At 36.8% G+C, this 72,089-nt stretch overlaps 2 protein-coding genes across 2 annotated transcripts; both read right to left on the bottom strand.

Annotated features, from left to right (window-relative positions):
• Positions 1–37,597: 37,597 nt before the first annotated feature.
• LOC145102745 (G-type lectin S-receptor-like serine/threonine-protein kinase SD2-5) lies at positions 37,598–40,159 on the bottom strand. The gene has a single exon (XM_079040211.1). The coding sequence runs from the start codon at positions 40,141–40,143 to the stop codon at positions 37,783–37,785; it is 2,361 nt and encodes a 786-aa protein (XP_078896337.1). The 5' UTR covers positions 40,144–40,159; the 3' UTR covers positions 37,598–37,782.
• Positions 40,160–44,158: 3,999 nt separating this feature from the next.
• LOC145102744 (uncharacterized) lies at positions 44,159–47,092 on the bottom strand. Its single transcript, XM_079040210.1, has 10 exons — positions 46,674–47,092; positions 46,414–46,479; positions 46,049–46,229; positions 45,758–45,954; positions 45,617–45,667; positions 45,447–45,538; positions 45,079–45,206; positions 44,899–44,975; positions 44,473–44,577; positions 44,159–44,375 (listed from the first exon to the last, which is right to left on the bottom strand). The coding sequence occupies exons 1-10, from the start codon at positions 47,013–47,015 to the stop codon at positions 44,238–44,240; spliced, it is 1,377 nt and encodes a 458-aa protein (XP_078896336.1). The 5' UTR covers positions 47,016–47,092; the 3' UTR covers positions 44,159–44,237.
• Positions 47,093–72,089: the final 24,997 nt, after the last annotated feature.

The raw sequence follows: 72,089 nt of genomic DNA, 5'->3' as shown, positions 1-72,089 counted from the left end.
GTCAGAACCTTTTCAGAGACATCACCAACCACTTGAGAGATAGGATGATCTCTGGTCCATTTGGTGAGAGGAGGATAGTTTGGATCAAAGGTTGGGTCTAGTTCAGCATTGATCATTTCTTCTGGCTCGGATTGGCTTTCGTAGTCGAGTGGCATATCACCATGCTCCCCCTTGATTGATGAGCTATGAGAAACTTGAGGTTCAGAGGTTTCTTGTGGTGCTTGCTGTCAGGCGTTGATGCACCTTCGGTTGGTGAAGCACTTTCGGTTGGAGTTGGACTTTTGGTAGCAGTTGTAGAGCTTGGCTCTTCCTCAACATGTGAGCTTGGCTCCCCCTCAACTGAAGCATCATTGGATGGAGGTTCACCAGAATTCGATCCTCCTTCGTTCATTCTCCTGGCAGCTTCTTCGACAATTTGTTTCATATGGTCTACCTTGTTGTCTGCTGCACCTGCTTCTGAGAGAGTAGCTTTCTCTGGTTCGTCAAATAGCTCCATAAATTTCTCATATAGATTAGCGATCGAGACTGTGACTTGACCAGATTGAGGAAAGATTTCCCCAGCTGTGTCTTCTTTGGCCTGTAGCTTTTTGACATAGCTATCATCGAAGGTCACATAATAGGTCTCTTCGATTTTCCTCGAACGCTTGTTTAGGATTTTGTATGCTTTGGAAGTGAGAGAGTAGCCCAGAAAGATTCCCTCGTCGGCTTTGACATCGAACTTGTTGCGGTGTTCTTTAGAGTTAAAGATGAAACACCGTCAGCCGAACACGTGGAAAAATTTCACATTAGGCTTCCTGTTGTTGAGAATCTCATATGGTGTTAGCGTGAATCGCTTGTTGAGATATGACCTGTTCTGTGTAAAACAAGCAGTAGAAATAGCATCAGCCCAAAAATAAAGAGGTAAGGAAGCGAAACTTAGCATTGTTCGGGCAGCTTCACACAAAGATCGGTTGCGTCTTTCGACAATTCTGTTCTGTTGAGGTGTGTAGGGAGCTGAGAAGTTGTGACTTATTCCCTTTTCTGCCATAAATTCTTCAAATTCCCTGTTGTTGAATTCCAAACCATTGTCGCTCCTGATGTTGCGAACGACCTTCTTGAGCTGTACCTCAATCTACTTGATGAACACTTTCAGCTTATAAGTCGCTTCAGATTTAAGCTTTAGAAAGAACACCCATGTAAATCGCGAAAAGTCATCAACAACAACAAGAATATACTTGCTACCACCGATGCTTTCGATAGATGATGGACCACACAAATCAATATGAAGTAATTCGAGTGGTTCAACAACTTTCGTGTTAATTATAGATGGATGACTTTGACGACTCTGCTTCCCCATTTCACATGCAGCACACAAATGATCTCTGTCGAACTTGAGCAATGGAAGACCTCGAACATGGCCTCCAGTGACAAGTTTGTTGATGTCTTTAAAATTGAGATGAGAGAGTCTTCGGTGCCACAACCAGCTTTCGTTAGATTGTGCTTTTGATAACAAGCATATAGTTGGGTTTCCTTTGATGGGTTTGAGGTTTAGAGGAAACATTTCACCCTTACGCTCTGATTTGAGAATTACTTTCTTCGTCTTCTTCTCAATAATTTCAGAGCCTTCATCGTCGAATGAGACTTTAAGACCTGTACCTCCAACAAGCTGAGATACACTGATGAGGTTGTGTTGCAGTCCTTCCACAAATGCCACCTTCCTTATAGTAAAATCACCATTGGTAATCATTCTGTATCCCTTTATGGTGCTGAAAGAGTTGTTTCCAAACTTGACGTTGCCACCATTTGAAAGAGACCTGTATTCCCTGAGCTCTTCTTTCCTTCCTATCATGTGACGCGAGCAGCCACTATCGATGTACCATTCTTCGTCAAACTGCTCGTCACTTATAACCTGCAAAAATTAAGCAGATTTAGGAACCCAAAGTTTCTTGGGTCCTCGTGAGCCTTTCACAGGAACAGGAATAGTAAGAGAGATGTCAACTAGATACATTCGTTTTATTAGTGTTGTTTCATCTTTCTTTTTTATGGTAAAAAATTTGATTTTGTTAGGATTAGGTGTGTTCGGTTTAGATTCTGGTTTGGATGCAGAAACCTTCTGTTTGCCCTTTTGTTCAGCTGATGAATGAGATTTTTGAGAACGAGCTGAGTGAACTTTTGAGTGAGATCGAGATGAATTTGAAGAAGTAGAAGAATTAGATGAGTGAGAAGGGGATGACTTCTTGGCTGGAGACTCTAGGTGACCCTTTTGCTTTTGATCATTGGTGGAACTGACCTTAGAGTTTTGATCTCTTTTGATTTTGGAACCGAACCTTTGCTTTCGGTTGGAGTCGTTCTCTGAACCGAACCTTTGCTTTCGGTTGGAGTCATCTTCAGAACTGAACCTTTGCTTTCGGTTGGTATTCTTTTCCGAACCGAACCTTGGCTTTTGGTTGTTGTGGCTCTCATGCTTTTTAACAGGATTATTCTCAAACTTCAGATTCTTGTCATGATGGGAGAAATATGCATTCTGGGATTGCCAGAATTGTTTCCTTTCAGAGAGATTCTTCCTGTATCTCTGGTTCCTTTCACGTTTCTGATTCCTCATCTGCTTCGGTTGATGATGGATATTGGCTTTCATGTTCGGTTTCTCTTTCGCTGGTTCACTTTGAACTGTGGAAGTTTCACTTTGAACTGAGGAACTAGAGGAAATGTCTTCTTTTGCCGAACTTCCATTTTCTAGAGGAATGTCTTTCGTACCACTGGTACTTGGCACATCGAAATTATCTGGCTTGTTCAAGGGTTCTGGTATGTATCTACCTTTACTTATCCATGAGGTCCTTTCTGATAAGCCTACCGTTTCATGTGCATTATCAATTGGAGCTGACCAGAAGAACTCATCGCAGCCATCAGCATTGTCTTCGTTTACAATTGTTGTGAGTTCAGCAGTCTGATGTTCGGTTACTCCTGTGACCTTGTAAACTTGATTTGGAGTGGTCCTAACCTTTTGATATACAACGGCTTTTTCTGCTAAGATCGGGGACTTTTGTTGGGACACTCGAGCGAACTCCACTGAATTTTTTGAAATTAGATTCTTATGGTTTTTAGGTTCGCTTTTCACAAATTCTGAGCAGTCAACCGTGTCCTCTACAGAAATTTCACTCATATTGTCATCCTCATTAAGCTCAGATGCATTTTCAACATCAATTTTGTTTTCTGAGCTCAAGTTGGCCGTAAAGCACATATCCTCCTGCTCCTTCGGTTCATTGCTTCCACCATCAGTGTTGTATCCCCTCATCTGAGATACTTCAGACACCATCAAGCACCTGCCTCCACTGCTCTCCTCTTTAGCCACACAGGCCTTTCCATGCGAAGGCATCCTCACTTCATCGTCTTCGGAGTCGGTTGACCAGACTTCCACGCCACCGAACTCGTCATCAGCAACCGAACCCTGCACAATTAGAGCATTCATGGAAGGGTTAGCGGTAGATTTCTTCTTCCTTATCTCATCAAGCTTTTTCTGCATCAAAGCTTCCTCATCCTTTTTAGCCATCTTTTTGAGGACACAATCCTTAGCATAGTGATTTTTCCCACCACAGTAGTAACAGCTTACTCCAGAATCACCATCTGCCTTCGGTTCCTTCTTGGGCTCTTCAACCTTCGGTTCATTGATAACCTTTTCTGAACTATAACTCCCCTGCCAGTTTCGATTTTTGTTGCTGGGGAATCTCTTCTTAATGAACCTCTTGGGGTTAGACACCATCATAGCATAATCCTCTGACGTGAGGTTATACTCCTCCAGGTTGAGGTCTTCATCCTCCATCACAGCTTTACTTTTTGACAAGAGGGCCAGCGAACCTAGGCTTAAAACAACGTTCTTTTCCTGCAGCACAATCTTCTCTTGGGACTTAAGAATACCCACCAGTTTCGCCAAGGAATATGATTTAAACTGCTCATGGGCTTTAACTGTAGACACCACTGCTCTCCATTCTAATCTTAGAAATGTAACCTTCTGCTCGATAAGCTTCCTTTCAATGTCATGTTTGATCATCTTGCTGAGAAGATGATTGAAGCAATCGAACGTTTGGGTCACAGTTTCTTCATGAAGAAAATTTCATAGGAATCACACAAAAGAAAATTTTGAGACTTCATGAAGATACGTCCGTCAATTCATTAGTGAAAACTAGAGCAAATTAATTGTTCACCGTCAATTCAGATTGGGTATTGAATTTTGGGTTTCACTCAGCTCGTAGTGGCACGAAACTAAGATCATAAACGCAGTTTTTGAGTAACCATAAACCTCAGTGGTAATTTCTGAGAGTCTCAAGGGTTACGTTTGTGAAACGAATTTAATGGAGAAATGCAATGGAGATGGTGTAAGAAATTAAAGTACCTCTGCTATAAAAATAGGACCAAGCAGAAAACTCTTATCTCATGTGAGAAGAGAGTTAGGTAGCTCACGATTAGAATAAATGTGATAGCCTAATTGGGAAGACAAGGTTTGTATATACCAAGTCATTAAGGCTATTATTCAGAATCTGATGAGGCTTTGGGCACATACAGCAGCATGCTTCTAGGGACACTTAACTAATGCAACCATTTCCCCACACAAATAAAGTAAAAAAAAAAAAAAAAAAACAAAATATTTTTGGAGTTTTTGATATTAAAAGAAATATTTTTGGAGTTTTTGATAATAAAAAATATTTTTGGAGTTTTTGATATTAAAAGAAAATATAAAAAAATAATTAAAAAAAATAAGACTGAAAAAGAAAAAAAAATAATAAAAAACTTTGTAACCGAACCCGAGCGTTCGGTTGATTTCGGTTTTGAAAAATTTTGAAAAACCGAACCCGAGCGTTCGATTGGTTTCGGTTTTGAAAAATTTTGGAAAACCGAACCCGAGCGTTCGGTTGATTTCGGTTTTGAAAAATTTTGGAAAACCGAACCCGAGCGTTCGGTTGGTTTCGGTTTTGAAAAATTTTAAAAAACCGAGCTCGAGCGTTCGGTTGGTTTCGGTTTTGAAAAATTTTGGAAAACCGAACCCGAGCGTTCGGTTGATTTCGGTTTTGAAAAATTTTGGAAAACCGAACCCGAGCGTTCGGTTGGTTTCGGTTTTGAAAAATTTTAAAAAACCGAGCCCGAGCGTTCGGTTGGTTTCGGTTTTGAAAAATTTTGAAAAACCGAGCCCGAGCGTTCGGTTGGTTTCGGTTTTGAAAAAAAAATTGGAAAACCAATGAACTTAGACTTTCAAAAAGGAAATGTTTTTGACAATAAGATAAACAAGTTTGTAAAACAATTGTACATGTAATTTACAACCAAGAAAACTACCTTTAGTTGATGAGCGAAAGGCAGATTATTCAACCGAACCCGAACGTTCGGTCTATTTCGCTTCTTGCGGTTGAGATTGAGAGGTAGTTTGTGGTACTGACTCTAATTCCATCATACCTAGCCCTTGTAGAATGTTGTTGAACGACGCTTCAGGAAGGGCTTTGGTGAAGACATCAGCCAGTTGATCAGTGGTTCTAACAAAGTGAATTTCAACGTTTCCATCTTCCACATGATCTTTAATGAAGTGATACCTCAGTGTTATGTGCTTAGTCTTGGAGTGTTGCACTGGGTTATGACAAATCCTAATTGCACTTTCAGAGTCACAATATAGTGGGATCTTTTTCATATTGAGTCCATAGTCTCGGAGTTGACTCTGGATCCAAATCACTTGAGAAGTACAGGATGCAGCTGCAATGTATTCTGCTTTAGCTGTAGACAAAGATACACACGTTTGTTTCTTTGATTGCCAGCTAACCTACTTCCCGTCAAGGAATTGGCAGCCGCCTGTGGTGCTTTTCCTGTCTAATCCACAACCTCCAAGGTCTGCATCTGAGTAGGCCTGAACGAAGAAGTCCGAGTTGGATGGATACCATAGACCTAAAGAGGTAGTTCGCTTGAGATATCGTAGAATGTTCTTCACTGCAAGCATGTGGGGTTCGCGTGGGTTTGCCTGAAATCTAGAACAGTAACAAACAGAGAACATTATGTCAGGCCTGCTAGCAGTAAGATACATCAGAGAACCGATCATCTGGCGATAAAGCGTAATATCAACTGTTGGTTTATCCAATGATGGGGTGAGCTTGGTGCCGAATGCCATTGGAACTTTGACCTTAGAATCTCCCATCATGCCAAATTTTTCTAGAAGAGTCTTCGTGTAAGCTTCCTGATTGATAAAGATGCCTCCGGGTCCCTGTCTAATATTTAAACCAAGGAAAAAGTTAATTGGACCCATTGAGCCCATTTCAAATTTAGTCTCCATCAGCTTTATGAATTCAGCTGTTAAGCTGGGATTCGTAGAGCCAAAGATGATATCATCGACGTAAATTTGAACAATCATAAGGTGGTTACCTTCCTTCTTATGAAAAAAGGTTGGGTCAACCGAACCTTGTTTGAATTTCGACATCTTTAAAAACTTTGTCATCGTTTCATACCAGGCTCTCGGAGCTTGTTTTAGTCCATACACGGCTTTGTCCAAAATATAACAATGATTAGGATACCTTTCATTTACGAATCCAGGAGGTTGCTCCACGTACACTGTTTCTTCGAGTTCACCATTGAGAAATCCACACTTGACATCCATTTGGTAGACTTCAAAGTTTTTGTGTGCAGCATAGGCGAGAAAGATTCTGACCGATTCCAGCCTAGCTACAGGAGCAAAAGTCTCTTCATAGTCAATTCCTTCCTCCTGACAGTATCCTTTTACTACCAGACGTGCTTTGTTTCATATCACGTTCCCTTCTTTGTCCATTTTATTCCTGACGACCCATTTGAGACCAACAACCGAGGCATCTGGAGGAGTTGGAATAAGTCGCCAAACTTTGTTCCTTTCAAATTCATTCAGTTCGTCTTGCATAGCTTGAACCCAATCGGAGTGATCAAGAGCAGTGTTAACTGTCTTTGGTTCAACTTTTGAGACGAAGGAGTTGAACATACAGAATTCTACTTGTGAAAACAAGGAAGTTTGTTTTGCCTTGAGTTGTGATCGGGTCAGAACCTTTTCAGATACATCCCCAACAACTTGAGATATAGGATGATCTCTGGTCCATTTGACGAGAGGAGGGTAGTTTGGATCAAAGGATGGATCCAATTCAGCGTTTATCATCTCTTCTGGTTCGGATGGACTTTCATCATCATAAAGCATATCGGCATGCTCCCCCTCGATAGATAAGCTTTCAGGAATGTCTTGAGTATCTTGAGCTACAGAGGTTTCTTGTGGTGTAGAGCTTTCAGGTGTTGATGCACCTTCGGGTGGTGAGGCACTTTCGGTTGGTGTGGTACTTTCGGTTGATAAAGTGCGTTCGGGAGCAGTTTGAGACCTTAGCTCCCCCTCAACATGTGAGCTCGGATGGGATGATGCTGGTGGATCCTCCCCGTCAACTGAGGCATTGTGTTGTGGAGGGTCATCGAAACTTGATCCTCCTTCATTCTTTCTCTTTGCAGCATCTTCGACAATTTGCTTCATATGATCTACCTTGTTGTCAGCTGCGTTGGCTTCTGAGAGAGTTGCCTTCTCTGGTTCATCAAATAACTCAACGAACTTCTCAAAGAGGCTTGCAATAGAGGCGGTGACTTGGCCAGTTTGAGAAAAAATTTCTCCAGCTGTGTCTTCGTTGGCCTTTAGCTTTTTGACATAGCTATCATCAAAAGTCACGTAATAAGTTTCTTCTATTTTTCTCGAGCGCTTGTTTAATACCCTATACGCTTTAGAAGTTAGAGAATAGCCCAGAAATATCCCTTCGTCGGCTTTGACATCAAACTTGTTGCGATGTTCTTTAGAATTGAAGATGAAACACCGTGAACCGAACACATGGAAAAACTTGACATTGGGCTTCCTGTTGTTGATGATCTCATAAGGAGTGAGAGAGAAGTGCTTATTGAGATATGACCTGTTCTGTGTAAAACAAGCAGCAGAAATAGCATCAGCCCAAAAATATAAAGCTAAGGAAGCGAAACTTAGCATAGTTCGGGCCGCTTCACACAAGGATCGGTTTTGTCTTTCGACAATTCCGTTTTGTTGAGGAGTGTAGGGAGCTGAGAAGTTATGACTGATTCCCTTTTCGGCCAAGAATTCTTCGAATTCTTTATTTTTGAATTCTAGCCCATTATCGCTCCTGATGTTGCGAACGACTTTCTTCAGTTGTACTTCAACCTGCTTAATGAACGTCTTCAGTTTGAGAGTCGCTTCAGATTTTTGCTTCAGAAAGAACACCCATGTAAAACGGGAAAAGTCATCAACAATAACAAGAATGTACTTGCTACCACCGATACTTTCGATAGAAGATGGACCACACAGATCAATATGAAGTAATTCTAGTGGTTCAACAACTTTAGTGTTTATTATAGATGGATGACTTTGACGACTCTGCTTCCCCATTTCACATGCAGCACACAAATGTTCTCTATCGTACTTGAGCAATGGAAGACCTCTAACATGACCTCCAGTGACAAGCTTATTGATGTCTTTAAAGTTGAGATGAGAGAGCCTTCGGTGCCACAACCAGCTTTCGTCAGATTGTGCTATGGATAATAGGCAGATAGCTGGGTTCCCTTTGATAGGTTTGAGGTTCAGGGGAAACATTTCACCTTTACGCTCCGATTTGAGAATAACTCTTTTCGTCTTCTTCTCAGTTATTTCAGAACCCTCATCGTCGAATGAAACTTTGAGACCAGTACCTCCAACTAGCTGAGATACACTGATGAGGTTATGTTGTAGTCCTTCCACATATGCAACCTTCCGTATTGTGAAATCACCATTTGTAATCATTCCAAAGCCTTTTATGGTGCCGAAGGAGTTGTTCCCGAACTTGACATTTCCACCGTTTGAAAGAGACCTGTATTCTCTTAGCTCTTCCTTCCTTCCTGTCATGTGACGTGAGCAGCCACTATCAATGTACTATTCTTCGTCAAACTGCTCGTCACTGATAACCTGCAAAAATTAAGCACATTTAGGAACCCAAAGTTTCTTGGGTCCTCGTGAGCCTTTCACAGGAACAGGAATAGTAAGAGAGATGTCAACAAGGTATGTTCTTTTTATTAGTGTTGTTTCATCTTTCCTTTTGATGGTGAATACTTTAATTTTATTGGGATTCGTTGCTTTTGGTTTGGACTCTGGTTTAACTGATGAAACCTTCAATTTTCCTTTCGCTTCAGTTTGTGATTGAGGTTTTTGAGAATGAACAGAATGGATTTTAGAATGAGGTGGAGAGGAATTAGAAGCATTTGAAGAATTAGAGGACTTAGATTGAGATGACTTCTTGGCTGGAGATTCTAGGTGACCCTTTTGCTTTTGATCATTAGTGGGACCGACCCTAGAATTTTGATCTCTTTTGTTCTCAGAACCGAACCTCTGCTTTCGGTTGAAGTCGTTCTCTGAACCGAACCTTTGCTTTCGGTTGATGTTTTTATCTGAACCGAACTTCTGCTTTCGGTTGAAGTCTTTTTCTGAACCGAACCTCTGCTTTCGGTTGTTATTTCTCTCTTGTGATTCTATAGGACTTTTCTCTGACTTTAAGTTCCTGTCTTGATGTGAAAAATAGGCATTCTGAGATTGCCAAAACTGTTTTCTCTCAAAGAGATTCTTCTTGTATCTCTGATTCCTTTGTTGTTTTTGATTTCTCATCTGCTTCGGTTGATGATGAATATTGGCTTTTGATTTCTGTTTTCCTTTAGCTGGTTCACTCTGAACTGATGATGTTTCACTTGGAGGAGTGACCTCTTTTGCAGGAATTCCTTTTTCTTGAGGAACATCTTTCGTACCACTAGTACTTGGCACATCGAAGCTGTCAGGCTTATTTAAAGGTTCTGGCACATATCTGCCTTTGCTTTTCCATGAAGTTCTTTCAGACAGACCTACCGTTTCATCAGCATTGTCAATTGGAGCTGACCAGAAGAATTCGTCGCATCCATTAGCATTGTCTTCATTTACAATGGCTGTGAGTTCAGCAGTCTGATGTTCGGTTACGCCTGTGACCTTGTACACCTGATTTGGAGTGGTTCTGACCTTTTGATATACTATTGCCTTCTCTGCAAGAATCGGGGACTTTTGTTGGGACATACGAGCGAACTCCACTGAATTTTCTGAAATGAGATTCTTGTGGTTTTCGGGTTCGCTCTTAACAAATTCTGAACAATCAACTGTGTCCTCTATAGAAATTTCACTCATATTATCGTCCTCATTAAGCTCAGATGCATTTTCAACATCAATTTTATTGTCTGAGCTCAAGTTGGCGTTCAATGAGTCAAATTTTTGTATGGTTTCGGTCCTCAGTTTCAGTTTATCATTTTCATCCAAAAAGTTTTTAAGCATGTCCTTATGGTCCTTGGACTTAATGAAAGATTCAATTTTGTCCAGTCCATACATATACGTCGGATTAACTTCCTCAGACGAAATAACACTTTCACAATTATACGCTTCAGCATCAATTTCATCCTCCTTAAACTCAAGGAAGGGTAAAATCATGCGATGAATCTTTTGTCCTATTTCACAGTCCAAATGAAGCTGAGTGATATTAGTATAAAGACGTTTAGCAATCAAACAAAAAACATTTATCTGTTTTAAAAGCTTTAAATTGTCTCTTTGCAAATAAATGTTTTCATCTTTGGTTTTGATTAACTCCGACTCCTTCAGTTCGATCCACATTCTCCGTTCCTCACTCTTCGAAGACACCCTGCTTATTTGGTCAGTCAGGTTAGAATTGGTGACTCGAGTTTGAGTTAAACTACTGTCTAGATGAGAGATTCTTGAATTAACACTTTTTAATTCTTTTTCGTATGAGCATTGTGGGACTTTGAATGAAACAAAAACGGATTGTACCTTCTTGATCAGTTCATCAAGCTCGTTGAACTGTACGCTGAGCGGTTTTGCAGTGAAGCACAAGTCCTCTCGCTCCTTTGCGTCTTCAATCCCACCATCCGTGTTGTATCCCCTCATCTGAGAAATGTCGGACACCATCAAGCATTTTCCACCACTGCTCTCTTCTTTCACCACATAAGCCTTTCCATGAGAAGGCTTCCTTACTTCATCATCTTCAGAGTCGGTTGACCAGACATCCACGCCACCGAACTCATCATCTGCTACCGAACCCTGCACAATTAAAGCATTCGTAGAAGGGTTAGCAGTAGATTTCTTCTTTCTGATTTCATCCAGCTTTTTCAGCAACAAAGCTTCTTCATCCTTTTCATCATCCTTTTCTGCCATTTTCTTGAGGACGCAATCTTTTGCATAGTGGTTCTTTCCCCCACAGTAATAGCAGCTCACTCCCAAATCTCCTTCAGCTTTCGGTTCCTTCCTTGATTCTTCTGCCTTCGGTTCATCATTGACCTTTTCAGAACTATAACTCCCCTGCCAATTTTGGTTCTTGTTTGTGGGGAATCTCTTCTTGATGAACCTCTTGGGGTTGGACACCATCATAGCATAGTCTTCAGAAGTGAGGTCATAGTCCTCCAAGTTGAGCTCTTCTTCTTCCATCACTGCTTTGCTTTTGGACAGGAGGGCCAACGAACCCAGGCTTGAAACCACATACTATAACACGATCTTTTCTTGGGATTTCAGGATGCCCACCAGTTTCGCCAAAGAATAGGATTTGAATTGCTCATGCGCTTTAACTGTGGACACTACTGCTCTCCACTCAGATCTGAGACCGTTCAAAAATGTAACCTTCTGCTCAATTAGCTTCCTTTCAATGTCATGTTTAATCATCTTGCTAAGAAGATGATTGAAGCGATCAAACGTTTGCGTCACAGTCTCTTCGGCTCCCTGTTTGAATTCACCAAATTCGGACAAGAGTAAGGTTTGAATGGAGTGTTCAAGATCTTCGTCTGTAGAGTATAATTCTCGTAGCCTGTCCCATATTTCTTTTGTAGTCGTGCATGAACTCACCAGTCTGAAAGTATCAGATTGAAGAGAGAATCTGATTAATCTCAATGCTTTGATATTGCACTGAAATTTATCTTTTTCGTCTTGAGCAATATCTTTAACGTCTTTCAAAAGATCATTATACTCCTTTTGAGTTTTAATAATCCTTGAAGTTGCTGAATGAGAAAAGCGTCCAGATATGATTGCTTCCCAGATGAGGTATCCATTGTCCTCAGATCCTATAACATAGTCTTCAAAGTGATGTGCCCAGACTTCATAATCATGGGTGTATAGGATGGGAATCTTCGTTGTTGATCCAATGTTGTTTGAAATATTAATGGGATTGGATTGCGACTCGTCCATGCTTGATCGAATAACCTGTTAAAAGATCAGACTTGTAATATAATAGATTAGGGCAAAACAATAAATATCGAGTTACGTCAATTATGGGATAACGGCTCAATAAATATCAGTAAATCTGGAATAACCCTAATCGAAACCTTTTTCACAGAAAAGAAGTGTATGATTTACACAGCCTCCTGCTCTGATACCAATTGATGAGTTAAAAACTAACTTAAAGATCGATTAGATCTTTAAAACATGTAAAATAATAAACGAGTAAACAGCAAGAACACAATAATGGATCAAAGAGTGTCGAATGATTAATCAATAATCCTCAGCAGAGCTCGATAAAGAACTTCTACTGTAGAGGATTTAGGGTTTACAAGAACGATGAAGTAATAATCTGTGATCTATCGTAATCGCTATTGTCTTCTAGATCGTTTTTTTAATATGCATGCAAGCATATTAATTTATACTAAACCCTATCAGCTCACGGTTGGACAGGCCCAAACCGGAGTAACAAAACTTGGACTATTAACCGAGCCCAATGGACGCAATACATCAAAAAGCTACGCTACCCAACAAAAGTTTATAAAAATTTTCATGGGATTTAAATATAAAACTTCATAAATTTATGTTTTTACGACTTTTACGGTTTTTGAGAGTTTGTAAATCTCTGGATATCAAAATAAATTGAATCTTTGAGACTTCAAATTACTTAAATTGAATCTTTGAGACTTCAAATTACTTTTGTGTTCACTAACTCATATTCAAGTTAGAAATATTTTTTGTTATTTATTTTTATCGGTTTATTGGCATTCTATGTAGTGGTTCCGAGATTCAAGTGAATTTGATGAATGAAGTATACTAGTCCTAGTTTTTACTTTGACTTAAGTTTCTATGAGACTTTAACCTAAGTTCTACTTCTAGTTCAGGTGCATGATGTGTCTACATGATTCATGTAAAGATGTTCAATTCAAGGTATGACCCGAATATGGATAGTCATTACAGTTAAGTAGTTTTAGAATTCACATACCAATGTGAAATCTAAGTAAACTATCCTTCTTTTCTACTTGTTTCCAAGTTTCTAGTAGGTTATAACATAACTCCTAGTTACAAAGTCTAGCACGTGTTGTGCCTACATGTGCAACTAAGGTTATTAAAATCTAGAACTATTTCAAATTTTAACGGTTGTCACATGACCTCTCAAGTTACAAATTTTGTAAACAATGCAATTTATGACATGGTGGAAATTGCACTTGGTACTATGGGGTAACTTCCTAAGGTAGGGCTTTGATTGAGTGGGAGTGTTTGTGATTGCGAGGTGCACATCCATAGGTTTTGGATTGGGTTTGCGATGTTTGAAGTTCCCCTTTCAATTGTCATGGAACTTCCTTTTTGTACTCCCAGCCCGATTCTTTTTAGTTTATGGGGTCGTGGTACCCTAAAGGGTATACTACTCAATCTATTGATAGGTCAATTGCATATCACTATCAAAGATAGTGGGCATGGATGTAGTAACCAGACCTTAAACTGGTGAAGCTAATCCCTAGATGTACCTTTCGGTCACTTTGTATTTCGGTTTCACCATTCCCAGGAAAAGGTTTGTGAGGTCATTAAATCAGGAGGTGTAAGCAGTCACCTACAATCCTCACATGGTAAGGTTGCAAACTATTAAGAGTGATCGGTTCAAGAAATCCTATAGATTTCCAAATCATGGAGAGATAATTTAAATCCTACCGATTTCAAATGATAGAGAGAGTTGTTTGGAGACTACTGAATGATCGATTGGGAACTATGGGTTTTTCTGCTACGACAGTAGCGGATCTATTGGTTCTTTTTTCTTCTCTGGTTTTAGGCAAACTAGGAAAATTTTAATGGTATCCCAGATTTTTAATTATTAAAATGCATATGTTTTTTGCGGTTGATATAAGGCTTCTAAGGTACTAGGTTTCTGCAGCAAATCTTGTGAATATCCTTCAATCTCTAAAACTATCCACCATTGTAGTTTGTCAAACTCTATGCTCAAGCATAGTTATGCACCGGCCTGACCATAAATAACATAGGCATACATTTCATGTTTATTTATGGTATGGCTTATGTACGGTACTAACCTTAGTTGAGGTGTTTGACCTAAAGGGTTAGGTTGGTAGTTTTAGTTGAAGGTATGTTAGAGTTTTATTAAGTGTTCTCATCACGGGTCAGAGTATATATAGCTCTTATATATTATTGTTTGTCGAGTTTGTAGTATTATTAAATTTTGTTTTGTACTCCAAGACTAACAAGTATAGACGAGGGCTAGACAAGAAACACCAGAGGGCATGAGCATTTTAGCAATTAAGCCGTTCTAAAATCCAAAAACCCTATGCGGCCATTCAAACCAGATTCACCATACCGTAAGTAGCCAAGAAGTAGTGTAATTAATAATAATAATAATAATAATAATAATAATAATAGTTTTATTAGAAGCTAGTTGTTTTAGTTGTATTCCTCTTTCAAGGATACGAGTTCTCTATAGCCAATTTAGCGTTTATACCAATCTGTCACACAACCGGTCGAGGTGGCGGAACACGTCAGGCTGTGCGACTAAGTTCATGGATCACTGGTAAACTAAATATATAGCACAAGTACAACAATAAAGAAAGTAGCGTTCAAGCTCCATCTTGATATTTGAATACAAGGTTCTTATAGATAATAATAGTACATGAACTGCCTAATAGATAGGCATATTATAGAACAGTAAGTAAACTAGGCCACCTATAATCCAATCCATCTTGAATGTCTGTTTAGTGATTTTCTGAGAATACATGTAGTTTTGAAGGTCAACACAAGGTTGGTGAGAGTTACAGGTTTTCTGCTAATAGCGGTAATACTTTTAAAAAATCTAAAAAGTATTATCTTTGTATGTATAACAATAGTTAAAACTGTGTTTTCAAAGAGTCTTTGAAAGCCAAAATGTATCTTTGTATAAGTAATCTATAATTAAAAATCATATTTGTAAAGAATCTTTAAATATCCTTGAAAACCAAATTGTCCGGTTACATAAGCAATTCCATACTTAAAATAGTTTTTAAGGCGACCAAACCCATTGTTTGTAGTGAGAGAGAGATATTCTAGTAAATATATATATAGTGAGTCCACTAACCAAGATATGTGACTGAATGTACCCCCTTCAATGCTTCGTTGGACGTTGTAGTAACAATTGTAGACACTTATCACTCGCTTCGATTGATCGATCGAGGTTGTAGTTAGTAACCATACTTGGGGATGTCAAACCCGTATAGATTTATACATATGTATCTCACTCCAAAGATTAACGGTTATACTTGTGTGGATATGCTAAGTGTTTAGACTCAGATAATGAATATAGCCTCACTAAAAATTACTTAACTAAAAAGTATGTGAATAGCTCTCAGCCCTAACTTAATTTTGATTAAGTCACTAGACATAATGAATATCATTGTATAATGTTTATAAAAGCCGAGTATGCTTGGTATGTATGTAAAAGTGTAATGTACTAGCTTTTACAAAGATGTATGTTTCAAAGTAATGAACATATGTACATGTATAAAGTTTATGTATTTAAAAAAATAAATATACATGAATAGTAATAGCTTCAATCCTTAAAATACTACAAAGTTTTGTAATCTGCTTGTTATAATATACAGTGTCACATAAAAATCGTATAGTTTTGTATCATGTAGTATTTGTTATGTGGACTAGTTATTTAAAATAAGTCCCAAAACCCCAAACATTGAACCCATTTATTAAAATAAACTGAATTTAGGTCTCATATGCCTTCGACTTCACTTATTGCTTGGTCAAATAAACGGGATACAAATGATGGCAAGGAACGAAGGCAGGCGAACAGAGACGGGGAAAAGGCAGTACGAAGGCCAAAGAAATGAAAGTCCAATGGAGTGACTCAACTTGATGTATATGCTAGTCCATAAACTCTTAAACTCTTAATCTTGAAGTTCATAACCAAAGTATGAACTTAAAGAGAGTATAAATGCAAGTAATCTCCAAGTCTTAAAAAGCAAAACTAGAGAGAATGAGAGGGAGAGAAAAGTTTCAGCCACTTGCAAGAAGTGAAGGATAAGCACTCTTAGCCAAATTCAAGCCTCTTATTTAAATGCAAAAAGTGAAGGTATTAACCATTAGTCCTACCACTTTAAGCAAACTTGACCTCATTGTCATAATCATGTCCCTCATGCCTTTAAAGCACGATTAAACAAGTCATACACTTCTTCTTTTTATGTAAATCTCAAAAATTGCTTAAAGAATAGGAAATTTAGTTTAAATTTTATAAGCTCAAGGTTTATAAAATATAAACTTTGTCTTTTGAGTAAAATACAAAAGGTTTTCAACTAGTCCAAAAAAGTGTGCATGACTTATTAATTCATACCATATGAAATAATATAATGTTACTTGCTAATGAAAATTATTATTTCCATGAAACAAATAATTTCCAATTTAATTATAAGAGTTTTATTGGATATTTATTATAATCAATTTCTAATAAATAATCAATTATATCTACTTGTTGTTAATATGACCCATTAATATTATATGTTATTTAACAATATCACTTTAAACGGATCCGAACTATGGCCAAACCATGGCTTCTTCATCAAAATCTCAGATTCATCTCATTCCACATATGCATCACTCTCAAAACAAGACAACGGACTCATTTTACTCAAGTCGATTCAACAACAAGGATAGATTAATCGAATCCGAGCTTTCTTCAGTGAATATATTTTACAAGGATCGGCCTTAAAAAAATCATTTGAGCATCGTCAGCGTTTATTTAGTGTCTTGGTTGCCTCCCTCTTATAGATTGCAATTGGGCATACAAAATTTAAGGCTTACAGATGTTAACAAGGTGTTTCCTTTCCTGCCCGCCAAGTGTTTGATAAAATGCCTAAATGAGGTTTTCAAGTGTTGTAGCCAAATTTAGATTCCAAAAGATCTAGAGATTCTGTCTGGGGTTTCATTGTGCACACTCCAACATTTTGTTGGAGTGTCACATTTTCATTTGAGTTAGTGCTTCTAATTTTGGGTCTCGCCTGAGGCTTAAATTAACTTTGTTTGTGTGTTTATGGCGTCCTCTCTTTCCTTTGAGAGTGGGAGTTGGACGTGTCCTTTTCGGGGGTTTCACTGTTGCTCAAATGGTATTGTTGGAAGTAAAGGGATTTCACGTATGATATCTCATCTTAAGAGCTTACACCTCCATACAGATGAACGCAGAGCTGTGTTACGAGAGGCTATTACTTTTGACCATGGATTATTTATAGCGGTGGCAGCAACTTTGAAGGAGTTTGGGCAATGGATATGTGGGGATTGCATGAAGCTTCATGCCCTAAGTCGTTCATGTCACCACCCGGATGGCCTGATTAAGTTTAATGATGGGGATGATGACATGAGCAGGCATATTGTTGGCATTCCAAAGCCGACTCCTAATGAACCGGAAGCCGACCTCAACGGTGGGTTGGTGATGGATGCTCAACTACTTGATCGTGTTTTTAAACTACCTATCACCACCGTCAAAAGCATCCCTCATAGTTGTCACATGGCTTTCTCTCAAGATTTTAAAGCATCCCTTTCCAAGGTGGTTGCTCATACCGGGTCCGTTGAAGCGTGGGTTGCTTTGTTAATTCTACATAGGTGTACTCTTCAGGTGTTCAAGCCCAAGGATAGGCAAGAAAGGAGGTCTGGCAATAGGAAGTCTTTGCAACATCGTAATATTTTGAGCGCTTTAGCCACTTGGGGGACTGAAGACGGTATCGCCAAGCTAGTTAAGAACTTAGTTGACAATGCAAGGCTGGAGCAACAAGGAAAAAAAGAAGAGTGCATTCAGGATGGAAGAACATCGGGCAACGCCAATGTCAGACAATGTCTTCGTAAGGTTGCCGATGGACATTTTACAGCAGCAGTGAAAGTTTTATGTTCTTCGGGGATTGCTCCATCTGGGGGTGATACCACGAAGGCATTGGAGGATAAGCATCCATACAAGCCACCACCTTCCATGCCCAACACCATATTTTCAGAACCTCCCCTTGTAGTGGATGTTGAGAATGTCCTTTGGGGAATTAAATCCTTCCTAAAGGTACCTCGTGTGGGAGAGACGGGTTGAGAGCTCAACATATTTTGGATGCCCTTTGTGGGGAAGGATCGGCTATAGCCAACGACCTCCTGCGTGCTATTACATCTGTGGTTAATCTATGGATTGGGAGGAGATGCCCTTCGAGTTTAGCAGAATTTGTTGCCTCTGCTCCTCTCACGCCACTCTTAAAACCTGACAAAGGAATACGACCTATTGTTGTAGGTACTATATGGAGACGTTTGGTTTCCAAGTTGGCTATGAAAGGTGTTGGTAAGGAAATGACCAAGTATCTCAATGATTTTCAGTTCGGGTTCGGGGTGTCGGGTGATGCTGAGGCCATATTACATAGCGCCAATAGGGTGTTGGGCGAGCGCCATGATGACGGATCTCTCTCCATGCTTACCATGGATTTCTCTAATGCCTTTAACCTTGTCGACAGATCTGCATTGCTTCATGAGGTCAGATTGAGATGTCCTTCTATATCCTTGTGGGTAGAATTCCTCTATGGTCAAGCAGCAAGGTTGTATCTAGACAACACGCATATTTGGTCCACTACGGGGTTCAGCAAGGAGACCCCTTGGGACCACTTCTCTTTGCTCTTGTGTTACACCCGCTCTTGCATAATATTAGCAACAATTGCAAGCTCCTTCTCCATGCATGGTACCTTGATGATGGCACACTTATTGGAGATTCGGAGGAGGTGGCCAAAGCGTTGGACATCATTACGGAGATTGGCCCAAAATTGGGCCTTCAACTGAATATCGAGAAAACCGAGCTCTTTTGGCCCTCGTGTGACGGTAGGAAGCTACGTGAGGGGCTATTCCCGGATGACATCGGGAGGCCACATTTGGGGGTGAAACTTCTTGGGGGAGCTGTTAGTAGAGATGCTAGTTTCAATAGCAGCTTAGCCATAAAGAGAGCCAAAAACACTGTGAATTTGATGCGCCTTCTTCCTCAATTGTCTGACCCTCAAAGTGAGCTCCTTCTGCTTCGGTCTTGTATGGGTATTGCTAAGCTTTTCTTTAGGCTGAGGACATGTCAACCCGTTCACATGGAGGAGGCGACAATATTCTTTGACAATGGGTTGCGTGGGGCCATTGAGGACATTGTGGTCTGTGGTGGCCCTCTCTTTGGTGACATACAATGGCGCATTGCTTCCTTACCCAATAGGTTTGGTGGTTTGGGTTTATATTCGGCAGTAGAGGCTACTTCATATGCTTTTGTTGCCTCAAGGGCCCAAACTTGGGTATTGCAAGACCACATCTTACGGGATAGCGACATATATGGTATGGATTCTGATTATGATGGTGCCTTGGCTTCTCTTCGTAACAAGCATCCAGATTATGACCTTAGCATTTTTACTACTAAAGACACCGCCCCCCCTAAATCCCAGAGTACGCTGGCGAGTTCCCTTTTTCGTAAAATTGTCCAAGATATGGAAGTTCATCTCAACATGACGGCCCCTCAGAAAGCGGTTTTCCAGTGCTTACGTGCACCACATGCCCAAGATTTTCTTCTTGCTATCCCTTTAGATGGGATTGGCCAACATATGACTCCTGTGGAGTATCGTACCATCCTCAAATATCGACTCATGATTCCAATATTCCCAGCTGACGAGATATGTCCGGTGTGTCACAAGGCATGTTGGGACTCCTTTGGAGAGCATGCAATTCACTGTAAAGAACTCCCGGGGTTCAAATACAGGCATGATATGGTCAGAGATGTATTGTTCGATATATTTAAGCATGCAGGAGTTTCCGCTAAGAAAGAGGCACCTGTGAATTTCTTTACTAACCCGACAGAAGGAAGGTCAACCCGTAGACCGGCTGACATTTTGATTTTTGGATGGGTCGGAGAGAAACATGCATGTGTGGACCTTATAGGGGTATCCCCTCTCGTGGGCTTGAGGGCGGGGGGTTTCACGGCAGGATTGGCTGCTTTAAAAGCTGCTACTGGCAAAGTCGACAAACATGAGAAATCGTGCATGGAAAATCAACACGTATTTATACCATTTGCGTTTGATATGCTTGGTATCCTCGCACCGGATGCGGTAGAGCTTCTTAATAGACTACAATGGATTATGCATTGCAATGGTATACCCCCTAGTTCTATGAATGTAGTCTTTAAAAGATTGAGCTTTGCTATACAAAAAGACTTAGCGGCGTAGCTTGTTGCCCGTTTGCCATCTCACTTGTTATACGATGATAATTATCTAAGTTAAAAAAAATAGTTGATGTCAAAAAAAAATATGACTCTTGAGCATACTAAATCTTTTAATCTCCCACTTGCGTAAGACTCATATTAAACTGATATAGACAGTGGTGAACATTTAGCAACATTTCCCTTACCCTAAGACCATACGACTGTTTGTGCCATTCTATCAACGCCCAATTCCCAAAAAGCTCAAAGCTACAATTGGTGTATAAGGTAAGTTTTTCAGTTATCTCTTTGCTACAGACATCATGTTGAACATCAGATACAGATCGAAATCAATCTTATTTGTGACAACCGTCAAATGCAAGTCAAAGTCAAAGTCAACAAGTCAAAGTCAAGTCAACAAGTCAAAGTCAAGTCAATAAGTCAAACCGGTCAATCTTGTAAAATACTTGTATGATTAAAAGTTATTCCATGTAAACGTACATTTGTATGTCGAGAGTTCAAGTGTCTCGGTAAATCTATGTTTTTATCATTGTGAAACCCTAAGAAGGAAGTTAAGCGCATCAAAAACACGTCTATGGACCCTTTGGATACTTAAAATAATCATGAACGAGGTATAACGGGGTCCACGAACCTTGCATCGCAAGATTATTCGATGAAAATGGGTAAAAGTGAATCTCTCTCGAATCTCTCTCAAATCTCTCCCAAATCTCTCTCAAAATCTCTTTCAACTTTTTATAGTCAACCGGGTCATCCCGACCCTTAACTTGGCCAAAAACCACTTGAAATGTGAAGTTATATTGAAAAACGGCTAATTAGGGCCGAAACCCTCTTAGGAACCGAACCCTCTTAGAGGGAACCTCTCAAGGCCGAACCTCTCATAAGGACCGAAGCTATCAGAAGCGAACTCGTCAGAATCAAAGCCACCCCTCGGACCGAACCTTGCGAACCGAACCTCCACCTTCGGTTCCTTCACCTATCTTCGGTCCCTCCTCCTCCCTTCTCTCGGTTCTCACCTCCTAAGGGTTTATTAATTTAAAATCATTAATTTATAATAAGAGGATATTTACCCCACAAGTGGGTCAAGTGTGCCCACTTGCCTTCCATGTGTCACCCTCTCACTTGCCACCTTATCTAAATCACACAAACCAATGCACACATCACTTCAAACTCACAACTTGCTCCAGCAACTCCTTTATATAAAAAAATCCCTGGAGGATTTCTTGATTCACTTTGATCATTCCCACACTTTCACACCTTTCTTACCACACAAAGAAGCTTATTTTCTCTCAACTTCCAGCCACTTTTAGAAGTGTTCTTGAGCTATTACTTCACTTTTTGGTAAGTATTTCCTCTAAACTCAAGTGTTATTCCATGTTTTCATAACATCCTTGAATCATCTACACACATTCTAACGCCAAAGAATCGTTCTTAGGATCATCCAAGCTTTTACATGTTCATCAAGTGTTCTTGACTTGATACTCCTCGTCTTTGACCCTCCACTCTTTCAAGAATCACTAAAGGTGAGTTAATACCCCTACATTTTCTAGTTTTCTTTAGTTTTCAAGGGTGAGGGTGGGAATACAAGTTAAAACACCAAAACACATGTGAAACTTAACTTGACAGCTTACAACAGAAAAGTTGTGACCTGTTCACGAACTGTTTTACCCAACGTAAACTTAATATTTGTCAAAACTGTTCAATATGAAAATATTTCAGGTTTATACCTTTAAAATGACTACTTGCACATCTTCATACGATTTTTCTACAATATTTGGTGATTTTTACCAAACTGCCTATCACTGCAGCAACGAAATCAAACCAGGTTGTAAAACTGAAAATTTTCACATTGGTTTGAGACCACCAAAAATTATAAGAAAATTTGTGAACATACTAGACTCTTTTTCCAAACTCTCTGAGTTTACGGATTTAGTTTTCGGCTTACGATGATTTTTCTATAAATAATCTAAAACAGTGATAGTTAAGAGTTAAACTGTTAAAACAAGTTTAAGAGTATTTTTCACACCTTGTAACATGTTGAGAAAGGTGTGTAAGATTTTATATTTAACATTTTCAATGTCATTTTATTGAAATACAAGGTCATGCATAACAAGGTTTCATTTACAACATAAAACATTTTGATAAAACTATAATAGGTATAGTTTGGACACCTTAAATGGTAATACTATCGATTTACAAAGCGAGTATTTTATTACAAACTACGTGAACATGTTAATGAATAAATTTGTGAGACATTCATCTTCGGAGTACTCTTTAGTACTACAGAAAAGTCCTGTAGCTATAGCCAGAATCTTTTGTAGGAGAGCGTGATAGTTGTATATAGATCTATATTGGGTTTGACAACCCGCACCTGAGCTACTTGCAACAGCTAGACCGGCAGGTCTGGGGTGACAAGTGTCATAACATTCCGACGCTTGAAGAACGTCAAGTACGAGGTCTTCGAGTCATAGTATGGTTATAACAACTCACATGGGAAATTAACAAACACGCTGTTCACGGGAATTTAAGGATTTCACAAAAAGGAGTTTTATTTACATATAAAACCACATATAAGTATGATGATTTACTTACATATACTAAGTCTTGGTTCAGTTAAGACTACAATAAACCTTTTTGAAAATATTGGATTTTCTGGAAACAAACTCATAACAAACTTAAAGGAACAACATTCATTTTTCATTCATAAATTGTTAATGAACTCACCAGCTTTAATGTTGATACTCTTTCAAAAACAACTTGTATTCTCAGGTAATCAGTAATACAGGTAACCACAAGACTTTTGAAGACAGGACGCTAAGGTGTAGATTTCTTTTGAATTATTTTGACATCATATGTAATGTATTTGGAAACATGTATTTTGCAATGATGTAACCTTTTAAATTATATTTATGATGGTTGTGTTTACTTTCTTCACTATGGTTATGATACTGAGTATGACGTCCTCCGCCCCCAAACGTTTCCGCCGTTCCGGTTTGGGGGTGTGACATTATTGGTTGTTCAACTTTTGTTAAGGCGCCTTAGATGTCTAACTCTCAACACATAAGAGGAACAAATCTCGTCTCGACTACATAAACCTCTTGTATAGTTCACACCACACCTGAAAATGGCTTTTATAACTACCTAGTTAAGGAACAACATTTAACCAATATCAAAGCATAGTACTCCCTACACTTAAGTCCCACTATGTATCTCAGGTGTTAAGGATACAAAGATAGTACCTTTTAATCAAGTATCATTCATGATAGCGATCCATGAGATGATCTTGATACGGGTCAATTCAATACTAGTTCTCTAACAAGTACCTATGAAACTTGGTTACAACCACTTGCCTACTTTCATCTAGTGAGAGTCAACCAATCCAATTCATATTAGTCTTACTTCATAATTATTCCCACAATTATAACCAACTATGAACTTTTATAATAATAACATTATTCATGGATTAAACATGTTAATATAGAACACAACAAGTCTTAATGTGATTACTATATCCCAATATATTATAACATTATCTAATAGTTGTTTTTATAATGTTCCAATATCCAAATACTAAATCCAAATAAAAAACCCATTTCTAGAATAATAAAGTTTTATAGCTGAAGTGTGACCAATCATACTAAGCTCAAAAGAATGACTTTATCAATGGATCTGTCAAAATTTAATTTGTGTGAATTCTGTGAATACTTTCATCTTCATACTTAACTTTACTCTAAGTATAGTTAAATATCTATGATTGGTGTTCTTTCGTGACATAGAGTCTCTTATCTTGATTAAGTATACTCTCAAAGTCACAAAGATTTCTATGTGATCCTCAAATGTCAAAAATCAATATAGTTTTTCAATGATTCCATTCATCCAATTATATTGGAATTCAACTTATAAAGTAGTATATTCTTATTTTATATCATATTGTGTCATTATGTTTTGCTTGGACCTCATTCCAACAAAACTTACTCTTCATTCCATAATGAAGTCAAAAATCCAATTATAATTCATAATTATTTATATCTATTTAGAAATTAACATCTTGTGTAAATATTTACAAAAAGATTTGTTCTAAACTGATTGTCTCATATACATTCTGTTAGTTCTTTTAAAGTAATCTTAGAATACTCTCTTAGTCATCCAGTGACTTAACCATGTATTTAGTTAGTATCCTATGACATGCTTACAGCATGATCAAATACCATGTCCTATACATAATATGGCGTAAATGCTGAGTTCATTTTCCAAGCAAATAGAATATAAATCATTTAATCTAGTTCAAACCTATGATAAATGTACTTTTGAGGCTAGCTCAAAATGGTGCCATATGAAAATGCCAAGAATTCTCCAAAAGAATCTTGTGCCTTGATCCCTTTCAAGATATTGTCAATATATGTATAAGGACATGAAACTTTTAACATTCCTTTTATTTATCCCTCATAGATTTTACATTCCAAGAATGTATCTTCTCTTTCCTAAGTCATTCATTTTAGAAACACTTTCCGAGTCAAGGTGAAAACGACTTTGCTTAGTCAGAATGTGATTTCAAATGATTAAGTATGACTCATTCATACAAGATTAGGAATTTCACTATGCTCCCACTAGTTCTTAGTAAACACACATGTTCTATTCATTTTGACATAAAAACACACCTTGTGGTTTTACATAAAATGATGATTATAACATTTAGATGTTTTCTATATATCCACAAGTGGATCTCAAGCTCTTCACATTTTGTTAGAATAACTTGGATTAAGAAAACCTCCAGGCTAATCTATATAGATATCTTCCAGTAGATGTCTATAAAGAAAAGTGGTCTTTCTTGAAATCTATTTACTATATCTCATATTAAGAATGTGAATTATATAAAATAATACTTTGTTGATCTAATCATATCTACTTGTGAAAAAAGGTTTGATCATAGTCAGTGTCATGAGTATGATGAGGACCAGAGTCAATGACATGAGTGTAAGAGAAAATCCTTATATAACAAGTCTTGCTTTAAATGTGTATGGTTATCCATGTAATTTATTCTTTCTAGAAGAATCATTTACTCCTTCTAGCCTTGCTATAGGGATAAATTTTAATCAAGCCCATACTTGATTCTTATACATGGATTACATCTTATGTTCATAACTCGAAGTCATTTATCAGATTCAAGATCTGACATTACATCTTGGTATTTGATGGATTTTCTAGAAAACATCAATAAAAGCTCATCAATGAGAGATTCCACATTTCTCAAGTCATAGATGATTTCTACCGTTAATGCGAACAATTTGTGTTTGTGAATAACTATTATTCAGGTTTAACAATCCTTGTTAAAACTAGAGCCAACTATTACTACATAAGGTTATGGTTCTTGATATGCTTCAAGTTCCATGTACCTCCCACTTGCTTTGTCATTAGAAGCTTGCTTTCTACTAACTTAGCTTTCACAAGAATAAAAGAACTTATTCTTGGTGGGTTTGCATATGATAATCTAAGCCACATTTAGAGTATTATAGATATATGTATTTAGTAGATTTTGGGTTTAGAATTGTTAGTACAACATAGGCTTTAAATCCATAAAACATTTAATAAGATATGGATGGAGCCTTTCCATACTAAATCTTAAAAAGTGTCTAATCCACTTATTAGTTGGTATTTGTATTCAAGATACAATTAATAGTGATTGAAGTATTATCCCAAAAAGATTAAAGGAGGATATTTGTACCGATTAGAAAGTAAATCGTACCAAGTATGATTTAATTCATCCTTTATTATCATTAAGGTCTTAGATGGTTCTTACTGGTTTGTATCTCAACTTTTTTCAAACCTTCAACAAGATTTCACAATTATGTTTTACCACGTAAAATATAACTGAAACTACTATCATTGTTAACAAATTTGATTTGGTATCTTATACTTAATCTCTGACATTCATTAGAAAGGAAGTCATACACCAAAGTGTATAGTTCCTTAATTATTTTTCTCTACACCTTAGTGAAAATATAATTAGGAATCTTTTACATATAAATAAGGTTCACATATGTCAAATAAACTACATTATTTGCCTTCAAATATCCCTTTCTTGAAGTTGTAATATGTGAATGCCATTTATATAATAAAGTTAACAATGTCAAAGATGAGTTTGACTTAAAATAAGTTTAAGTCAAAAAGTGCTTGCATATAGAACTTAATTTTATTTATAAGAATGTTAATATTTACTTCATAATTCTATTAAGAGATCTAGTCTCATAAATAGAAGTTAATCATTCAGAATCTAAGTATTATCGTTATGAAAAAGCGATTGAGTAATGATCAAACATTTAAATAAAATAACTGAGACATAAATTTAGACATGCTAAATTAAAACATACTTTGTTCCAAAAAAAATATTGTTTCACATTACAAGTAATTTATGTTCTAAGTATAAATAATAAACTAAACCCCGAGAGTGTAGTTTCAACTTGATTGTGCTCAGCTTAGTTACTCTTCAATGAATATTTATAAGCCATTTACAAATATTAGATTAACATTTAAGTACCAAGTACCTAAGTGTTATATGAAAAGTATGAGTTCTATCTAGTAGATACAAGAAGTACTAGTCTCTTCCAGACTTTCTTCCAAAAAAGAGGAGTAAATGCTCTTCCAGTGACCAGTTTCTTCATAAAAGAAACAAGATCCATCTATGTGGGCTTTAATACATTTCTTGGGCTTAAATGTGTTTAGTCCATAAAACATGGGCCTCCTAGATCACACAAGGTGATTCTTTTAGCCTTTCATTATTTCAATGTTTAAACTAGCTTTAAATAAAATATCATTGTATTTATTGGAATATTGCTTGACCTGTTATATCATCAAATATATGTTTATATTATCCAAGACTTCCTAGAAGTCATGAATAACTATTCCTAGCTTGATGTTAGAAACACCTTAAGCATCACGGTGATGCCTTTACTAGGGATCATGTTCAGATTCATTGCTCAAAGCAAATAGTTTAGGACTAGGACCCTTAAGTGTATACAATTTCATATCTCTCACGAGATTGTCTCTTAAGACATGAACACACTCATTCAAGTTGTATCTATTGAATGTTACTATTTCATTTAGTCATTAAAAAATGAAAATTCATGATAATGAGAATGGATTATTTAACTACAAAATTTTAACAAAATTCATTTAGTATTTTAAATATTTAATCTTCAATAATTAATACCCTTTTTGTTTCCAAAAACATTAATTATCAGTGTCTAGGATCCAAGTTGCAAAACAAATAAATGTTTAGGTGTCCTTTATCCCATCCATTTGAATTCAACCCGGTAGATATTGATTATCAATTATATCTTGCTATATAATTCCTAGATTTATGGGATCGCTAATAAAAAATTTAATTAGACATGTTTGATCACATCTATGCCTCAAAACTCTCTTGCTTAGGTATCCTTTATCACAAATGATTTCAGATCAAATCGTCCAATTTGAAAAAACTTGTGCAATCGGCCTATAACTTGGTTATAGAAATCGCAAATACACCCCGGCCATCAAAAGATAATACTAAGTGGTTAGGTATCCTTTATCCCACTAGTGCATACAAAAGACGTGTGAGTGTTCTTCAAAATGATTGCATAGATTTGAGGTTTGTAAAAATGGTCTTTATATGTTTTATAATTCTAGTTTAAAAACATATGTTATCATGTTTATTACATGCATATAATAAACCATGGTATCAATTTTCAAAATAAAATCATTTTTAAAGATTCTATATAAAAGGCTAGTTTTTATATAATTTGACGCAATTCAATTTTAATAACCGGTATTAAGTTTGAATGCATTTGAACCTTTTATATCTTTAATAAAACTCCCCTTTATTAATTACATAGTTGGAGTTCGTATAAGTTAAAAATCACCATTTTAAACTTATAATGGAGTATTTCAAAATTTGTCGTTATTAACGATTTAAAAAAAAGCGGGTTTTATTTTTAAATATAATAGTTGGTTATATCTTATGTCCAATTTTGAAAAACCCAAACTTCATGTGATGTTTATTTTGTCCAAAATTATTTTAGCATGTGAAAAACTAATTTTATCAACTACACAAAATAATGCATAAAATAAACAACACAAACATGCATAAAAAAAATTTATGTGCATAAACATAACCAACTAATGACATTTTTATGAGCCAACATAAAATGTCAAGTCCATTCCTAAAGAGACATATAAGGGGACCAAATACTTCTTGTAATGTTATTGTAGAAGCTACCACTTGAGTAAACACACATTGCTTACAAAAGATTGGAAAATTTTTTGAAGGCTAAAACTCAATAACCGTCGCTAAAAGCCAACAGCCCTTTGTAAACAACATAGTGATACTTTTCAGAAAATGTCACTGAAAATCCGGCACACCTTTTAAACTTGAAAGTTGTTGTTTTGTATTCAAAAATGGTTCCAACTTCATTTCTTGTTAAATTTTTGTACAAATAAATTATTTCTAAAAAAAAATTTATTACCAAATAACCAAGAAAACTTAATCAATTTAATTATTACATACCATATGAATAAATAAATTATTACAACCATTTTCTAACAAAAATAACCAACACAGCGACATAACAACACATTGGTCATTGGCTAGTTTATGCACATCATATACATTAATATACACATCAAACAACCTTTGTTTTTCTAAAACAACTTTAAATGATAACAGTTGCATGAAACTTTTGTCACATAAAATAACAAAAAGTTGTCATAGAAAATATGTATGAGCTTATTTTTATACAAAAATAAGTTATCCATATTCTCCAAAAAGTAAGATTTCCAAAAATCAAAAAATCTAACCAAAGTTGCAAGATGGCTCTGATACCAATTGTTGGGTTTTAGTTCAAAAATAGTTTTATAGACTTGATAAATATGGCAACGGAAGACATTAATTTTGAAATAACATAAACATTTTATACCTACCAAGGATCTTCTTGCAAGTTACAGAAAGATTAAAACAACAACCATAGAAGGATGAAGAAATAACAACCTTTGTAGTTCTTTGGGTCCTCTTGGGAGGCTTGGAAGTTTATGAAAAATATGGAACCTTTGAGACACCAACAATGACTCAGTTTGTTTGATATAGATGCTTTTCCATAAACTCTTAAGCTTGAAGTTCATAACCAAAGTATGAACTTCAAGAGAGTATAAATGCAAGTAATCTCCAAGTCTTCAAAGCAAAACTATAGAGAATGAGAGGGAGAGAAGAGTTTTGGCCACATGCAAGAAGTGAAGGATGAGCACTTTTAGCCAAATGCAAGCCTATTATTTAGATGCAAAAAGTGAAGGTATTAACCATTAGTCCTTAGCACTTTAAGCAAACTTGTCCCCATTGTCATAATCATGTCTCCCATGCCTTTAAAGCATGATTAAACAAGTCATACACTTCTTCTTTTTATGCAAATCTCGAAAATTACATAAAGGGGAGGAAATTTAGTTTAAATTTTATAAATTCAAGGTTTATAAAATATAAACTTTGTCTTTTGAGTAAAAGACAAAAGGTTTTCAACTAGTCCAAAAAATTGAGCATAACTTTTTAATTCATACCATATGAAATAATATAATGTTACTTGCTAATGAAAATTATTATTTCCATGAAAAAAATAATTTCCAATTTAATTATAAGAGTTTTATTGAATATTTATTAAAATCAATTTCTAATAAATAATCCATTGTATCAAGTTGTTGTTAATGTGACCCATTAGTATCATATGGTATTTAGCAATATCACTCTAATATGACTCTTAAGTATACTAGATCATTCAAATTCGAGGGAGCAAACAACGAAGGATGAAGGTGGTAGTGGTGGGAGGCTGCTTTGAAGTCGATGGAGGGTTTCTACGATGGTTGGAGGGGAGTGGATGGGGGCTGCTTCAGCAGCTCCCCTGTTCTTCTTCTGTTTTTTGGCAAAATTCGATAGGGCTTAAGTGGGTGTTTGAGTTCAATTTTTGATAGGAAGGAATGAAGAATAATGATTGTGATGAGGCTGTTTTGCTTCTTGAAATGAAAAGGAAGAAGAAGAAACAATGTTGTGATCGTTACTAGGATAGAGAAGGGCAACAACCTTCTTCTTTGGCTGAAGATCCAGAAATGGGAAAAAATGGTAGAAGAAGATATCCTTTTTTTATAAAAACTAATTTTATTTTGGTAAGTTTGATTGTTATGTTGGTTGAAAGAAAAAGTGTAATCAATCTTTAATTTGACAGCCAAGTAAGGAGTCTTGCAAGTAATATTTTGTGTAGATGGACACTCCAAAGTTGTACCATTGATTGGTAAGGTGTATAAGTTTCATTTTGTTTTGCCTTTTAATTTATGAGGTGTATTTGATATTAAATTTACAAGCGGTGTATTGCTTTTATCATTAATGTATTTGTTTGATGTGTTTGTTTAATTATTTATGTATTGTTCGGATTTAGAAACAAGGTAATACCCTAATTATTTGTGTATTTGGGTGTGTATGGATATATTATACTAGTTATACACAAAAGTATACACATTTGGATAATAAGTTGCATATTATATATGTATTGGTGTAGGTATTAGTATATTGCACTAGTTCATGTGTGGATGGTATAGTATAGTGTAGAAGTTGACCATTCTTGTATTTAGATACATATTTATACATTTCAAACATGTGTATCTGTATTAATAACCTAAAAAGTCATATTTTATATATTTGGTATACCTATGTATTCATTAATGCTTTTAATTTATATAACTTTGATGTTGTTAGCCCAATAACTTTGAGTCGATTTTGCTATCCCTAGCCCTTGTGTGTGTTGAGCTTAAGTGTGTGTGTGTGTGTGTGTGTTCTTAGTTTTGAAGAAATAAGAAGGGATATTTTGAGAAGCTTTGGTGTGGGCTAGAAAAATTGACATAAATTAAAACAATAAGGATGAATTTGACATAAAGGGATTATATAGGGCTCAACACAGACAAGGGCTAGGGCTAGCAAAATTGAAATAAATTAAAACCATAAGGATGAATTTGAAATTGCCTGAATATTGGGCTGTTACAACTCTCCTCCACTTGAACTAGACTTCGTCCTCGAAGTCTTCTGCCGCGAACGACTCGTGATAATGCTCCAACATCTCAGCCTCCGCCTCCCAGGTCCACTCGGAGCCCCTCCGATGTTGCCACTGTACCTTCACCTAAGGTACTTCTTGCCACGCAACACATGTACCTTCATCTCTAGGATAGCTACTGGCCTCCCAACATAGTTCAGGATCTCATCAACCTGAATATCATCCAAGGAAACCACCGCATCCTCATCCAACATGCACTTTCTCAACCGCGAAACATATAATGTGATGCGAATCTGATTGAGCTCCTCAGGAAGATCCAATATATAGGCAAACTTGCCAACCCTGGCGATCAATCGAAATGGCCCAATATACCGGAAAGCCAATGTTCCCTTTTTTCTGAAGCATATCACACCTTTCTAAGGTGAGACCTTTAGTAACACCATGTCGCCGACCTGAAACTCCAACTTAGTTCGGCGTCAATCAGCATAGCTCTTCTGCTGACCCTGAGCAGTTTGCAATCTCTGTCTGATCTGTTGAATCATCCCCATGGTCTAAAGGACCACTTCGGTCCGCCCTATAAACCTATGACTATCCTCGTCCCAGCAAACCGGGGTGCAACATCTTTGTCCATACAATAGCTCAAATAATCCCATGCTAAATAACTACATCCACTCAACCTGAAATCTGAAGTCTCAAATTGTTCTGACTCCCTAACAGACCGCACATACTGGACTGATGTTAATTCCATTCTACTTGTCCCCAAACCGACTTCTTAACTTCTGACTACCGAAAATTCCCACTAGAAAACGGATTCACAGACCAAACGTTGTTGCCGACAACCTCATACTTGGCTAAAGGGAAATAATATTCCTTCGAGGGGAAAGTTTATCCTGTTGACAACCATTTCCCAAGAATAACAAACAACAGGAGACAAACTGAGAGATGAACCTTCTAGTATTGAACAAGACGGTTCTTCCTTAAACTCTTTAATCAACATATTGTTGCTGGAAATTCCGAAATCCTAAAATTATCTGACACCCACACAAATAGAATCAAATCAAACCACAGCCACACGAATCTGATCTACCATCCAGACTGAAACCATCTTTTAACCTTGAAACCTCCATGGGATATCCTTGGCATACATATTACTTACTTTATACCCTACTAAAATGAAAACCTTGCACATAAACACTCGTGATTCCCAACGCGAGTTCCCACCAAGAACCATCTCGGTATTCAATCCATAACTCTAGATCTAAGACCCCGACCTTACGGTCTCTACCAAGTCATACCTGAAGTGTCGTAAACACACGGCCTTGCCCATGGGTCCCATCCACCTAAAGATATGCAAGTCCGACTCCGCCTCGATCCCTAGTGGTTCTCAACCTGAAATGGAGAAATGGGCTCCAAAAATCCTTCCTGGCGTGCCCGAGGCACGAACCGTCCCCCTATTATACTCATGACCTCCTTAAACTATTGCCTCCCTTAAATTGGAAAGTGAAACTTACCCTAGTTCCACACCCGAGTCGGCTCCCGAAGATTCTGATCGATTCTCCCCCACCTAGATTTTCCGAAACTCTCTTATCCCACAAATTATGTTGGGTCCCCAACCCATATTGATTATCAGGAACCGACTATAACCTGCATCTACCAATAACAGCGTCCCATTACTAGCCGATCTCGATGATTGTCCAACTCTTGAATTCCCGAAGAATGCTCCCAGAAATCCTAGCAAATCCGCTAATGTCGATCACTTCTCAGGATACTGCACCAAATCCTTAAAACCCTAACACTAGAGACCAAAACCATAACCCTTGCTCTAAATTGGCGGATCTTTACCCTAACTTCTCATCCTCGAATGAATCCCTGAATTCTATTTATCTACAATCCTTGGTGGTAATAAAATTCCTTGGCACTTCCAACGACCCAAGGACTCATGCGACTAACACCACCATCTCCTTGCTACCGCTCCTTCCCTAGCAGCGATAGTGATTGAACCCAAAGGTTCTCTCGTGGGCAACTACCGGTCCTACCTAAACGAATGCTATTACGCCCGAACTACGAATTCGCTCATGAACTATTCCTGCTACCTTGACCATACATCTTCCAATCCATACCCCTGAACTGGATCCACCAAAGGAACCGAACAACCCGTTGAACCACTGAACCACGACCAAGAAGATACGACCCACCCATAATGCTTGTCATGAAAAAAGGAATGTGAAGATTCACAGTACATTAATCAGGAAAAACAAAGAACTAACCTAAAGATACCACTTACCCATACCCAACAAGGTTCCATGGTAGATACAAAACCGATCAAGCACAATTTAACCATAATATCAATACAGAATTGGGATTCAAATTACATACCAGAGATTTCTTGTGGTTCAACTTTGACCTCCTTAGGAATGATGAGCGTGGGAACCTGGACTCCCTCGGTCCCCAAAGCAGGACACGGGACCGAAAATGACCTGGCTGGTGACAATGAAAGCATTTATGATCCTTCTTACAATCTCGTTGCACATGCCCTCTTTCCCCACACTTATAACACTTGAACTTTTAAAAAGAAAATCTATGAGTTCGTCCACACTTTCCATACACCTCATGATTCTCCTGACTTCCAGTACCCAGGTCAGCAACCTCAATCTCCCAGCCCTTTGCTGAAAGAGCTCTCTTCCTCTTACTTAGTTGTGTCTCGACCACCAGATCTCTCCCAGCAGCCAATCCTTTAGCAGCACTGGGAAGTTGGGGATTATGTTTTGATATGTTAGAACAGCATGCTAAATTACCATTTTCAACAATGACTGAATTATTGACTCCATTTCGATACGTGAGTGCATTCTCCCCCTTAGATTTCTATGAAGCCGATACAAGATATACACTAGAAACACCTTACTTGGAAGATCTACACACACTTGTTTTTGGATTTTTTTAATTTTTAGATTTAAAAAATAACTACAGAAACAAAATAAATAAAAAAGACAAAATCAAAATGAACTAAATTCAACCACTTGAAACAGTTAAATAAAAAAACACTAACTAAAAATTTGAGAAATTGGATTTATAATTATTAATTAACTAATTAAAAATATGAAAAATATATATGTTTTATTTAATTTTATTAGTATTATTTTTTTTATTTAACTGAAAACAAGACTAATTAAAAACTTTTAAAAGAAAATTAAAAACTTTTGAAAAATGATTTTTTTTAACTTTAAAAGAAATGTATTTCGTAGATTGACCATTGTGAAGAATGACTGAATTAAAATAACTCTTAGACCGGAGAGTATGGGATGAATGTTTCCCTCACTTTTTGTGGGCCACACCACCCTTTCCCTTACTTTCCTTTCCCTCACCTAAAACCCAAGGAATGGGTGGGAAGCTCCCCTCACTATTTTTTTTATTTTTTAAAAAAATATATTTTATACATATATTATACTTATTTTGTAGGGAATTAAAAACAATGAATTTTGATATATTTTTTATATTTTTTTAGTAGGTATATAATTTTATAAATATTAAAAAAGATAAAAAAAAAAATTGCCCAATAGAATGAGGAGAGAGAGGGAGAGTGCGGCACCCCCTCCCCCCACCTCTTTCCCGCGGGTTGTTTCCCTCACCCAAGGGATGGTGTTTCAATGAGAGGGAAGCTTCCATCTCCTCTTTCCCGCTTCCATTTCGTCCAGCCTTATGACTAAAAGAATTGAGTTTACATGTGTCAGATGCAAGGTGAAAGGTACCCCGTTATCCATGTACCAATTTGCATCATTAAGGGTCATGGAACTATAAGCTTGAACAATGTCAGTAGCTTAATCAGTTTTCCTAGGAGGGAACCACTGCCAAGGAGGAGTCGAACCCGAAGAGGTGCTTTGGTTTGCATCTATCTGGGTCAAAGCGTTCTAATGAACCTACAAAGGATGTTGTGGAGGTGGGTCGAGGATGCTGAAAGCATGTGCATGTGTTGTGGGCCGGTGCAGATGTTGTTGTTGTTGTTGGGCGATAATGGGTTGGCGCTTATTAGACCATGGAGCAGGCATGGGCCAGCTAAAGGGCTGTGAAGGCAGCGATGCAGGAGGATTCTAGGCAAAAAAAAGATGCAACCAGTCAGCGGTTGTCTCGGCGCTGTTACTGCTGACGACGACCACCATGGTTGTTGTTTTGCTTGTGGCGGTGAGGTGCTTGATTGGTGGCAGTGGTTTAGAGAACAGTGGGAGCTTATGTGTGGTTTATATGGAGAGGTTGTGATGGACAGACTTGGTTGAGACAGAGTTCTTCAACCATGAGCATTGATCTAGCCTACAGAAACATGGGGAGAGTGTCTCTGTGGTGGGAGAAGAGTAGCCATATTTTCATGTTTGGGTGAAAGTCCATTGAGATATGTGACAAGAGTTTTCTCTAGAACAGGAGAGTCTAGATTTGCAAGTAAATCGGAGATGCTCTTCATTCATTGACAATATTGTGAGATGGTGAGATCACCAACGGACATGCTGCGGAGTTCATTGCCAAGCTCAATGGTGCGGTCATCTTTATTATCTCGGAAAAGACCTTCAAGACTGATCCAAGTGGCATCGGGTTTGAGAATCGGGAATAAGCATCGGTTAACTCTGTGCCAGAAGCCACGGTAATACAGAGGATGCAAGCGTTATCCGGAATGATTGGGCGTAAAGTGTTTGTATGTTAGATCAGTATTCTGGTAGATAGGATGTTGTTAAGATGTTATGATTTGTTAGATTGGTATCCTGGTAGATAGGATGTTATATGCTCTTATGATCTGTTAGATCGGTATCCGGGTAGATAGGGTGTTGTATGTTGTTATGATCTGTTAGATCGGGATCCTGATAGATAGGATGTTATATGTTGTTATGATCTGTTAGATCGGTATCCTGGTAGATAGGATGATATATATTGTTATGATCCGTTAGATTAGTATCCTGGTAGACAGGATGTTATATGTTGCTATGATCCATTAGATCAATATCCTGGTAGATAGGATGTTGTTATGTTGTTATGATATGTTAGATCGGTTTGTCTGTCTATAGATTGTTATATGTGCACATGTTTGTTTGGCGGTTGAGGCTTATCTACTTTGTGCGAAATCCAATAGACCTGGGCATTCCAACCTGTTGGTTGTGGGCCATGAGTATTCCATCCCGAGGATGATTGGACTCATAGTATGTGGGCATTCCAACATGTTGGTTGTGGGCCTGGGGTATTCCATCTTGAGGACGGTTGGACCCATAGTATGTTGGCATTCCAACCGGTTGGTTGAGGGCCTGGGGTATTCTAACCCGATGGTTGACTGGACTCATAGTATGTTGTTTATGATTATATGTGTATTGTTGTGGGTATGGGTATTTTGGGGTAACTCACTAAGCTTTCGGACTTACAGTTTCAGTTTATTGTTTCAGGTTCAGCGGATGGCCGCGGGAAGGCGAAGGCGTGACCGTACACTTCCTCGATTAATGATTATGATTTCTGGAAACTCTGATGTTTAAACTATTTTGAAAACAAATTGTAATGATTGAATGGTTTTAAATGATTTAAAAAGTTTTAAATTGGCTCGAATTTTGTGCGTGGATGTTACAAGTTGCTCGTTCATGAGAGGTTGGGACATAATGCCATACATCCACATCTTGACTAAGGCATCAAGATTGTACCATTCATCATCATTATCCTTGGATTTGGATTCTCCGGTGAGATGCTTGAGGACTCCAAATCCGCGACAGTGAGTTTGGAACAACTCACACCAAGAGTCGTAATTAAGTTCGTTGAGATCGGGGATTAATGGAAAGTAATCCTTGATGCTAGTAATGTTGTATGGTTTTTGATTACTCACGATGATCAGGGTAAGAATAGAAAAGGAACAATGGTGCAGAAAAGTGATGGAGAAAAAATGGTGGCCGGTGGTGTTAGGGTTAGCCGCCGCTTAGAGGGAGGAAGAAGGATACAACTGAGGAGAGAAGGAAAGTAGGCTATCACAGCGCTGATACCATGTTTGATATTATTTTCCCATGAATCAATATCTTTCATTAAACGTAAATATATACAAGATACAAAAAGGGCTATGTTGGGCTATACAAATGAGATAACAAAGATATACAATATATACACTAATAAAATTATCCTAAACAAAACATAAAGAGATGAACTCCATTATAAACGTTCTTTAAGAAAGAAAAAGACAAGCATTAAAAGGATCGATCCATACAAACGATCCACAAGAACCTATATCTAACTCACCTTGGAGCTGACAGGCTAGGTGGCAACACTGGTTGTGAGCTTTTCTCATGTCCATCTGTTGTTTCCTGCATTCTTTGATACGAGAAGTTGTAATCCAAGTCCAGTTCAACACTTATTACTCCCTCTAACACCTTAATCACAGTTGACATTGAAGGCCTCTTAGTAAAATCTGTCTGTAGACACCATGAAGCCAGTTTCATCATCTCCATGACTTCTGTACCATGTTCCTGCATATCTTCACTATACCTGTCAACTATGTTTAACAACGTCTCTTGTTCCCAACATCTCTGAAAGACACGAAGTAGGTGCCAACTTTCTTCTGGCTGAGATCTATCAAATATCTTCCTTCCACATAAGATCTCCAAAAGAAGGATCCCAAAGCTATATACATCCACTTTTTCGGTTATAATTGAGCTCAACCATTCTGGAGCTAGATAGCCAGGGGTTCCTCTCATTGTAGTCATCACTTGGCTTTGATCTCTGTCGATGAGCTTAGACAACCCAAAATCCGATACTTTGGCATTGAAGTCTGCATCTAGGAGTATGTTTTGAGGTTTAATATCGAGGTGGATGATTTTTTGTCTACAATCTTCATGAAGATATGTTAAACCTTTAGCTATATCAAGAATAATTTTCTTTCTACTTATCCATGGGAGTACCTGCTTCCTGTCTCCATAGTAGATCCACTGGTCTAATGATCCGTTACTCATGAATTCATACACGAGAAGCTGTTGTGATTTCCGAGCACAAAACCCTCTAAGTCGAACTAGATTCACGTGGTGAATGCTGCCAATAGACTCAACCTCGGCCAAGAATGATTTCTTAACATGCACCAGACCTTGAAGACATTTTACTGCAATCTTTGACCCATCTTTGAGAGTTCCTTCGAAAACTGATCCAAATCCCCCTTCCCCAAGCTTTTTACTGAAATTCTCCGTGGCTGTTTTCAGTTCATCATAGGAAAACCGAGTGGGCATTCCTGAAACTTGATCTAGATACTCTTCTTCACTTTCACTGTTCATATTTTTGTTTTGAACTATGAATTTAGTAAAACCTACGACCACAATAAGAAGCATAAGACTTCCAATTGTGGAACCGAGAATTGTTGCAACTAGAATTTTTCTGTTTGACGATCGACCATGGGATTGGGGTATAGACGAATTCAGGACTTTTATAAAAACCAAAACATTTTGTGGAACTACCCCTGCATCAAGACCCTTCAATGTAAAAACCTCAGAAGGTAAATAGCAATCCCCACTTGAATTGGAACTATAGTTGAATATTAGTGCCGCTTTGCATGAGCAGTTATTTAGACACGCTTGTTTGCAAGTCTCAATATCCACATCTTCCATGTCTGAGGTAAAGTTGAAGTACGTGACGTTACTGAGTTCAATGAAAGTATGATTTTGGGTAGCGTTACATGTGAGAGGAGTAACTTGAGAGCAACCCTTGTTGGGTTGGCGATCATTCACTGCTCTAAAATAGTCCGTCGCAGGAGAGGTGCTTGATATTGGACAACTACATTGTTGATCAGCCGAGCAAATGGCATTTCTCCCACAAGCCAAAGGATAAGAACAACCTCCAAGATGACCCAATAGTAGATCGATCTCTTTCTCCCATAATGATTCACCCATTCTAAAAGCTTTCAAATGCCCATCTGCCAATAGTTTTATATACTCAAATGGGAATGCTGGAGGTATATCAATCACACTAGGACAATAATTTGGCCTAGAAGAAGAAACGACCAAACACAAACTCCTATCTCTGAACTCAAGATAACTTTCATCTAGGCCCTTAACCGTGTTACCATAATAGACTTGAGGCGGGTTCGATCCAACATAAAAAAACAAACCTTTTTCGTTGAATTGCATAGAGTATAAGTCTACTTGAGGCGTCCAGTTGGTTGAGGAAACACTAGGTATGAGCTTCTGTCCTTGAAATAGTTTTTGCCCAGGTAACAAACAGTCTGTTGGGTGATCAAAAGATTGCCAAACTGTCAAGTTATGGACATTCAACAACCCCAGATTCCCATCTTCAGTTAGGTTCATGGAAGCAACAGATTTCCCGGTAGTGTTTGTAGTCCAAACTATGCTTCCATCCACATCCTGTAACATCAATTCTCCAGTTGCAGTGAAATTCAGAATTGCGCCTTCCCTGACCAGATTGTCTCGGTTTGCTGACCAAATCACCGCCAGACTGTCTTGGGTGGTTGTCATATTGATAACCACAATCGCAAAAGAGGTAAGATGTGCAGGTTCCATTACAGAAGAAGCCACAACGGAATTTCTTTTCATTATTGAGAATGACTCTGATCCTTGAGCCATCTCTGAAATTGATGGAGCGGGTAAAAGATTCATTGTTGGTCCATGTGGATGAAAGTTTTGCTGGGGAAAAGTAATTAGATTCAGCAGAGATGGATGAGAAGATGAGAAAGAAGCCGAAGAAAAAGCTACACATCCATGGTGCCCTCATCACTACTAATGAACACACAAGAGCTAGCCTTTGAAAATTAAATTGACACAGATCCTAAAAATTGAGTAGGTTCCAAGAACTCGGGTCCATGCTATCGTAGTTGACTCATTTCAAGCCAAGTTTCCTTCTCAAGTAATGACAAAAATCCTCTCGATCGTATTCATCTTTATTTCCATCATGCATGGCTGCTTTATTTAATTAAAAAAACGTTAATTAAATAAATACAAACTTTTTGAGTAAAGTAAAAATCTGGTCTATGAGGAATACCATTTGTTATGAACTAGGTGTGAACCTTTGCATGGTAGCCATGAAATAATATACAATAGGATTATATTTAATTAAAAAACGTTAACAACTTTAAAAAAGATTTAAGGCCGAGAAAAGAAAATTAATTTATAACAGCAGTATGTAAAGTACCTGCTAACTATGGGTGCAAACGAGCCGAGCCGAGCCCGAGCCTGGCCAGGCTCGGCTCGGGCTCGTTTAAGTTATATGAGGCTCGAGCTCGAGCTCGGCTCGATTCGAGCTTTCTTTTACTGAGCTCGGTTCGAGCTCGTAAAGAGTTATACAAGCTCGGCTCGGGCTCGGGCTCGACTCGTTTTTATCGGGCGTGCCTAAATAAGCTTAAGCTTGGCTCGAGCTCGTTAAAAAGCTCGTTTACTAATACCCGAAATTCATAATTCCCTTAATATGTTTTTATTTTAATATATATAAATAATAATAAATAATATTATATAAAGGCTCATTTAGGCTCGCGAGCCTAATCAACCTTTGTGACATAGGCTTGAGCTCGAGCTCGTTTAATAAACAAGCTTAATATTAAGCTCGAGCTCGGCTCGGGCTCGTTTAAAATCGGTTTCGAGTCGAGCTTTTAACGATCCGATCTCGAGTAGCTCGCGAGTAGCTTGGCTCTTTTGCACCCCTACTGCTAACTCAAGCAAGTGAGAATTATGTTTTATTTTAGGGGTCATATATCCGTATATATATATTTTTTAACTACGATGTTATGTTATGTTAGTTGAGAACCAAACAATGGTATTTGATTTTACATGCATGTCATAAACTTTAGTGAGTTGGTAACTTGATTTTAAAACATTTTGAGCTACTTTGCATGTGCCTATTCTATCCACTTTTTTTTGAAAGAGACTATCCGATCCACTTTTATATTTGCAGCATATGACATAATTGCAAAAGGTTATCAGTAAAGATGGGTTGTTTAAAAAAACTTAAATATATGATATACTTTACAATCATTGTGTTAGAAAAACAAGTAAGATCGGTTTGAGTATAAACAATTTGTACAATAATAAACGAATGACTTGCTTTTAACAAACAAATACAATTATTCACGGGTATTTGTTTTATATTTAGAAATTTGTATCGTACCAAAAAAAAAAAATTTAAAACGAAACTTACATCCTTATAAACGAAAAAAATCAACAATTTTAAAGTGACACACCATGTCACCATCCCATATTCAATGGACATAAATTAAAGACACCGCAACCTATTAGATTCTTTTAACCTTATTAAACATCAAAATATCATATTTATCCATCCTAAGTTTAAATATCATATTTACTCTTTGTAAATTTTCAAAATATCATATTTGTCCAAATCCTTATTTTTAAATTATTTAAACATTTTATAATAGTTTTAAATCTTTACTTTTATCAATTAGACTATTATACCCCTCTTACAACCCTTTGTAATCATGTTCTTCAATGGCATAGACAGAGATATGAAGTTGAAGGTTTAATTTCGTTCCATGAAAATGAAAATACGCTGTGCATTCTTGTAGGGTTTTTTAATGGCAAAAAAGAAAGTTTACTTTGGTATCTCCTATAGCCCCTTTCGTATATATTGTTACAAAGAATGGTGAAAGGTCACTGGCCGCCAATGCTTTGTTAAATTTGTCATGATGATGCTTTTGTGATTTGCATATTGTGCTTTAAAAATTGTAGTTTTAGTTGATTTTGTTTAATCCCACTTTAGAAAATGGCATCGATGATTCTTAAAGATTTGCTAATTGTGTTAAGAAACATTGACGAATATCAATAAAACCCAACACATTTATCTTACAGGATTAATTCTCTAATCTTAATCTCAGTCGACGAGTTTCTATACTGCTAGTGACGAATTCTTTGACAGATGCTCATAAATAAGTTACTCAATAAGTATTTGGTCTTTACAGCATTGGCATCCATTCATTATTATAGAAAACAGTTCAAAGCATATGATTGATAATTAATTACTTCATCTATAAAGGGGTGTAATAGTCAATCGGTAAAAGTAAATAATTAAAATGATTATAAAATTGTTTAAAAATGCTTAAAATAAGGATTTTGGTAAATATGATATTCTAAAATTTTACAAATGATAAATATGATATTTATAAATTAGGTTGGACAAATATGATATTTTAAAGTTTAAGAAATTTATATACGAAATTCCCCCTTTAATAAGTGTGTAGCAAAAAGAGTCGGAGTAGGAATTGGAATGTTAATAGGGTCGAGTTTGGTATCCCCATCCCCGGACCTGAAACTGGAATTTGTCCCGGATGCTCTCTTGCTCTCTATCCAGGTTGTAGTTTTCCCGAATCCCAAGAATTTTGAAAATGTGTTTAGGTTCGTCTATTTTCTAAATGTTTTTCATGAAAATGAAAATTTTCTGTTTTCAAAATTATAAAGAAGTTTGAAGTTTTTAGAAAACTGATAATCATTGTTTTCTACATTTTTGTAATTCCAAAATTAATCTAAAATATACATACACACTCATTCCCACTTCATCAACCTCTATCTACACTCGCCTTAACACCCCAACCCACCACACCCCTACCTATCCACAATCACTCCCAAGCCCACCCCCACCCCTCACAAACCCACACCAACCCCTACAAACACACACACACACCAACCCCCCCCCCCCCCACTTACCCACCCACCCACCCTTACACCCCTACAAACACCCCAACCCCTACAAACACGCATTACCCCCCCCCCCACACACACACACACACACACAAGCACACACCCCCACCCACACACACCTAACACCACTACCACAACCACAATCACCGACCTACTATCACCACCACCACCACTACCCCATCATTAGCATCATCACTCTCACCGCAATCACCACCACCGCCGCCACCACCACTGTCTGTCATCACCACTACCACCACCATCGTCGTCATCATCGACACCACCATTGCCCCCACCCCACCCTACCACCGCTACCATTTTCTAAAAATAAAAATTGATAGAAATATACACATCTAAACACGTTTTCTAATTTTCAAAACTAAAAATAAAAATGAATAATTTTTAACTAAACACGTTTTCTAAATTTTATAATGAAAACTGAAAACAAAAAACAAAAAATGAAAAGGGAAAACGAAAAACGGAAAACAGAAAATGTTTTTTCGTAACTAAACGCAACCTTAGGGTGCGTTTAGTTGCGGAAAAATAGGCCGCTTTCCGGAAAAAAAAATTCCAAAAAAAAATGTGAATAAAAACGCGATTAGTTTGTCGATTTTTTTAAATTTTTCACGGAAAATAAAAAATTTCTGTTTTTTAAAATTACAAAGTAGTTGGAAATTTTTGGAAAACTGATATTATTGTTTTCCATATTTTTCTAATTCCAAAATTTTTCTAAAATATAAACACACCCACCCCAACCCCCCCCCCCCCCCCCCACACACACACCCACCCACCTACACCTACATTGGAGCAGGGGTAATTTGACAATTCAACTATTCTAGAAGACATTGGAGTAGAGCACGTAATTAAAAAAGGAAGGGACAGATTAGTCATTTGAACTTGAGGTCATAAGTTAGTTAGACAGTTAGTTGGGAAGCTATATAGTTCACCATACAACAAAATCACGACAAAAGTATAAGTATAACCATATCCAATTATCCATATCAAGTTCAAGTTCAAATCATATGATGTTTGATTCAGTAAGTTATGAGCTCTCACATTAAACATGATTTAAAACCCTTCTCTAGTTCTTGAGCATCTAAATTTTTCCCTATAAACACAATCTTGTTTACCCTTGATTCCTCAGGGTTCCATGGCCTATCTGGTGACCCTTGAAATATGTCATGTACTCCCTGTTTCAAAACTCAAATATTATTATTATTAATGATACAAATTATCTGAAAATGTTTCAATAAATTTTAATGGGAAATAATAATAATAATCAATCACCTGGAACACAAATCTCTCATCCATCCCATCAATTGACATAAGCCCCTTCATTCTGTATATATCCTCACTTCTATCCATTAACAATGTCCCAAGCCACATGTTAGCCTGCATAACACATCACACTTGTCAGCTCTTGGTACGATGGAATGGAATCAATAAAGGAATGGAATGCGTCATTACATTCCATTATCATGTTTAGTTGGCTTCAAAGAATGGAATGGAATGGAATCAATCGTTCACACAGTTTGTTTGTTACTTATAAACTTACAAATAGAAAACCATATTATAATGTTCTAAAAAAATGGAACTTTACACATAAAGAGATATATCGCTAATTTAATTAAAGTTTTAGAGTTTTAGAAACATTATTACTATTGAAAGACTATATAAATAAAAGTAATTTATAACTATATGAAAGAACCACACCTTTTCAAGATCCAAGCTCCCTTCACAAACTATGCTGACAGATGAGACACCAGGATCATGAGTGTGATCATGATGTTCTGGAAAAAACCAAAAAAAAAAAAAGTATCATATCATTATATCATTATGTGTGTGTATGTGTGTTTATAAAAGCATAGATAAATTAAAATTTAGTCAAGTTACCATGTTTGTGGTCATGGTCATGGTTATGATGGTGGTGATCATGATCAGGATTATGACAATTTTCATGGTCATGATCATGTTCGTGCTCATCTTCCTTTGAAGCTTCATCTTCAATAGCATCATCAATTCTAGCAAAAATATAAAGTCTTTAACTATTAAGCCCATGAACCCATTCTTTTTTCCACCCAACTCCTCACATTAATATTGATGCATATTAGAATATTTGGTTTTCGGGATGTAAGGGTAAATCATTTAGTCTTCATTCACATGGTTTATTCGGTGTAGAAAAGAAACTGACTTTATGTATACAGGAGGACTTAATGGGGAAAAAAAGAGAACATAATCACTTATGAAGAGAGAGAAATAACCTTTCTAGATCAAAACCACCTATGCCAAGAACATAATCCAAATCCACTTTTCCAAACTCAGTACGTTTTAATTCTGCCATACGGTTTATGCCCTGCATTTAAGAGTCATTAAAGTAGAAAAGATCAATACAAAAAGACAGATTTAACTAACTAAATAAGCAATTTTGTACCTTTATTCTCTGAATCAAAGCAGAAACTTCAGCACTTCCAACAAGATCAGTCTAGAAGCAACATTCAAAGACTTCAATTCTACTATTAAATGGGAGATTAACTTCAAAACGATGGAAAGATAAAGAGAAAGTAATAGACACCTTATTGACTATTATACGATCTGCATAAGCAATTTGTTCTACAGCCTCATTGACAACTCCTTTTGGTTTAACATCATCAAGATGAATATTAGCATGTTTGGCATCTACTAAAGTAACAACACCATCAAGCTTAACATCATTGAAAATCTGATCCTCAGCATAGAATGTTTGTATAATTGGTGCTGGATTTGCCAATCCTGCAAAAAGATAAATAAAATGACTCAAATCTATTGAGTATTATGCCAGAAAGAATGCCCACAATTAGATGAAGTTCAAATCACTGCTACATACCTGTAGTTTCTATGACAATATGGTCGAATTTCCCTTTCTTTTTACTCACCAGCTCTCCTATCATTCTAACAAGATCACCCCTGACTGTGCAGCATAGACACCCATTATTAAGCATGACAATGTCTTCCACACCAACAGATTTTGCAGCAACTAAAGACCCATCAATGTCCACCTCCCCATACTGCAAATGTAATAGAAAGAAGAAGTCAAATCCTAACACAAAAGGGTGAAAATATACACATGGCTACATGAACTGTGATGTTATAAACAGTTTTCCAAGAAAAACTAGATACTAAAACCAAAATATGCAGAACTAATTGTTATTCGACTTTATTGTATGAAGTCATAGAGGAATTGGATAGTACCTCGTTCTCAATAACTGCAATCCGTTTACCATGATCAGCTGTAAGTATATGGTTCAATAATGTTGTCTGTTCATCGAACATTCAGGAAAATCAGAAACAATCATTAGCTAAAATTTTTAATTTTTCTTAAACTGCTTATTGACCTAACTTCACGCGAGAACAAGAAAAATGAAGATAATGTGAACTTGTGCTACAAATTCATACACTATGATGGCATCAACGTCATAGAAACTGATTCAGATACACGAAGAAATGATTACCTTTCCTGAACCTAAGAAACCGGTGATGATCGTTGCTGGAATTCGATTGTCGGGAGGAATCTTGGTGAAGACATCAGAATCCTCATAATCCTCATCCTGTTGCGTCGGTGCCGCTGTTGCAGCAACAGATAAGTTGCGTGACAATCTCTTTGCTCTGGATAAACTAACGGCGGCGAATGGTGGATGGATAGAGCGTGAGGTTGTCGCAAAACCTCGATGGCGGAAAGTGATAGTTCTCCACATTCGAGGGACATGATTTCCGGCAATTGAAGTTTTCTGAAGCTTGGCAAGTCCAATAAAGGTGGTCGTCAAGTTCATCGATGTCGACGCCATGGCTGCCATCGTCGTATTGGAAGTTACTGACTGAGTGAGTAGGGTTTATGAAATGAAGTTTCGCGATTGATAGAGAACAGAGGGCTTATCCTGTATATTCGTGGTTAAAGCGTGCGTCTGACCTTTTTTATTTTTTCATGATTCAGTCCTTAATAATTGAACTTTGTTGCGTTTCTGGCCACTTTATAAAATAATTGTCTCACCCTTATATAATACTATAGTTAATATTTTATAATGATTTTAGTTTTAGTATTAATTATTGAATGTTGAAGACCACATCCTTGATCCTTCCAATTTACTGAGCCTCCCTTTGCCCTTGTTAGCCTACTTTTACCCTTGTTGGAAATCTTAACGAGTTATTAAACATATCGATCCATTAATATAGTACATTTTGAATTTGACATTTAGGTAGTAAATATATGTTTTCTTTCATATTCTTCTGTTCATGCATCTTTTACATACCATGAGCAAAGATGAATGCACTTGATGCACTTTTATGAAAGGATCAAATTGGTCCACTAATATAGTTCGTTTTGAATTTGACATTTAGGTAGTATAAATATGTTTTATTTCGTATTCTTTCACGTTCATGCATCTTTTACACACCATGAGCAAAGATGAATGCACTTGATGCATTTTTATGGAAGGATCAAATCCATATGTAATAAGAGATAATTACGATTAAGGTCAAAATTGTTACTTTAATATGAAATAACAAAGACAAAATTGTTATTTTAATATGAAATAATTATAAAAAGTTATTTACGTACATGGATTTAAAAAATAAAATAATTTATAAGCTAAGAAACAATATAATAATAAGAGATAATTACAATTAAGGTCAATATAATATACAATCTTTCTAAAATTCAGTCAAAAGGCGAAAATAATAGCGAAAATAATATTTTAAAAAGATTAGAAAATAAAGTAATTATATTTCAGAAGGTTCTAAATAACGTAAGGTGTGACTTAGCGGCAATGTCAAGCCTCAAGCTTTTTCAAGTTTTTGCGAGTCATGTCGTTTGTATTGCGTGACTTAAAGCGACAATTTTTTATATAATTAATATTTTTATGTATATTTTCAGTTATTATTCATATATATATATATATATATATATATATATATATATATATATATATATATATATATATATATATATATAAGTTAAGACAACATTTTGGTAAAGTTTGGCGATATGTACAAGTCTTGGAATCATGGTGAGCTCTTTAAAACCTTGAAATTTCACGATATATAAAGTTAAATCATTATGTAATATCAAAACTTCTTCATTCATAACAATTCCATTTTGAAATAAAGCATAAGAAATTAGTTTGAAGTAGACATATTTGTAGTTTACTCTAAATTTTATATGCTTAATATTGTGATGGTAACAATTCACTTTTGGCTAAAATACATCATTTCCTCTCTATAATGACGGTTGGACTTTACTTACACTATAGTCTTTAGTGTCTAATGAAGGTTGAATATTTGTTGTATTTTTTTGAAACTTTTTTTTTAGTTTAATATATTGTGGATATTTGTTATTTTTTGGTACTTAACATATTTACAATTATTTTGAAAGCTTGAAAATACTATTTAGAAAGAAGCCCTAGAAGGGGTGTTATGTGGGATCCTAGAGAGACATACACGGTTTATGGTTCCATAATAATCATACATAAAGAAATGAAATAAAATTGTATTTATGAAATGATGAGTAATTTTAACAAACAGTTATCCTATATAATGATCAGCAACAAGCAAAAAACGATATATCAACACATAATAAATCGTACAACAATGCAAATAAATGCAACACTGCCTACTCCAAAGGTAACACCACATACATGAAACTGATATCCTAACCTCTTGGTTCGGCTCGCGTACGCTGCACGTACCCCTTGGTACGTTGCGTGAACGCACATCAACCCCCCGCATCCAATGTTGCTACTGCGTTCCGCGTACACTAGCCTTACGCCCAGCGTACGTCTTCAGTCAGCCCAAAATATAATGGTCCACTTAATAAGGCCCAACTCAATAATTCAACAATAATCTCATAGTCCAACAATTAATTACAGAAAATAAATAATTAGCATTACCTCAAATCACGGATGTTACACCTAAAGACCTTCTAGAGCATGCATGGGGAAGAACTAAGCATCAAGATCTCATTTTTATGACTCTAGAAACCTCATTGGGTCTGAAACGACCACTTATTTGGTTAAGAGCATGACATGCTCAATAATCACAAAGGTTGGGACCATAAATGCCCTAAATGAAGGAATAGCTAGATCTAAAAGAAAAGATGATCAAGCTAGGAGCTTTTTACCTCTTAAAGGTTGTTAACAAGGTGAGAATCCCATATTTAAAGTTGTTTCGACCTCCAATGTCCTTCTACAACCTTCTTCTTCTTCAAGAACACCACCAAACACACAAGTGAGCTCAAGGTGCACTCTTCACACTTAGGTTAGCTTGAGGAACAATTTTTAGGTGGAGGATGATGATAGTGAAGTTCTTAGGGCCATAAAGGGGATTATATATGGTGCAACCCTCAAAATTAGTTTTTTTGTCCTGAACAGCATACACGTGGCGTACTTGCTCAGTGTGCCCGGCGTATGTATGCGAGTCCTTCTTTTCTCATGCTTGAGTATGCCATACGTACACCACGACTATGCATGGCATACAAAGCAAAATGGAAAGAATTAAAACATTTTAGGGTTAGAATTAAACCTTCTCGGAACGGGTGTTAGAATTCTCCCCCACCTGAACTAGACTTTGTCCTCAAAGTCCAATGCTGCAAATAGTTCAGGATAATGCGCCTGCATCTCCGCCTTTGGCTCCTAGGTCCACTCGAAGCCTTTCCGATGCTGTCACCGAACCTTTACCAAAGGTATCTCCTTGTTGTGCAAGACCTTCATCTTTCTTTCTACCACCGCTACCGGCCTCTCAACATAATTCAGGTTCTCATCGACCTTAATATCATCCAAAGGGACTACTGCCTCTTCGTCTAATACGCACTTCCGTACCTGTGAAACATGGAAAGTACTATGGATCTGACTGAGCTCACTCGGTAAATCCAACTGGTAGGTCACCCTAGCTATGCTATAGATCACATGGAACGGTCCAATATACTGGGGACCCAATTTACCCATCTTCCTAACGCGTACTACACCATTCCATGGTGATACCTTTAGTAGTACCATATCGCCGACCTGAAACTCCAATTCTGATCGACGCTGATCAGCATAGCTCTTCTGCCGACTCTAAGTTGTTTGCAATCTTTGTAGTCTTGAGGAATACCTTGGTCCTTCCCACGACTCAGTTACCGAACTCCCCCCAACAAACTGGGGTACGATATCTCCGACCATACAAAAGCTCGAAAGGCGGTGCACCAATGCTGGAGTGATAATTGTTGTTGTAGGAGAAATCTACAAGAGGTAGGTAGGAATCCCAACTTCCCCCAAAATCTATGACATAATAATGCAACATATCCTCAAGTGTCTGGATGGTCCGCTCACTCTGGCCGTCAGTCTGCGGATGATAAGCAATGTTGAAATGCAACCTCGTACCCAATTCCTCGTGGAACTTCTATTAAAATCGTGAAGTGGACCGAACATCTCGATCCGATATAATAGAAACTGGAACCCCATGACGAGCAACAATCTCATGAACATACACATCGTCCAATATCTTGGTCGAGGAGCTCTCCCGGATGGCCAAAAATTGGGCACTCTTGGTCAATTGATCCACGATGACTCATATAGCATCAAAACCCTTGGCAGTCCTTAGTAGCTTGGTGATAAAATTCATGGTGATCTGTTCTTACTTCCACATGGGAACTTCCAAAGGCTGCAGCTTCCCATGCGGCCTCTAGTGCTCGGCCTTGACTGTCCTACAGGTCAACCACCTCTCAACGTACCAAGCTATCTCCCTCTTCATACACGGCCACCAGTAACTTAGTCTCAAGTCTCAATACATCTTAGTAGCATCAAGTGTATCGAAAAGCGAGACTTATGTGCCTCCGCCAAAACTGTTTGCCTTACCCCGCTAGAAACTGGAACCCATACCCGACCATATCGGGTCAACAATCCCCGACTATCAGTGACAAATCTATCAATCTCGCTCTTGATCCTCTCATGTTTCTAAATCTCGTTCTTGACTCCTTCTACATGTGCCCCTCTGATCAAATCCAAAAGTGGAGAACCAATGGATATCCTCATACACAAACCCCCAGCCGAAGATCCATCTGACTTGCGGCTCAAAGCATCCACAACCACATTTGCTTTACCCGGATGGTAAAGAATCTCGCAGTCATAATCCTTGACCACGTCAAGCCACCTGTGCTACCTCATGTTTAGGTTTGGCTGGTCAATGAGATACCTTAAACCCTTTTGATCCGTGTAGACGGTATACGGGACCCCATAAAAATAATGTCTCTAAATCTTTTGGGCAAATACTACTGCCCCCAACTCTAGATCATGAGTATGATATCATGCGTCATGTGGCTTCAGCTGCTGAGAAGCATACGCAATCACTCACCCTCTCTACATAAGGATCGCCCCCAAACCTATTATGGAAACATCACAAAATACAATGAAATCCTCGACACTCTCCGGAAGTGTCAATATTGGGGCCTCACATAATTGTTGTCGCAGTGTCTCAAACGTCGTCTGTTGCTTAGGGCCCGGTCGAAAATCCACGCCCTTCCTTGTCAGACGAGTGAGGAGTACAACAATCTTGGAAAATCCTAAATAAAAACTCCAATACCCAAGAAACTTCTAATCTTTGAATGGGACTTCAAAACCTCCCACTGCATCAGAGCCTCAATCTTGGTCGAATCGACCAAAATCCTAGTTTAGTTAACGAGATACCCCATGACCTGAACCTCTCAGAACCAGAACTCACACTTCGAGAAATTGGCATACAGTCGTTCCCGCCTCAATACTCCCAAAAGCTCTTGAAGGTGCTCCTCGTGTTGTCTCTGGTCTTAGAATACACCAAGATATCATCAATAAAAACAATAATTGATTGATAGAGCATCGGCCTGCATACCCAATTCATCAAATCCATAAACATTGCAGGCACATTGGTGAGCCCAAAATGGCATCACTACGAACTTATAATGACCATAATAAGTCTAAAACACGGTCTTATCCACGTCCTACTCTCTAACTCTCATCTAATGATAAGCCGACCTCAGATCGATCTTGGAAAAACAAGATGCACCCTACAACTTATCAAAGAGGTCGTCAATCCATAGAAGGGGATAACGGTTCTTCACCGTCAACTTGTTTAACTCCCATAATCAATGCACATCCGATGCGAACCATCCTTCTTCTTGATGAACAATATCAGTGCTCCCCACAACAAACTGATCGGTCTTATTAGCTTCTTGCCTAGCGGCTCCTGAAGATGAGAGGAAAACTCCTACATCTCAGGCAGTGCCAATCGGTGTGGTGCCTTTCTAATCAGAGCCACACATGGCACTAGGTCAATCTTGAACTTAACCTGCCTCTCAGGAGGCATACCGGGTAACTCCTTCGGAAACACACAAAAAACTCCCTAACAACTGGCACATCTAAAACCGATGTTTGCTCCATAACCTATGTATCAACCACATAGGAAAGATAACCCATACAACCATGCTAAATATATTGTCGAGCCCTGGCTACCGAACAAAACCCTGATCCAATCTTGGTACCCTCTCCATAGATGACTAGTTCTCCCCCACTTGGCATTCGAAATACCTCTCGCTGACCCACGTAGTCTATCATAGCACCAAACCTGCTTAGCCAATCCATCCCTACTATCACACATACATATCCCATGTGGATAGGAATCAAATCAATCAGATAAGGCACCCCGAAGATCTCCAAGCCATAACCCCGATACACTCTAGATGCATAAATCTCATGTTCGTTGGTGATAGAAATCCGCAACGGATACTCCAGCTCGCCAAGGGTCATAACAAAATCCCTACTAAAAGACAGATATACAAAGAATCGAATCATGCCCAAGTCGAATAACACAAGAGCAGACAAAGAATCCACTTAGAATGTACCTATCAGAAGCATAAACATAAGCATACCATAGAATAATTGACAAAATCATAAATGGAAACATACCAGTAACGACATATGGCGTCGCCTTGGCATCCTCTGTTGTGAGCTGAAAAGCACGACCTCGAGCCCTCGGGGGCTCCGCCCTACCTTGGTGTAAGGTGTGAAGTGTGTAGTGAGAATTCAAAACTTGTTTTAGTCTACTTAGATACGAAGTCTAGTACTTCTAAGTGTATATATTTTGCAAGGCACTTGTTGATGTCGAAGTCGAATGTATAGTCCTTGCATATTTTTTGTGAGTCTATATCACTATATAAATAGAGTAAGTATAGGAGTAGAGAAAGAGTTTATTTGGCACATTTCATTTTAGTATTCTCTCTCAAGAACTTTTGTACTCTTACAGACTATTATCGAGCCAATCAAATTTTATTTACATATCGTGTTCTTATTGCATTCAGTGATTGAATTTATTCTAAACTCGATTTAACACTCTTTAATTGGTATTAGAGTAGGATATGTTCAGTCAATTCCAATTTTCTCATATTTTTTCAATATTTTTGAATTGTTCTTTCTGATTCAAAGTTTTCCGCACTATTGATTAAGAAAACTTGTGTTTGTTGATTGATTTGTTTCGATTCTACAATCAGTTTGTTAGATCGAGTGTTTCCTGGTCATTTTCTGATTAATACTTCCATTAGATCTATTTTCTGAAATCAAAAATCATTTATGTATGTACAAAAATGGCAAACTTCAACATGAACACAATGTCAAGCTTTTCTCATTTGCTTGGATCATCGAAGAAGATTACAATGATGATATCTGAATATTATGAGTAGTGGGTCGATCGAATGGAGGATTATCTTAATGGCATCGATGAAGATCTCTGGGAGTGTATTAGAAGTGTAAATTATCATCCTAGAAGGCTTGAACAAGTCGGAACTGCTAGTTCTTTTGCTGGTGTTACTATGCAAACAGAAAAACAAAAAGCAAATGATAAGAAGTGCCTTTGAGAACTACGTGGTTCTCTTCCACCAGTTGTTTACAATTATGTTCGAAGCCTAAAGCATAAAGCTTAGTGATCTCCCCCAAAATACCCCATACCATACATATTAATATACGATGGGCCATACCCGACAACCATCGGGCCCCGCTTGGAACAGATCTGTCAATAACAAGAAATGTCCCCCGCCCCATCACACTAGTCAGGCCCCGCCCGACATACATACAGACAAATAAAATCACATGAAAAAATCACTAAAATAAATAGCATATAACACTCATTAGGCCCTACCTGGCATCAGACCCCGCTCGATATACATACCACATACCACACATGCAAAAGTCACACATACAAGTAACATGCTAATCATAATAAATCATGGGCCGACATTGGTGCCTTCGACCCACCAAGCACAGTGAGGAGACTTACCTCAGTCTGTTGACAATCCAACATATTTAAAAGTTTGACTATTCTAGAGTTTTAAAGAATTAAAACTCTTTTTAATAAAAACTCAATTTTTAACATCTTATATTGAAACTTTTATATAAAACTCTAAACCCCAAGTTTGATGTTATTATTTTGTGAAAATGTTTTTATCATGGCAAACATATTTTCATACATACAACATTTTATAAAAACCAAAATAAACATCACAAACAAGCATTTTAAAGTGTATAAACAAAGCTATTTTTCCAGTAATATTTATTTTAAGCCATCACAACACATATTAAGTCATTTCTTAAAGGACTTAATGGGACAATTCAAGGTCTTTACAAGGCTCCATGTCTTCATATCTTCAAAAGATCTTCAAACTCCATCTTGTTACAATTTTTATAAAATAAAATACAACTAGTCTAAAAATTAATTTATTACATATAAAAATAAACAAATGAAATAATATCTATTTATCTATTACATCATCCTCCCTAATAAATAAGAATCATATTGCCACTTGTCAAGTTCTTATGTAATTGGACATATGGTATTTTCTTGATTTTTTGATTTACCTATTATTACACTTGTCAATTTATTAAGATGACACCTAATCAATACATAATGCAGATTCATAGTCTTGAAACACACGTATACATAATGTTAACTCGGCGAATGCTCGCGCGTTGCGCAGAAACACCTATATAGTTGAAGTCTTTACAAATATATGATTTTTTAAATATAACAATAACGTCATTGTTAAATTTAATATAATAATTTGTATATACTAAATTGATATAATATATTGATTATTTTGAATTATATGATAATATATACATTTATTATACCTTCATAATCTCAATCGTTTAAATAACTTCTACCCGCGAGTTAGACATGAATAAAATTAAATATAATATATGATTTGATGTTATTTATAGTTGTTTTTATTGTTAAGTAATTTTTTAAAATTTATTTGTTTAATGTTTTAATTTTTATCATTATAATTATTTAAAACATCAAACAATGTTTTTTTTATTTTAAAGCTAACAATATAATCATTTATATAAAGTTGTTTTTAACTATTGTTATTGTAAGTTATTTTAAGCTACTTATTTGGAAACTTTTAACGATTATAGAAATATATTTAAGAAATATTTTAGTTAAATTGAGATTACAATTTAGTTTTTGCTTTTATCACTATAATTTATCACTTTTAACTATTTACAAAATATTCTTTAGTTTTTTTAAATGGAACTGAAATTTATATTTAAGTTGACATTGTAATGCGTAGAAACACCTATATAGTTGAAGTCTTTACAAATATATATTTTTTAAAATATAACACTAACGTTGTTGTTAAATTTGATATAATAATTCGTATATTAATTTGATATAATATATTGATTATTTTGATATGATAATATATAAATCTATTATAACGTCATAATCCCAATCGTTTGAATGACTTCTAATCGCGAGTTACACATCAATAAAATTAAATATTATATATGGTTTAATATTATTTATAGTTGTTATTTTTAACTAATTTTTTAAAATTTATTTGCTTAATGTTTTAATTTCTATCATTATAATTATATAAAACATCAAACATTATTTTTTATTTTAAAGGTAACAATATAATCATTTATATAGAGTTATTTTTAACTATTGTTATTATAAGTTAAGCTACTTATTTGAAACTTTTTAACGATTATATAAATATATTAGGAAATATTTTAGTTAAACTGATATTACAATTTATTTTTTGTATTTATCACTATAATTTATTACTTTTAACTATTTACAAAATATTATTTAGTTTTTTTAATGGAACTGAAATTTATATTTAAGTTGACACTGTAATGTTATATTTAAATTAATAATTTAAGTATTTTGTCCAAACTGTTCAAAAATTATAGCTTTAAACTGATAATGGTTTACATGCAACAACATTTTAAATCTAATAAATTAAGTATAATATGTTAAAATTTAAAGACATAACTTTATAAATAAAAGTAAAGATATTATTTTAAAATTAAAATTTAGTCTATTTATGATTATACTTTAGGTTTGATATTTATTTAACCTTATTAACCAACTTACAATCATTATTAGAAAGACACTACAATTTATCACTTTTAACTATTTATAAAATAATCTTTGGGTTGTTTAAGTTAAATAAAATTTATATTTAAGTTGAGCCTATAATGTTATATTTTAATTAATAATTTAAGTATTTTATACAAATTGTTCAAAAATTATACCTTTAAAATGATAATGGTTTACATCCAACAATATATTAAAACTAATAAATTAAGTATAATATGTTAAAAGTTAAAAAACATAATTTTATAAGTAGAATTAAAGATATTATTTTAATATTGAAATTTAGTTTATATATGAATACACTTTAGATTTGATATTTATTTAACCTAACTACCAAATTATAATTATTATTATAAAGAAGTTGAAAAGTCATGGGAGTTTCAAATGAATGTGGTGAAACGTATCTTTTCTCCATACACAACAATTGATGCTTTATAATGGTGTACTGTACAACTCTATAATGCATACATTGTTGTGTATGGCAAAAAACTGTTGTGTACGAATCACTTCCCCTTTTTTTTATAGTTGTAGCATATTAACGTGAGGAATTGATCAGGTACTTCAATGTAGGGGCATAATTGTCATTTACAAATTACATATCTTAATAGGATGATCTGCTTTTTTTATTAAAAAAAATGTCTTCATTTACTTGGTGATATAAACTTTATATGTTTTAGTATAATTATATGAACTGAATGTTTAGTTGTTAATAAATGTAATGACTTTTATACCTGAATATAAATTATTGTTCTTCTAATCCATACTCAATAGAATAAAACTATGTAATGTAAAAAAAAAAAATTCTTTTTCTAATTCTTATGCAATTCGACATATGTGTGACTATGTATTGTAAATAAAAAAAAATTCTTTTTCTAATTCTTATGCAATTCGACATATGTTTGACTATGTATTGTAAAAAAAATTGTAATGTATATGACTGTTTTGTCCCTGGTCAGATAACTAATTTTAACTTTAACAATGTAAAAATTCATGGAGGTTAATACCTACATTTTATTTCCTATTTGAAATAGATTTAAGATTTTTAGTCGTTATTACTAAAGTAATAGCTTCATAACTTTTGATACAACAACACTAAAACAAGTTATATAGTCGTTATAATTTCGAGAGTGTCGTTCATGAAATGATGAAAACACGTATCTGAGTGAATTCTATCATTGAACAATCCAGTCGGAATCACTGATTCCCATATTGAAGTCCAGTTGCTTGGGATTAATGTTATTGTTAGTAAACAAGGGGAATCATGTGATTCTGTTTGCAAATCAGTTGTCGAAGACAAAACACTTTTAACAACAAGTTGTTGAAGACAAATATGAACATGTATTTAGCCAAAAATAAATACATGCTTGTTTTCTAAAAACCAAAGATTATCATAACATGAAAAATCATTCTAACATTTAAAAGATGGCTCTAATACCATTGAAAGGTTTTGATACATAAAATAGTTAGTTTTTCATAAAAATCGGCACTAGAATAGTTAGGTTTTGATACACGGGTCTTACACCTAGTCATATGAATAAATAGCAACCACAAATGTCCCAATGGCTTGTTTATACACAAAAAACATATCAAACACATCAACAAAAAAGATATCAACAAAAAACTCTTTCTTTTTTCTAATGCAACTTTTATATAACAAAAATGCATGGAAAAATGGTTATATGAAGATAAAACACTTTTAACAAAAAGTTGTCGAAGACAAATATGAACATTTATTTAGCCAAAAATAAATCCATGCTTTTTTCCAAAAACCAAAGATTATAATAACATGAAAAATCATTCTAACATTTAACAGATGGCTCTAATACCATTAAAAGGTTTTGATACATAAAATAGTTAGTTTTTCATAAAAACCGGCACTGTTTAAAATTTTCTAGTAAATTTCAAGTATATAACAAAACCAAACCATCAAGGATCCTTTTAAAGAGGTTAGAATGATGTTACAACAATCATAGGGTGTTTAGAAATAACAACATTTGATGCATTTAGACCCTCTTGGATTTGGGGTGTTGAAGTAGATGGCAAGAACAAGAAGCTTGATCTTCTCTACAAGTAATCCACCAACAAGAATAAGGTACCAAAATTGCTACATTTCTTCTTGTACAACTTTGTTCTTTAAGCCTTAATTTCTTAATCAATTAAGCATTAAAGGAAGGCACAAAGTGAACACCAAAATCCAAGTATCAACTTCAAAAGTGGAGAGAACTTCTATCTAATATAGTTTCGGCTTTTAGAGAGAAAAGGAAGAAGTGGAAGACCAAAAAAATGGCCACATTTTCTTATAGAAGACCCTCTTTATATATCTCATGCAAAGTAAGGTCTTTCTGTTAAAATACTCTAATATATTGGCTAGAAAGAGAGGCATGGGGAACAAGAGGATGAAGGTTGACAAGCATTCTCCATCCCTCTATAAAGTTTCAACCATATGACCTAAAGAGGACAAAAAAATGTTCACTAGTCTTTTTAACCATAGTAAAGTAAGCCTTTGATTTAATCATGGTTAACCAAAGTGTGCAAAACTTTGTATATGACTTATATAATACCATATCATAGAAATACTATTTTTCTACTTTTTATAACATTGTTTTCATAAAACAATAAGTTTTCTTTAATTAAATACAAGAGTTGAATTTATTTATTAATAACGAATTACTTAATAAATATTCAATAAGTACCAACTTGATTAAGGTGTGGCCCTATATGATCATATCTCATTAGCAATGTTACTAAATAATGATTCTTGAGCATATAAATCCAACACTTGCATCTTTTCCTAATGACACACTACAACCATTGTGAACTACAAATTGTAAAAAAAGAAAAAGAGTAAACATTAAAGAAAAGTCAAGCACTTCAGTTTGACTTAATGCAAATAGAACGAATTAATAGAGAAATGCAGAGATTAAACATAAACTCTTGTTAGATAATTTATAGAATTAGGAGATTACCTGAATAAACGAATTATAATTTTCAATAATGTGACCAAATATTGAAAGCAAGAATTGATGTGATTGAAATTCTTTTACTCTATTCTTTAAAGGACCCTAGCAAGCCGACCATCATTTTGTCTTGCTTCCATAGCCAACTCCTGCAACTATGGAGTGGAGAGCACACAAACGTAACAATTTTATAAAAATGGTAAAATCATACTTTTAACAAATATACATTTTGTTTAATTCTGTTGAGTCTAAGGGGTTGCGCCATTGGGCCTTGGTAGTTCGGTCCATTTTGTACTCACGGTTTGGGTCTGTCTAGTCGTGTTTAGTTTTAGGGTTTACATATATATAGTGCATGCATGCATTATAATCATTACGCTTTCTATAATTATTTTGGAGATCAAGTATTGTAACCCTAGCACACCTCTATAGTAGCAATTCACATTGAATTCTTCTGAGGTGGAGCATATTAATCATTCAATACTCGTTTGATTCATCATTGTGTTTGACATATTTTATTTCATGTTGTTATTTTATTAATATTTGTTCTGAATCTATCGATCTTAAAGAATTAATTATCATCAATTGGTATCAGAGCAGGAGACTGTGTAATTCATACGCATCTCTTCTATTGGAAGAATCTTTTTAGGGTTTCTGCTTTTATCGAATCTGTAGGAGTCATCGTCTCTTTGTTGATGTTATTTCTTGCTTTTGATAAAACCCTAATTCATTTTTTACCAGTCTGATTCTTAGCAGATATCTAAATAGGTCATCATGTCTCTTGACGATTCTCAAACCAATTCGATAAATATCTCCAACAGCATTGGATCCACAACGAGAATTCCCATTCTTTACACTCAAGATTATGAAGTTTGGACACATCACTTTGAAGACTATGTGTTTGGATCTGAAGACAATGGTTATCTAATCTGGGAAGCGATAACATTGGGTCCATTTGTTCATTCCGGAACAAATAGAACAATTAAGACTCAAAAGGAGTACAACACACTCCTAACTGATGTGGACAAAATTCCACAAGATGAAAAGGAGAAGCTATTGTGTAACGTAAAAGCCATGAGAATGATAAGGTTCGCCTTGCAGTCCGATACTTTTCGTTTGGTTAGCCTATGCACCATTGCGAAAGAGATCTAGGATAGACTCAAGGAGTTATATTTAACTGATGAAGACCTGGAACACTCCAACCAAACTCTATTGCTTTCAGAGTTCGGTGCATTTCAACAAAAAACGGATGAAAAACTCATTCAGGCTTTCGATCGTTTCAACCATCTTCTAAGCAAAATGATCAAGCATGGGATTGGAAGAGAAGTGATCAAACAGAAGGTCACATTTTTGAACGGTTTAAGACCCGAATGGATGGCTGTAGTGTCAACTGTGAAGGCTCATGAGCAATTTAAGTCTTATTCCCTGGCGAAGATGGTGGGTATTCTCAAATCTCACGAAAGTGTTATGACAAAAAAAAGCGAAAGTGGTGTCCGGTATGGGATCCTTGGCCCTTCTCTCTAAAGCGAAGAATGTGGTAGAGGATGAAGAAGAGTCAAAAATGTCAGAGTGTGATCTGACAAGTGAAGAATATACAATGATGGTTTCTAACCCGAAGTGACTTGCTCGTAAGAAGTTCCCTATCGCCAAGAGCCGAAACTGGCAGGGAAGCTATAGCTCAGAAAAGACTAAAGAGGATATCAAAAATAATCCTCAAAAAGAATAAGAGAAGAAGGAGAGCAAGATGGTGGGAGACTCCGGATACGATTGCAACTTCTACCATGGCAAAAACCATTTTGCCAAAGATTGCATGTTGAGGAAGCTGTTAGAGAAGAAATATGGTGAAGATGATGAAGCATATTATATGCACAATCTGGAGGAGATAAAGAAGAAGAAAGCCTCTAATAATTCTATGAATGTTTTGGTTGTGCAGGAGAACGTGGTCGATGATGAATTCGGTGGAGTAGAAGTTTGGTCGACAGACTTTGAAGATGAAGAAGTGCATAAACCAACGCATGGCAGGGCGTTTGTGGCCAAAGAAGATAATGGTGAGGTTTCAGGGAAATGCTTGATGGTAACTGCTGGAGCGTCTCAAATGAGGGGTTACACAAGTGAAGGAGATTTTAATGAAGTGAATCAGAAGGAAGATAAATGCTTCGGTGCCAAGCCTGTGAGCGAAAGGATCAGTGACTGTGATCAGTTTATCAAGAAGGTACAATCTATTCTCGAATCACTTAAAATACCTATAAGAAACTATGAAAAGGAATTAAACGAATTAAAATTTAAGTTTTCAAGTTTAAGTGGAAGCCTAATGCAAACTCGGCTCACAAATGCTAACCTGACTGATCAACTTAGCAGGGTAACATCCAAGAGTGAGGAGAAAAGAATATGGATCGAGAAGACGGAGTTAGAGTTAGTTAGGATGAGAGATGAGCTGATTTATTTACAGCAAGACAATTTAAAGCTTTTAAAACAACAAAATATTTTTTGTTTAAAAGCTAAACGTCTTTACTCTAATATTACTCAGTTGCATTTAAATTGTGATATTGACAAAAAGGTTCACAAAATGATCTTGCCATTTCTTGAATTTAAGGAGGATGAAGTAGATGTAGATTGCTACAATTATGAATCAATTGTATCATCAGATGAGGTTTCATATGCTTACAGGATAGGTTTGGAAAAAAATTGAGTCCTTTATAAAATCCAAAGATCATAAGGACATGCTTAGGAATTTGTTGGATGAAAATGACAAGTTGGACATAAAGACCGAAACCATGCAAAAATTTGACTCATTGAATACCAAATTAAATTCAAAATACAAGATGAATATGTAAAATTCTTCCGAATTTGATAAGGACACCGATATGAGTGAAATTTCTGTAGAGGTTGATGTTGACTGTTCTGAATTCCTCAAAAGTGACCCTGAACCAGCAAAGCCACTCATATCTGAAAATTCAGTTGAGTTCACTTGTGTGTCTAAAAACAAGTCCAAAGTCCTTAGAGAAAAAGTAGTTGTACATCAAAAGGTGCAAACATTACCGAATCAAGTGTATGCTACTACCAGAGTTACCAAAAAGCAAACAGTGGAGCTAACTTCGTTGGTGGATGAAGACAACGCCGATGGGTGTGACAACTTTTTCTGGTCGGCTCCCATTGACAATGCAGACGAAACAGTAGGTCTGTCGGAGCAAGTCTCATGGAGAGTCAAAGGTAGAAATGTGGTCGAGCCACTTAACAAGCCTTCAAACTTTGATAAGCCAAGTACAAGCAGTACTAAATAAATTCAAAGCGAACTGGTTAAGGGTTCAGCTGAATCATCTCCAATTGAAGCAAGTAAAGAGAAACCGAAACCAAAAGCAAATATTCACAAGTCTCAAAAACAACTTGCTGAGCAAACACGTCAAAGGAACAAAAGGTACCAGAAAAATCTCAAAGAGAGGAAACAATTTTGGAATTCTGAAAACGCCAATCATGTTCACAAAGTTTCAAATTATCAGGCGAAAGAAAGGCCTTATGCAAGCAAAAGCCCATGCAGTCACTGTCAATCATGCAGTAAAATGAACCAAAGGAGTATTGTTTGTGTCGAATCCAACAATGATAAGAACCAAAAGACCAGTTTTGGTCCTAAACCCCAATACCTTCATCAACAACCAAAGCAGAATCCAGTCAAGGATATCAAAGGAAAAGGCAAGCAAGTCTCAGATTCTGAAGCTCATGCCAAGAAGACAACAACAAACTCTAACAATCAAAAGGCTAATGAGAATCAAAATAAAAATAAACAATCGGGATTCAAAGAAACTGAAAGTGGAAAGCAATAAAATCAAAGTATTCACCATTAAAAAAAGATGAGACCACTTTAATAAAAAGAACATATTTGGTTGATCTTTCTATTGCTATTCCTTGTCCTGTAAAAGGCTCACGCGGACCCAAGAAACTTTAGGTTCCTAAATCTGCTTGATTTTTGTAGGTTATAAGTGACGAGCAGTTCGACGATGAATGGCACATTGATAGTGGCCGATCACGTCACATGACAAGAAGGAGGGAAGAGCTGACGGAGTTTCGGGCCCTTAAGGATGGTGGATGTATCAAATATGGGAATAATTCGTATGGAACGATCAAAGGCTATGGAATGATCACAAACGGGGAATTCTCAATCAGGAAGGTAGCATATATGGAGGGATTGCAGCACAACCTAATTAGTGTCTCTCAACTTGTTGTGGGAACTGGCTTAAAGGTTTCATTCGATGATGAAGGTTCAGAGATTATTAAAAAGAAGACAAAGATTGTTTTGTTAAAATCCAAGTGAAAGGGAGAGATGTACCCTCTCAATCTCAATCCAATTCGAGGAAAGCCAACTGTATGCCTTCTAACGAAAGCGCACTCAGACGAAAGTTGACTATGGCACCAAAGGCTCTCTCATCTCAACTTCAAGAATATCAACAAGTAGGTTATTGGTGATCATGTACGAGGACTTCCCCTTCTCAAATTTGATAAGGAACACTTGTGAGCTGCATGCGAGATGGGAAAGCAAATCCTAAAGAGTCATCTTACTCGTATCAACACAAAGATTATCGAACCTCTTGAACTTATTCACATCGAATTGTGTGGTCCTTTAGTAATAGAAAGCATTGGTGGTAGTAAGTACATATTGGTAATTGTTGATGACTTTTCATGTTTCACTTGGATTTTCTTTCTTAAACAAAAGAATGAAGCAACGCTAAAGCTCAAGGCATTTATAAAGCAAGTGGAACTTCAATTACGAAAGATGGTCAGGAATATAAGAAGTGACAATGGGTTGGAATTCAAGAATCAACAGCTCGAAAAATTTCTTGTTGATAAGGGAGTGTCTCACAACTTCTCTGCTCCCTACACTCCACAGCAAAATGGCATAGTTGAAAGGCGAAACCGCTCTGTGGGAAGTAGCCTGAACTATGCTCGGCTTCGCTTCCTTACCTTTGTACTTCTAGGCTGATGCAATCGTTGCTGCCTGTAATACCCAGAACCGATCCTTCCTCAACAAGCGATTCTCTATCACTCCATACGGAATCTTGAATAATCGCAAGCCAAATGTCAAGCTCTTCCTTGTGTTCGGTTCAAGATGCTTTATTTTCAATTCCAAAGAGAACCGAAACAAGTTCGATGTAAAGGCTGATGAAGGGAACTTTCTTGGTTACTCCCTAACCTCAAAGGCATATAGGGTTCTAAATAAACGATCAAAGAAAATTGTGGAAACCTATTATGTTACCTTTGATGATCGTTACGTAAAGAAGCTTAAAGCAAGCATTGATCATTGGTGGAAACCTTTCCAAAATCATGTCATGTCTTGGTCCCTATTTCCAATCTATTTAATGAATACATGTTGCTTTTTGATGAACCAGAACGAGAAATTCACTCTGAAACGAAGGCTGCTGACAACAAGATCGACAACTTTAAGAAATTTATCGACGAAGCAGCAAAAGAAATGTCTAACGAACATTAGGAACCAACTGAACAACATGGTCTAAGCGAACATCCAAAAGAGAGTCATACATTCCAGGAGGAAACTTCATCACCAGCAAAAACCCATGATGTCCCATTCGAGAGAGAACAATCTAACCCTAAGGGTGAAAATGTCTCCTCATTCGAGGGGGAGAATCCAACTTCAAACCATGAAGGTCCAACCGAGGGGGAGCATTCAGAACCGGATGTTGAGATAGTCTTGCCATTTAAGGGGGAGAATAATCAAGCAAATGACGAAGACTCTCAATCAGAATTTGAGGAAGAAATAAATGCAGAATTAGATCCTTCCTATGATCCAAACTATCCTCCTCTCACTAAATGGACAAGGGATCATCCAAAAACTCAGGTAATTGGTGAATCATCTGAGGGTGTTCTGACTCGGTCTCAAATAAAAGTGAAGGAAACCGCTCTGTTCTCTCAAGTAGAGTTTTTCATGTTTAATTCGTTTGTCTCAAAAATAGAACCGAAAACGGTTAATATTGCACTTGACCATTCTGACTGGCTTCAAGCTATGCAAGACGAACTTAATGAATTTGAGTGAAACCAGGTTTGGAAACTGATTCCCACACCAAAAGATGCATCGGTAGTTGGGTTAAAATGGGTTTTCAGAAACAAGATGGACAAAGAGGGAAATGTTATTCACAACAAGGCTCGGTTGGTTATAAAGGGATATTGTCAGGAAGAAGGAATTGAATACGAAGAGACTTTCGCTCCAGTAGCAAGGTTGGAATCGGTTCGAATCTTTCTGGCATATGTTGAATGGATGTCAAGTGTGCCTTCTTGGATGGAGAACTAGAGGAGACAGTATATCTTGAACAACCACTGGTTTTCGTAAACGAAAGGTATCCTGATCATTGCTTTATTCTGGATAAAGTCGTCTATGGTCTGAAGCAAGCTCCTAGAGCATGGTATAAAACTCTGACTCGCTTTGTAAAAATGTCCAAGCTTAAACAAGATTCGGTTGACCCAACCTTCTTTCGCAAGAAAGAAGGTAACCATTTAATGATTGTCCAAATCTACATCGATGACATCATCTTTGGTTCTACGAATCCTAGCTTAACTGTTGAATTCAGGAAGTTGATGGAGACTAAGTTTGAGATGAGCTCAATGGGTCCAATTAACTTTTTCCTTGGCTTAAATATCAGACAGGGACCCAAAGGCATATTCATCAATCAGGAAGCTTACACAAAGACCTTGCTGGCTAAGTTTGGCATGATGGGAGATTCCAAAGTGAAAGTTCTTATGGCATTTGGAACGAAGCTAACACCATCTTTGGAGAAACTGGCTGTTGATATGACCCTCTACGACAAATGATAGGGTCTCTTATGTATCTAACAGCTAGTAGACCCGACATTATGTTCTCTATTTGTTATTTTGCCATGTTCAAAGCTAATCCACGCGAACCTCATATGGTGGCTGTGAAAAATATTTTCAGATACCTGATGCGAACCTCATCTCTCGGTCTTTGGTACCCTGCGAAATCAAGTTTCTTTGTTCAAGCATTCTCAGATGCTGATCTTGGAGGATGTGGTTTGGACCGAAAGAGCACCACTGGCGGTTGTCAATTCCTCGATGGGAAACTCGTTAGCTGGCAGTCCAAGAAACAAACATGTGTTTCTCTCTCCACAGTCGAAGCCGAATATATTGCTGCAGCATCTTACACGTCTCAGGTCATATGGATCAAAAGCCAATTAAGTGATTATGGCCTGAATATGAAGAAGATTCATCTCTATTGTGATTCTGAAAGCGCCATCAGAATAAGTCACAATCTAGTGCAACATTCCAAGACAAAACACATAGCACTAAGATATCACTTCATCAAGGACCATGTGGAAGATGGAAATGTTGAAATTCACTTTGTTTGGTCCTCAGATCAATTGGCAGACATCTTTACTAAGGCCTTACCTGAAGCATCATTTAATAAAATTCTACAAGGCTTAGGAATGATAGAAGCTGAGTCAGTTCCAAAACCACTCTCATTTCATTAAGTACAACTTTTGCTTTTGCCTTCTTAAAATTTTTCTAACAACCGAAATAAACCAAACGCTCGGTCTATTTCGGCTCCTGATTTTTCAGGAACCGAAATGAACCGAAGGCTCGGTCTATTTTGCCTCTTTTAATTTTTCAAAAGCAAGCAATTGTTTCATCTTGGGGGTTGGTTCTTGTATATCCTTTGTACACTATTTATATCTTTCTCTTCCTCTTCTTTATGTCTTCAATTGTTTCTTAAAAATCCAAAAATATGTTTCTTTTCTGTTTTTATCTTTTTTTCATAAACATTAAAAATCCAAAAGTATTTTTCTTTTTTGTTTTTATCTTTTTTTCAGAAACATTAAAATCTAAAAATATTTTTCTTTTCTGTTTTTATCTTTTTTCAGAAACATCAAAAATCCAATTTTTTTTGTATTTACTCTTTTTTTTATTAAAAATCCAAAAATATTACTATCTAGCATCACAGATGTTCTTTCATGATGGAGCTAGGGCAGGTATTTCACACTCTATCCTTGTACTAGCTAAGTGTCCCTAGAAGCATGTTGTTGCATGTTGACCGAAACCTCAAAGACTTCAAGTGAAGCCTTAATGATTCGATATACACAAATCATTTCTTCCCAATAAGGCTGTCAAATTCACTTAAGTCATGAGCTACCTTAGTATTCTCATATTGAGTAAAGAGTTAACTGCTTGGTTATTTTCACATAACAAAGGTACTTTCAGTTCTTTACCCATCTCTTCATTATTCTCCATCTCATTTTGGTTCATTATCGTAACCCTTGAGACTCTCGGTTCCTACCACTAAGGTTTATGGTTACACAACATCTGTGTTAATGATCTTAGTTTCGTTTACCCCATGCTAAGTGAAACCCAAAATCCAACACCAATAATGAATTAACGGTGAAAAGATGCCTTCAATGTTTCTTAATAAACATTTGATCGTAATTTAACGGGAAACCACAAAGACACTTCTAGGTCTCTCTTGACTTTGAAGGAAGCGATTCGTGCCCGGGATCCATAGTTTCGTGTCTATCTAGACATCACTTAAATCCCACAAATAATTTGTTTTATTTCTTTTCTATTGGCACACTCTTGCACAAAGATCTTTATGATTTTCTCAATTCTTGTTCGTGGTGCTAATGGTAAATTTTGCAGAATTGATGTTTCGGTTGTTGCCCTCTGGAGGTATACTAAATTAAGGAGCAAACCTCGACAACTTTTTTAAGTGAACGCATCTGTATCCCTTTGTGGAGGAATTTGAAACATTTATGAAGATGAAAAGGCGGTCACAAGATAAGATTTCAAGTCGAGTCATTGGATAAGAATTGCAACGGGCGCGTGAATTTGAAACGGTTCCTAATCCCACACCTGATGGCGTATATCTAGGGAAACCAAGTTGTCAAATCGCGCTTTTTCAGGCACAAATTCGGGGGATTGTATCATCATGACACCAGATTCTTTATCTCTCCTGGGAACGGTATATAATGGTTTATCACACCTATTGTACCTCTTTACCACTTCCAAACTTTCTCAAGAATACAACAGGAGATTTTCAAATGTTCATCTTCTTCCTTCCTATAACAATGGCATAATCATCCTCTGTTCAAGAACAAACCGCTTCATCTTCTATTTTGACCATCAAACCGAATTAAAATCTCATTATTGAACTAAATCCCTTCCTCTATGATTCGTACATGCTACAGGTGGTCGAATGCCTCAAATATTCACCGCTAGTGATTGCTCTAACCCAGGTTGAATCTGTACCAATGTCGCTAATATCTCAAGTTTATTCATATGCTTCCTATGATAAACGCAAGGAGAGGGTCTACTTTGAGATCTTTAATCAAAAGTCCTCTATTTCAAAAGCACGCTTTTGTTCTCTGTTAGGGCTTGCTTCAGATGCCTCCATCATCTCTCCTGATTTCATCACCACTACCCAGTTATTTACAATGTTCTATGATATGGGTTACACATATGTACTTACCACGGTGACAAAGTTTAAGAAGTCTTGTTTACCTTCTCAGTGGAATGGTCTTTTCACTCTTATCTTTAAAGGATTAGCTGAACGGGATGCTGGGTCTGATGGGGCTAGCAAGGTATTTATGACCATTCTTTATGGTCTTTACCATGGGATCAATCTAGATTATGGATCCTTGATTTGGACGCAGCTGGTGCAAAGTCACAATTCTTCATCCAAACACTCTGAAATTTCTTCTGCATGCTTCTGGACGTTGGTCACTCACAGAGAAATTAGAGTACTTTCAGGTTCCTGTCATTGCGGATGCTTTGATGTCTTTGATTGCCACTTTCCACACCCCGAAAATCATCTTCTATGATCCCACAAAGTTCATGTTCATCGGTTCCATTCCAGAATCGATGTACATATGTGTTTCAGGCGAAATTCATGTTATGGCTGATTACAGGAAACTGACACCAACAGGTCCAAGGCAACTCACTCCTGCAATGCAAAGTGCATTGGAGGTTGTTGATAAACCAGCAAAGAGGGGAAAGAAACTAGATCAGAAGAAGAAGGATGCAACTGGCCAATCATCCTACATGGCCACACCTAAAAAGCAAAAAGTAGAAAAAGAACCTTCTTCTGTCCACAAGAAACGAAAGATTAAAAAGATGGCCAAGAAACTGAAAGTTTTCTCTCATAGTGATTCAGATTATGTTTCATCGGATCAAGACCATGAGAAGTCTACTGAAGCCGAACCTGTTAATCTTGAAATCTCACCACGAGTAAATTCACTCCTCGGTCCCCATCTCCTAAGGTACGTATAACCGAATTTGCTCCAACTCCTCCTCCTTCTCCATCTCATACTACAGTGCCTGTTTCAATTGCACCACTTCCACCACCGCTTACTTCTCAACCTACTTCAACTCCACCAACTGCTTCAATTGTTCCTCTTCCACCTCTAGTCATCACACAAGCAACCACCACAACCACTACAACCGAACCTCCGGTTGTTGTCAACGTATCTGATACGGGAGAACCTTCTGAAGGTCTCGAAATCCCTGTTACTTCAAAACCTTTATCCCCACCTACCTCAAACGAATTTGATCTTTTTCTTGGTGGAGCCGATATGGAGTTTGACTCTGTTTATTTCAACCCATATCGTGTTCTAAGCGATGATGATGATGATGCTCCCCTCACTAAACGACACTTCAAAGATCTTAATGCAGAACTTGACAAGTTGCTTGCTTCAGCCTCCTCTTCCTACTCATCAGCTTATACTGACGCTGTTGTCAAAGCCCTAATTGAAACATCTATTCAGTAGCATGATGAGTCCATCAAACAAGCGACCAAGGCGGTCGATGCCTCAACCTTGTCTTGCAAGAATGCATCCGACAATGTAGCTCACATAATTGAAGATGCCCAGATTTTTCTTGATTCTCTCACGGGAGCTTCTGAGTCCAATGCTAACAAGGTCAATTCTGCAATTGATTCTCTTTCACAGTCTCTTTAGGGTGAGCAACAAAAAATTGAGATGGTGCGTGACTCTTTAAAAGCTTATCAGACTACTTTTCTGTCATCTATCTCCTCTCGCCTTGACAAGCTGCAAGACGATCTCGCCCTCGAGAACAAACTTAGAGATAACCTGGCTCTTAGCACATCTCAAGTCCAAACTCAAGCTTAGCAGCTCACCCAACTTCAAAAGGAAAATGATGAGCTTAAATCAGAGCGTGCTGTCATCCAGAGCAGCGTTGGTGTCGTGTATTCTATTCTTTTGCATCTTTTGGATGCACATGATTCTATTCTTACAATCACAACTCGCTGTCACCTGGCTGAGAAGTTGAGATCGGCTCTGGAAATCCTAAGCAGAATTGAGGGAGTTCCAGAGTTTGTTGTCCCTCCGAAACAAGGGGGAGATAATGTTGTCCAACGAAAAGTCACAACTGACCCGAAGGTTAATGTAGCTTCGGTTAGTTTGAAGGACAAACAAAAGAAAAAAGCTAATGATGAAGATGATGTAATCATTCAAGTTGTAATTGAAGGTGAAGCCTCAGAACCTGAAAATACAAAACTCAAACACAGTGATCAACAGCTTGGGGAAAAGCTTTCGAAGGCGAGTAGAGAGTTTGAAAAGGAGCAGAAACAAAAAGAAGCGAATGATGCCTTGGAACGAAGGAAATCCTTATTCCCTTTGTTGACGATAGAAGGTCTTCTAAAAGAGGCAATTGAATCTCCGAGCACGCATTGGCTTGAACCGGTCCTTTCGTTCAGTATTGATAATTCCAAGGATTCTCAGTTCGACATGCCAATCACCCGAAAGGCATTCATATTTCATTGTTTGATTCAACATTTGCTATCCCCTCTCTTGATCCAAAGGTTGATCGAGACTTACTTGAATTTTTATCTTACTTTCTCTCAACCGCAATACCTCACATGGAGTAATAAGAAGATCACAACAGTGAAGGTGTTGAAACCCACTTTGGCAGGTAAGTTTATAAACGTCAAATTCAAGGTGACACGAGGCTCAAACAGCTCGGTTCATGAGATCTCCCTCGCTGATCTACCGAATTTAAATCCTCATGATTGGATTCTTCTGAACAACACTTGTTGACCGATCAACAAGAGTATGGGCCTATCATTGATTACATCAAGCGGATGCTGGTGCGTTATATTCTAGAAGTAGCGAAGATGGATCAAGAGGTCGCCTCTGCCATAAGAAAGAAGCCCATTATAAAGCCAACTGAGAAGGAAAGCGACATGACTATGATGATAAAAGGGAAAATTGATCCACAATTTTACACAGTTTTGTTCACCAGGGGCGAAGGCCAAAGATGTTTGTTCGCTCTTGCTGATAAACACATGTTCTCCACCGCGTGCTTAGAGCACATTCTTGAAATTATATACATGTGTGATCAGACCAGTGATACAGACAAGAAGGTTTTTTCGGACATGCTTTGGTGGTATATTCATTTTCGTCAAACTCTGCATGCCATTATACCGAAGTTGTTCAAGACTATGAAGTCATCTCCTATCACTCAACCAAAGTGATCTCTCGCCTCAATTGGCGCAAAAGGGGGAGATTTTTA

Source organism: Lactuca serriola, chromosome 4, assembly GCF_051521515.1.
Source record: "Lactuca serriola cultivar US96UC23 chromosome 4, Lser_US96UC23_V15, whole genome shotgun sequence".
Taxonomy (NCBI): Eukaryota; Viridiplantae; Streptophyta; class Magnoliopsida; order Asterales; family Asteraceae; genus Lactuca; species Lactuca serriola.
Note: the sequence above shows the minus strand (reverse complement) of the source record. Positions and strands in the feature narration are given on the sequence as shown.

Bases quoted from the DNA above. Each gene is read 5' to 3' on its own strand.
- LOC145102744 (XM_079040210.1), bottom strand. From the start codon at position 47,015: ATGGCAGCCATGGCGTCGACATCGATGAACTTGACGACCACCTTTATT. The intron at 46,480-46,673 runs GTAATCATTTCT...TTCGATGAACAG, and splicing joins GTTTCTTAGGTTCAGGAAAG to ACAACATTATTGAACCATAT. The intron at 44,376-44,472 runs GTGATTGATTAT...GTTTTGAAACAG, and splicing joins ATGAGAGATTTGTGTTCCAG to GGAGTACATGACATATTTCA.
- LOC145102745 (XM_079040211.1), bottom strand. From the start codon at position 40,143: ATGAATCTTTTACCCGCTCCATCAATTTCAGAGATGGCTCAAGGATCA.